The sequence below is a fragment of the Crassostrea angulata genome, chromosome 2 (genome assembly GCF_025612915.1).
Source record: "Crassostrea angulata isolate pt1a10 chromosome 2, ASM2561291v2, whole genome shotgun sequence".
Lineage (NCBI taxonomy): Eukaryota > Metazoa > Mollusca > Bivalvia > Ostreida > Ostreidae > Magallana > Magallana angulata.
The window spans coordinates 37,281,391-37,353,479 of record NC_069112.1 but is presented as its reverse complement, the minus strand read 5'-3'; the positions used below and the strand labels follow the sequence as shown (position 1 = coordinate 37,353,479).

General features: G+C 32.9%; 3 protein-coding genes and 1 pseudogene across 3 annotated transcripts; all 4 read right to left on the bottom strand.

Moving 5' to 3' along the window:
• Positions 1–7,401: 7,401 nt before the first annotated feature.
• Positions 7,402–11,936, bottom strand: LOC128174283 (uncharacterized; annotated as a pseudogene).
• Positions 11,937–14,988: 3,052 nt separating this feature from the next.
• LOC128171189 (olfactory receptor 51T1-like) lies at positions 14,989–15,852 on the bottom strand. Its single transcript, XM_052836912.1, has one exon. The coding sequence runs from the start codon at positions 15,772–15,774 to the stop codon at positions 14,989–14,991; it is 786 nt and encodes a 261-aa protein (XP_052692872.1). The 5' UTR covers positions 15,775–15,852.
• Positions 15,853–32,575: 16,723 nt separating this feature from the next.
• LOC128174935 (uncharacterized) lies at positions 32,576–38,749 on the bottom strand. The gene is made up of 4 exons (XM_052840358.1): positions 38,277–38,749; positions 34,947–36,315; positions 34,507–34,725; positions 32,576–34,318 (listed from the first exon to the last, which is right to left on the bottom strand). Exons 2-4 carry the CDS (start codon positions 36,312–36,314, stop codon positions 33,788–33,790), a joined length of 2,118 nt encoding a protein of 705 aa, XP_052696318.1. The 5' UTR covers position 36,315; positions 38,277–38,749; the 3' UTR covers positions 32,576–33,787.
• A 3,811-nt stretch (positions 38,750–42,560) lies between these two features.
• LOC128174282 (uncharacterized) lies at positions 42,561–58,768 on the bottom strand. Its single transcript, XM_052839870.1, has 3 exons — positions 57,735–58,768; positions 48,556–49,698; positions 42,561–42,616 (listed from the first exon to the last, which is right to left on the bottom strand). Exons 1-3 carry the CDS (start codon positions 58,717–58,719, stop codon positions 42,561–42,563), a joined length of 2,184 nt encoding a protein of 727 aa, XP_052695830.1. The 5' UTR covers positions 58,720–58,768.
• Positions 58,769–72,089: the final 13,321 nt, after the last annotated feature.

Sequence of the window (72,089 nt, the reverse complement as noted above, 5' to 3'; positions counted from 1 at the left end):
AATCCATGTCAACCCATATCCAGTGAAATGGTGTACCCTATATGCAATATTTGGCCAAAAAATGACTAAGTTCAAAAGCTGGTACTTTTTTCATAAATTATCGGAAATCAAACTCCTAGCAATATGCACACCTCTGATATATGTACAATTGATCTGCAAAAGAACAACTTCCTATCTTGAAAACTGTACGAGGAGTAATCCGTACAATGAGGGTACCCTATATACAATATTGTGCCAAAAAAATGACTAAGTTCAAAAGCTGGTATTTTTTTCATGAATTATCGGAAATCAAAATCCTAGCAATATGCACACCTCTGATATATGTACAATTGATCTGCAAAAGAACCACTTCCTATCTTGAAAACTTTAGGAGGAGTTATCCGTAAAATGAGGGTACCCTATATGCAATATGTTGCCAAAAAAATGACTAAGTTCAAACGCTGGTATTTTTTCATAAATTATCAGAAATCAAAATCCTAGCAATATGCACACCTCTGATATATGTACAATTGATCTGCAAAAGAACCACTTCCTGTCTTGAAAACTGTAGGAGGAGTTATCCGTACGATGAGGGTACCCTATATGCAATATTTTGCCAAACAATGACTAAGTTCAAACGCTGGTATTTTTTCATAAATTATCAGAAATCAAAATCCTAGCAATATGCACACCTCTGATATATGTACAACTGATCTGCAAAAGAACAACTTCCTATCTTGAAAACTGTAGGAGGAGTTATCCGTACAATGAGGGTACCCTATATGCAATATTTTGCCAAAAAATGACTAAGTTCAAAAGCTGGTATTTTTTTCATAAATTATGGGAATTCAAATTCCTAGCAATATGCACACCTCTGATATATGTACAATTGATCTGCAAAAGAACAACTTCCTATCTTGAAAACTGTAGGAGGAGTTATCCGTACAATGAGGGTACCCTTTTGGCAGCCGCCAGCCCGCCATTTTCACCATTTTAATAACCGGATTTTTCCTTCGGAAAACCCGGTTAATAAAAAGATACAGATCAAAACGTATGACAGTTTTGATTCAAAGTACGAACCCATCTTTTTTAGGGCATTGGTGAGCTCCAAGAATTGGTGCCACTGGCGTTAAACAAATACAATAGGCTCAACTTTAAACTATGGTCTATTTATCCTGAAAATTTCGTAATCATATTTCTTATTGTTTTCGAGTTTTGTGTGCACAAACTGAGTTGTGAAAAATTACAAAATCACCGATAAATCGGTACCGGAAGTGATGACGTCAACAATTTAAAAAACATAAAAGAATAAGATCATGTCTAATCATCTGTGGAAAAAGAAAACGTTGAGATCAGTTGGATAGTTTTCTTAAAAAAATCGCGTGCACAAAATTTGGGTGAAGAAAGAATAAACCGTTTGAAGGTCTTTTGCTGGAAACGGAAAACCTTAATTATAATAAACAGTACGAAAACAATAATGTAATAGCTTTGCATTGACTAAATTAGCTCAAACATAATAATATGTTGATAAATAACTTATGATATGGAAGGGATGGTACTTAATTTTGATTTCTGGTTTAAAAAATCAATCTTATTCTCTAGATTTTAAAAGCAAGAAAAACCAGAGCAGTTACAATCATAAGTCATTGATGCATGTTATAAGATAAATTTATTAAGTTATTGATAAATTATTTCCGGAGATAACATAAATCAGTATCCTAAACCTAAATTGAAAATGTCTATGTACAAGTTAATGAAAAATAGACGCATAATAAACAGATTACATGTTACATATAAATGTATTGTAGTGAAGTTACATAATGTATTAAAAATGAAAGGTTACAGATAGGCTTTTCCAGTTTTTCTAGACTTCTTTTTTCTTGAAGCGGGGTCACATATTCTTTGAATTACATGTATCTTATTGAAAACTCTGATTATGAAAAAAAAAGCATCACTGATATATTGATTTCTTCTGGTTCATACACACATACAGCCTCGAATTTTTTAAACACATTGTTATTTTGTAATGATGATTAATTGATACACGTATACTTTAAAATCTTATCGACTATAAGAATATTTTTTTTAACAATTGAATAAATCTAACAAATCTAACAAAGTAAAATATAATATAATATATAATATTAAAAGGTCTTAGACATGCACGTAGCATCGTTTTTTAAAGTAGGGGGGGGGGGGCAGACTCATCCAAAAAAAAAAACCACTAGGGAAATTTAAAGTTTCCAAAAATTTTCAAAATCTTTATCCGTGGGGGGGGGGGGGATTACAATTTTTAAATTGTGCATGTAAACCATTTTATTACATTTTAAACATTAAAAAAGACTAAAATTCTGATCTAAAATCGTGTGTATGTCCGTATGCAGACCTTTACCTTTCTAATCTTTCGTTTAAATGTGAAGTTGTAGGTGAAAAAAACTGCATCAAATAATGGGCCATATTGAAACTTGCATGGTCGATTAAACTTATTAAATGACTTATAACTATCTTCAAATAAAAGAGTGATTTTGATTTTTAGGATGCTACGGCAAGTGTAAGATTTAAGACTCAATTCGTGTAGTATTTTTTTCTAACATCCAGATAATCCTTTTATTGCAGTTATCTGCATTTTAATTGAAATATTTTATTCATTAGCAGTAAATGTTATATCATGAAATAAATATTTCATCTTAAAAAACGTGTTGTTGAAAATGAAATTCTGATTTTTTTTTTTCATTGCATTTCCCCGAATCTATTTCGATTGGTCTTCAAGGAATTGTATAATGAATTAAAAATAATAATTTGATAGTCTAACAATTTCAGAAAATTCTGAAACAAAACTTGAATGGGCCATTTTCACGTTTTTGGTTAAAATTTATTAATATTATTTTTTTTTTTTACTGTTTACAATGATTCAGTAAGGTGTTTAAAGAAACCTGGTAGTCGTCTAAAATTTGACTGTCCGTCGTCCTATATAAGCAAGATACAGAGCTCACAGTTCTTTGTTATGTTAACAAAGCTCGGCTCATATTTTTGTTTTGTTTTGCAATTAGAGGAACAACAATGGCACACGCCTTTTTTACTTAACAAATAATTATTAGCTCTGTATCTTGCATTTTACTTTACGGCTGACTCTCAAACTTTGGTGTATCTTTAGAAATAGATTTCTAAAGTATTGTAAACAATAAAAAAAAAAAAGAAAAAAATCCTAACCATGCCCCTTTAAAGCAAACCTCTAATAATTTTGATATACATGGAATGTTCATTAATAAAATCATTGCTTTATAAAGACACACATACATGTTAGCAAAATGTGAGATGTATTTTGATATATGTAATGGTTAATAGTCAATAAAGAAATGTGATAGCTTCATTTACCATTCAGGGACATTATGACTTATTTATGAGTTATTTAATTTTATTGATATACAGGGAATGGTTGTTTATGAAATAAATTTTTATACAAAAAACAAACTGTTTTACTAAAGTTTAAGAGAAATATTTTACTACAATTTTTTCAACCGGTTACTAAGGTTGAAATGAAGGCATTATGCAAAACAAGTGGGTTTATATTAAGGTGGCTCATTAGACCTTGAAATATTTTCAAATCAGCAGAAAATTACCTGATTATGATAAATATCATAATGGATAAAAAGATATTTAAGTCATATAAAAATGTGCAATATTTGATGAAAAATTACATCTGATTGAATTTGATTGTACAGTAGGAATATTTATGAGTTTAAGAAGAACCACAAATTTGTTTCAAATTATTCCGATCGCTCGCCCATTTACATAAATTCTCCACCGCCTTTCATGTACTACTTCATCATTTCATATTGGCAGCGCTGAATATCATATATATGAAATACAAACATTTCCTAGTCTTCATTGTCTCTTCTGTGGTTTATTTTGGCCAAATTTTAAATTTAATTCAAAACTCAAAATGCGAACATACTTCTATTTTTTATATCACTATAAGACTATCATGAATATCCCTTCTTGATTTATAAATTGGGGTGATCATAAAAAAACAAAAACCAGAAAGGTCCAAGAAAATGCAGTTGACCTTCATCGATTTTATTTACGTCATCCCATGAAAACTCAGGAGCGGATCTGTAACTGAATATAGTAATACCCTATTATAAACACCATAATTTAATGTATCTTTACAGAGCACAATTTGATAAAGACCAGTATGGAATACATTCTAACAACGTTCGCCATGCGGACAAGTACAAGTAAATTCGCTCTAAACAAACTATTAGTACTTGATTGTCTTTTTTCTAGAGGTAAAGAATTCCAGTTCATCGGCATTCATCCTAACTCGGTATAACTTATCCGTGCTGTCAAATTTAAGTCTTTAAATTAAAGTCTTTGAGGTACGGTCTACATATAATTTGATACACAATATAAGGCCAAGTTCAAATAATAAGGTGAATTGAACTCCATCTCAATATCATCTACATTTGTTTTGTTCCAAGATTAAGGTCTTAATAAGAGAATAATACTTACAGCTATGATTTCAAAATGTTCCCATTGTGTAATGGTATTGGAAAGGTTTGCGTGTCCACTGCGGAATCGACAAGTGTACCGTCAAGAAAGCAAAGGTCAAAAGCGTTACAAAGTACATCCATGGCACAATGCAATGCACATCCTACAATAGACTACAATATACTTGATTTCCAGGGTATGGACAGCAAAAACACTTTGATCCGTAGTTTTCAAAACATAGCCTCGTTTAATGAAGAATTGTTCAGAAGAATGTACTATCATAAAACCATGTAAATGAAAGACCGCTGCCCAGGAATTCATTTTAGATTCTTTTCATTGTTTTAGGTCTTTTATACATAACCACGTTTCAACTATATTCTGAGTTAAACTTTGATGATATCCCGAAGTACATTCCTTTATCCTTCAGGACCAATCAGTCAGTAAATGTTTGCCCTATTCACATTGATATGTTTAAATATTGACATTTTTCAAGTGCCTTTTTCTGTGATAACATCACGATTCAAATTTATAACGTATACTGTTGGACGCAATGGGACATAATAATTATAGGAAAAATCGATAACGTAAAAATGTCAACCTTATATCACTTAGTCGTACATTTGTTTAGAATTAAACAAGTAATAGCTTTCCAAAAAGCTTGCCTGACTAATGGAAGCATGCATGTATCAATTAGGCTATCTTATCAGTGATGAATTTTAATTTTCGCTGCTGATCATAGATTTATAAACGAAACGTGCAAATTTAAGACGAAATGTCAGTCTTTTTTCGATCTAGAACATGTACATATATACTAGTATCGCATAAAAATCCAATTGTTTTATTATTTTTTTTAAAGGAATGTACACATAACATATAAATGCAGCTTGAAAGCTGGAGATTAAATAGTGATTTTTTTTTAAAATTGTATTTGTTATATTTACCATATAAAAAATGAAAGAGTATACAAACACGTTTTGTTTTTGAATGTGTGTGGGGAAGCTTCATCAAAATCATCTTGACAAGCAATTAAAAAAGGGTGAATTCTCAAATTCATGAAAAAAACCTAACTTTAACTTCAATTTAATTTCTTATTTGCAATTTCATTTATTACATGCTCCTACAAAAGTGAAAGGGGGGAAAAATCCATGATATTTAAATTTATTATATAAAAGTAAAGAAAAGTGCCTGCTGCAAAAAAAGTGGGGAGGGGGAAAGCAGTCCCATAACCCCATCCCAACCCCCGATGCTACGTGCCTGTGATATTTACAGAGCACGGTGTGCTCTGTGGTATTCGCATGACCCCAACGGACTCGTCCACTAATCGGCGCGCAAAAACTATGAATGAGACATTATGGTGCGAAGTCCTGCTTTACAATTCACGCAACGGCTGAGATCTTGATGAACTCATCCATTGGCAGAGATCCAGAGGGGGGGGGGGGGGGTCAGATGAATTTTCGACATTTGTTTTGTAACAGCTACATTCATGTATATTATACTTTGGATCGGGTGTTTTGGAAGAGATCTATCGAATTATTAAACACACTTGATTAGTCGTTGTTAAATGTAGTAATGTACATTTAGTAAGACCAGCGAGTTATAATCCCTTTTCAAGATTAATGAGATCGCCCAACTAAACGAAAATCGGGTCACAACCCGCTTTGGTGATTTAGTAAGGTCCTCCAGTAAATATTCTTGCTGTATTAATATATATTTGTTTTAATCCAGACTGATAAAACACTTGTAATAATGATAATCCAACACCAATTATTTTTTACATTGAATCGTAATAGGCAATATGTCACAACTTGTTGCGATGACCCTCTCCCCCTTTTTCACCGTTCTAATATGGTGGAGTGCTGATCTATTTTTAAATCAGGATTGCACACGTGCATTGCATGGTGAGCATCCCTTTTACTTGAAAACTCTTGCTTGATGTTGTTATATTACATGCAATATGACGTTTCCATCAATTGTGAATGTAAATGCTGACACCTTAAACATGCATCGGTTAATCTTTTTCGTAAAAAATGATATTGCTTGATCCCATTGTCTGCACTGTTTCGGAGAATGTAACTTTTAAACCTGTGATATGCCTGACGTCATGACGTCTATGCCTGACGTCATGACGTCAGGCAATAAATACATCTTTGTATATGTATTTATTTGATCAAGCATCGACTCTAGTTATTACCTTATGTCATTTTTTTTATATTAGTTAGGTTGACTTCTTTTTCTCTGGAGTAGAAAAAGCGGATTTTATATTATTGAAATTAAAAGCCAAAAAACCCCCGCAAAACTTCAAATAACAAATTATTGCATGCATGTACTAGTACTATGTAAAACCTAGTGAAACACAAAAGATATTAGTATAGGTTAATTTTTACATGAGATATACAATACTGTTCTCAAAATTGAACTAAAATTATTTGTATGAATTTGAAAATACAACACAATAAACAGACTAAAGGTAATTATTGACCTTTTTTTTTTATTTTCACCCCCTATAACAATTCCTTAAAGGGGATCACAAATTCATTAAATAATTTAGTAGAAAACTGTGATTACGAAGAAGGCATCATTTTCTGGTTATATTTATACGATTTATCAAAGATGAAATACAGAAAACAAAACAAGTATGGGGAATCGCCCAATGAAAAACAACTACACAGTATTTTATTTTAAGTTTTATTTGGCGATGATTGGTCATGGCTGCTTATAAATGTGTGAGCCAGGCATCAATTTTTGCCTTATAGGGTATCCCTAACAAACAAGCAAAGCAAAAGCTTGAGCCCTGGGAACAGATGCTCAACTGCTTGCTCACCTAGACCATAATAAATATACAAATGCAAATAACTGTCAATTAATATTGTTGACATAGCACGAATGGTAAGCCAGAATGCCGCCCACTGTTGGAATTGCGTGGGATTTCTTTCAGCAGCCATGACGATTGGAGGCCAACAAATACAAAGTCACAACGAACCAACTTGTCCTGCAATGGTGTCTATTTAGCTGTAAATCAGTGCCCCGGCAAGACTTTCTTGCATGACAAAAAGCATGTTTAATGATGGATGAACCAACAATCCAGATTCTTGTATGATCTTAAAAAAATTACATACATGTAAATAAAAACATGCGAGAAGGTTGTCATCTTCAATACCTAAACATTTATGAGAGGTGCTACTGTCTTAAATAATTAAGCAAGCAAGAAGATTTCCATCTACCCTCAATTGCAATATACTGCTGACTTGCTCCTGGCGCCCAAGCATTAGATGCTGCACCAATACGGAATGAATGTGTCTTGAACAACCTAGTGTCTAAACCTAATTTCTCTAGTAACGTTGAAAACTGATACTACCTGGTATCTAGTCACCGAACTTTCTGAAATATGACAAAACAATGACCCCCTACACTTCGGCCTCAACTGTAAATATAACCTAATACAGGACACAGGACAAACAATCTTGTGTAGACTTAAGTTGAATAGCAGCTACCTACCCGCCTGATCAGTCTTTGAGTGATGAAGTACAATTTTAATTGTGTTGTCCAGTGATGAATATGACACATTTAGCACTTGGATAGCATATCCCACATCCTGCTTTGTGTTTTGTACTAACTCGCCCATTCTGAAAAAACCCAAAGAATGCTGTAACAAATATAGTTGTAAAAAGTGTAGATTCATAATATGAGTGGCAGTTGCTTGGGAAGGTCTGGACCATGGTGGTTAAAATCTGCAAGGTAATTGGTTTTCTAGTGTCATGGTGGGAATTGCTGCGGCTCAGTCCCAGCAAAACTTTTTTAAGTAAAAAACCTTTGGTCCTGTCTGGGAAGCAATGTAATTTAAAGTGGTAAGAAATACCTGCAATATATGTTTTAGTTGTGGTGGCTGAAAATTTCCGCAGTGATAGATATGACACAAACTTGTCTAAATCTGACTGAGATGGAGGCCAAACTGTCCGACTTAGATAGACTCGACAAAACAAATGGAATGCATTTACTGCAGTATCATATAGTTTGCATGTATTGTTTGACAAAGCATAACTCAGAAGCTCCTGGGATCTAAGCTGTAAATCATGTGCAGAAATGATGCAGGAATTGCTAATGGCTGGTTGTTTGCTCCTGGAAAACTGGCCTTGAATCGATTCCATTGCTGTCGGGAAAGAGAATCTTCTTTAACAATGTATATCCCTGATATATGCTTAGCTTTGAACTGAATATTAAGCATCAGACTTTGCAAAACTAATTGCCTAAGCAAATACATAACTCTTTTTGACTTTGAGATATTACAATCGAGAATTGAAACTAAGGCTTCATTATCGGTAAGAATTATTAGCCGTTTACCAGACAGATTGCTGCCCCAAATTGCAAAAGCCATAGTTATAGGAACTAGCTCCAAAAATGTTATGTCCGAGAAGATATCTGATGCCTTCAAAAGGTCCGGCCAACCCAAGTATGCCCAATGATGACCAAAAACCGCCCCGTATCCTAAATCAGCATTAACTACACTAACTGGAGATCAAAATCATTTGACCAATTGACCAATCTATATGATGTAACTCCATTGGAATTTTCCAAAAACATGAACCAAGTGTCAATATCCCTTCTCATTTCTTCAGTAAACCTACGCCTGTGATAAGGACGCGACAGCCCACAGGATGCATCATACAACCTTCTAACAGATGCCCTACCAGCTGGGATAGCACGAATACAGAAGTTCAGCAACCTAGTTAATTCTTGAAGTTCTGGTAAAGTAACTTTGTGTTTTTGTAAAATATGCAACAATTTGAACTTTAACTGCTAAAGTTTACCTAGGGGATCTTAACAGTCATACTAGCTGTGTTAATTTCTAAGCCAAGATACACTAGACAGTCTGCGGGACCAAGAGTTTTGTCTTCAGCTAATGGGACTCCTAACTCTGCACAAATTCCCTAAAAACACCCATCAGAAAGGCACAGTCCTGTGATCCAGCTTTTCCCGCTAGTAAAAAACCAACCAAATAATACACTATGTTGTCACAACTTGATCTGTCCCTAAATACCCATTCTAAAAATTTCTCGAACTTAACACAGCTAACAGAGCAGCCAAATGGGAAACACTTGTCAATAAAAATCATTTCCTGTATCTTAAAATCTAACAACTCAAATTCAGACTTGTGAATCGGTAGCAATCTAAAGGTACTTTTAATATCAAGGCGAGCTATGTGTGCCCCGGGACCAAGATTAGCTAACACACAAAGGGCTTCATCAAAAGAGGAATATTTGATTGAACATACAGTTTTGTCAATAAAGTCATTAACACTAGATCCATATGGGTATGATAGATGGTGATTGAGTCGAAATGAGCCTTTTTTTAGGTACCATGCCGGTGACAACCTTAGATTAGGAAGTGGTGAAAACACAAAGGGGCCCGCAACCCTCCCCAAAATAAGTTCCTTGCTGACGGCCTGCATAGCTTCCCGCTGCAAACAGTACAAATATTTAATGGTTTTTAGCGTCTGATGCAACCCGTGGACCCTGGTAACCAAGCTTAACCCCATATGTAAATCCCTGTAATAATTCAAAAGCAGCTAGTTGATCTGGATAGTGAGCGAGATATTTACTTAAGTTTATGACATTAACCGGAGAGTGAGCAATGCTGCTAAAGTCTAAATTGGTGGGTTGCTTGGGGGGCTCTGGGACGCTGAGGTAGGGCAGGTCTAGCATAGGTGGACGTGGTTGACTGCATTCTAGGTAACTGAGGTCGCCGGGGTGTTGAAACGCTGTTTGGCCTGTAAGTTGAATCAGAACCTGAACCGCGTCTGCATTTGATATAGGGAAGATTTAAAGAACACAAAATGCACTCATGCTTGTATTGACATACACTTTTGGTGCTTTGACCTTTATAATTGAATTCATAACATCTATGGGGGATGTTTTGTGTCACAGACCCTTGAACAGCCAGAGGGCTGTACATATATAAAAGCCACAACTCTTGGTCAACAACAGCAAATGACATATTTCGATTACATTTTTTTTTCAAACGGAATTATATGTCATAATCTCTCCAGTCGAGAGCTTTTGCACGACTAGCCCCTAGCCTGATAGTATGCATATATTTTAATAAAGCTGTACTGCACTCAGGGTGTATAAGACATATATAGAGGCATAGACCAGAAATGCATCAGTCCATACCTGAATATCTGTAATAACCTTTGGTTTGTATTTGGATGATTAGGTAATGTTGCCACCTTGCATACTGAAGTATTTTGTATCGTCATTAGGATCAGATTCATTACGTACTCGCCGTTAGCTATTTTAGCTTAAGGTTATTGGAAACATTGTGCCCAAGGTCATTATGGTAAATTTGCACAAGTGACTTTTGATTGTTACTTATGGCTAGTGTAGGTAGAATGTCAGTACCTGGATACTCTGTGGATGCATCCTGCGTCATCTCATTCTGGGGATGAGAGGTAACTGCCCTACAAGACATGGCGGCCACCATTGCTCGTGTCACCTCGTCCAACTGCTCCCTGTTCAGCGCTGGTGGTTGCTTTTGGGTCGACATGGTTTTCCTATTTAGGTTAGGTGAGGTGGAGAAATCAACCAGATTGCACTATGCTGGGGACCATCAGAGCCAGAGCTGTCTGTTGCGACCCGCTTCCAGTCGCGCGGCTTTGCACGTGGTACAGGACTTCCTCCTTTGGCATAGTTTACTCATTAAAAATAAAAAGAATAAATCAACACATACAAATTTGTAAGATAAAACAAAGAATCGTCGGATGTTTTGAAAACACGTGCACGATCGAGCAATTGCTACATGTGCAGCGTTTTATTTTGAAGCATAAAAAATCAAGCTTTAAATTGTCATCGGCGATTGAAAGGTTTGAGAGAATTAAGAATTTGTAATAAGAATTCGTCGTAACAAAATAATTTACACAAAACGACGGCATAACCAAAACATTACAAAATGGTTGACAGAATCTGAAACAAAAACACGTCTTACCTCTTGAATTGTTTGAAGGATGACTAATGCAAGTACAAAATGACGTCACGGGTTTGGCTAAGAGCCCGATATTTAAGGCCGATGGTTAGGTTAATACCAGGAGGGGCAGATTATTGTGGGAATAATAGTCGTGAAATACGTGCCTAGATTTACGAGTTGATAATAAAATAAAATGTTAATATGATGAAATCTAAGCAGGATTTCCCTTTAATAAATGGATTTAACTCTGATTAGTTAAATCGTAATAAAATAACTTTGTTAGCTAGTTGGAAAGCGCATTACAAGCAGAATCAAGTAAGTAAAGTTTAAATGATGTTAATTAAAGTTTCAATTATGTTAACCTTGACTATTATTATATGTAAACATTTTAATAACCGTTTTCGTAAATATTTGCATTAACAGATAATGATAAAGTTTAGAGCTAAAAAACTAAACAAAATGTACAATTCAAAACCATGAAATGGTTCTAATAACGATTTACCTTCCATAATTGAAATATTTCAATTACTAACAACTACAGGTACAGTTATAAAATTCTTTTATACTAGTATGAATCTGTAAAATGGGTTAAGGCAGTTTACGCATTATAAACCGCGAAGCTATTAATAATGTTTCTACCTTTATTCATTATATTAGGAACCATCAAATTAAAAAAAAAGAAATCAAAAATATCAACCTACAGAATTATTTTAATTATAAGTGGTACTAATATTTTACAAAAAAGGGAGCATTTCAATTAGTTTAAAACTCCGATATTTCTTTATTGACAGTCATTTGCACGAAATGCGGTTTTTTCGATTGATTTACAGATTTGTATACTGAGAACACAGTATTTTACTTTAAATCAAGCGAATTCTTTAATTGCACTCCCCTGAAGTTTCTGGTAAGATTGATTTACTATATATTTAATTTATACTGGAAATGGTGCAATAAATATGAATATTTTACACATAATGATATTTGTTCAAGTATCCTTCAGAGAATTCTCTTAATGCAGTCCCAAGAAGAATTTATAATTTATTTAGATTGGTTTACTGTATGTTTATTTCATACTTGGAATAATACATCATGAAATAAATAATTTACGCAACAATATTAATTTAAAAATCCAGTGATAATATTTCATTGCAATCCTCCGCACCAATTTTTATTTATTTTTCTGGGAATGATGCATTATGGAATGAATATTTTACACAAAAAATATTTGTCTACGTAAAATTCAGAAAACTCCACTCAATGCAACCCCATGCACTAATTTTAATTCATTTTTGATTGATTTACACGGAATTTTACAGCACCAAACAGACAAGACTTACGTGTATCACCAACGCACAACCGAAAAGCTGATCTCGGTTTTGCTTTCGTCGTGATCTGCTTCAAATAATTCAGACATTTGGTCATTTTTCAATTGCAATTTGAGGGTCTGCTTCTCAAACCGGGGTCTGCTTTCTCTGTACGCCCTGGGTCAGCCTGAGGTCAGCTCCGGGTCCTCCAAAGCAGACCAGAGGCAGAACCTGAGCGGATAGAGAAAGCAGACCAGGGTTTGGTTTGGGTTCGCTTTCTGTAAGGTTTGATATGATCGGTAATTTACTTTTTATTTTTAGATGAATATTTTGTTGTTTATGCAAATTATCTGTTTCTCCAAATGCACAAATCAGTCAGGACTTATTGCACTACCTGAAAGCAACAGGGTTTATACAAACATGTTCACATTCAGCTTTACAATACAACAATAGGGAGAACTGGCAGGTAAGTAAATCGCTACCGTATGAAGTTCAAATCAACAATTTGATATTTTTAGATTTTTAACCTAGTAAAGGTAACAAAAAAAAAACCAAACTTACATAAATCGAACATAAGATTACCGATAATGTCTTTTGTCAAGTCGTACATAAAATTCATGTTTTAACTTCGCTTTTTTACGATAATTTAAAAAGTATTGAATCAATTGACGTAAAAATCAATAGGATTTGTCCTTTTACCATGCCAAAGAAGTGTACAAATATTTCACTTTTAGCAAAAAAAAGTATGGTTTTCTGATGCTAAATTATGCTTTAGTTCATGTTTATCTGACATCTCAAAAGGTGTGATGACGTGTATTTTTTTTTTGGTTATAATTGATGAAATTTACGTATATTAAATTGAAATTATTTCTGTTTTCAACTTCATCAGAGAATTTTGACGAGTATGGAGTTACCTTAAGAAGAAAACAAAATAAACCATAAATGTTTTTTATTGACAGCACAGTAATTAAAGAGAAATAAAAGTAATACGTACTGATCAAGGTTATTTAAAAAACGTTGAATTAAATATAAATTAAGATACATTAACAAGCTTCACAGTTATATCCAATGTAAGTAGCATTATTAATAAAAGTCAGACATTTAACATTAAAACCTAAAATTTATATATATATGTATATATATATATATATATATATATATATATATATATATATATATATATATATATATATATATATATATCTTATTTTTCCCAAGCATATGATTGGTCGATTGATGTCACATGATCGTGCTATAAATTCTATTATAGACCTCAGTATACACAAGTCAGTTGCAGTCCGGTATAGTTTCACAAATAGTGCCCATAGTTTATAGAATTTCGAGCGCATACTAGTTAAAGTAGCGAACGGACAGCGTAATGGATAAGCAAATCCAAAGATTGCAGGTTAGAAACCAGTTAAGGATGTTGTATTTTTTTATTATTTTTTTTTTCATATAAGACCAAAAATCGATTTTACAAGTTTAAGTGCAAATTACTTATATCCTCGTTTTAAAAATGTTCGTCTTTCTGTGTTCTCTGTTAACTAAATGACAATGGGTTTATCAAACACTGATATATAATGTTATACATGTAACAACAATAGCTGACCATTATCGAAATAAGAAAAAAAGATATTCGTTTATAAACTTTACAATGTTAAAATGACAAATAAAACGTAACTGACATAGAACAAAAAACCCTTAAACACATGTGATTTTACTTACAACTACACATAATAATACATTGCGGTTTTAAAAAACCGCAATCAAACTCCATCATTATTCCTCTTTCACAAGCTTAAGTTTAAATGAATGTAAAATAAATTATGAATAACAAAATATATATTGTGCAATATTGTTAAGTCTGTAAAATGTCTAGCTGTAGGTCTGTAGCTTGCAGTCTAAAAATGGATAATAGATGACCTTGGAGCTAAAATTCGGGTTAAAACGTTGCAATTTTCGTGTGGAAATAAGCTTAATCAGTCAAAAATTAGCGCAAATATGAGTGCGTTGTAAATCGCAACTTTTTAACAAGAAACAAAAGTAGCGTCTATGTCCTTCATAAAAAACCTTTGCAGACATGGAGCTACATACCTTCGCCTTTAAAATCGGCAGATCCCATTATTAAAATTTAAAATATCACCGACTTTCTGTAGAACGAAAAAGATTTTAAATTGGTGAACTTTTTTTCCCTTAACCATCTGACGTCACTTCTCTCTGGTCATTGTGATTTCCATCATAAAATGAAAAAAAATCTTTAAATAGGGGGTGAAAACATGAAATATATCAAAGGATTCACATAAGTATTGACAAGCAACGAAAAAGAAAACATATCATGAACTATGTCTAAGCTACTATCTAGAAAGGAACTGTTTAACAATGCATAGTTTATTGTGTAAATTAAAGGATAGATTGTGCTAAGGAGATAAATCACAATGATAATGCAAAACAACAACGACATTGAGTTTGCTATTCTGGCCCATAGAACAGAAGCTGTTTGGTTATACAAATAATACAGCTTTCGAACATTGAAAACTACAATAATAAATGGCAATCCACAAATATACAAGCCAAACCCAACCTCAGCAAAATCTGCACTTTTGAAAGATTTTATGTTCATTATTTTTAGCACTTTAAATGTTCCGTATCCGATGGAAACGACAATAGAGCTTATCCAAATGGCAAAAGACATCCACAGAATTTTTTTACAAGTCAGTATCAAACTGCGAAGAGGATTTGTAATGAAAACAAAACGTACATATGACACTAACACCATATGGAAAAATGCCGAATGAAGAAACAAAAAGCTAAATGTCCAATATATATATATTTGTGTATATTCTTTAAAAAAAGATTTTTCAAATATCTGAACATATCGCGTCACGGAGACGAGTACGTCAGACACTGCTAGGCAACCAATCAGGACGTATGTTGGAGTGTGCAGCCGTTTGGATACAGCAACAAAACAGACGGTGATAGAATTTCCAATTAATCCAATGCAGAACAAAACGGATGCAGCAATAACAACATACGTATTCGCCATTGTACTGCGTTTTTTCCTGATACACAGTTTTACGAAAATGAATATCAAACTTTTCCTGCAATACTGCTAGTATCAGTATATGAGGTTCCTATGCTGTCTGTAAATTAATATTAAAAAACAGTTATATCATCAACGCAAAGTATATTCTAATGTAAACAAAATAACATTTTATCTCTTTAACGTCCGACCAAAAAAATACACACTGAATTATCTGTAAATTTAAACAAAGTCTTAGAAAATAAATGAATATTCTACTCACTGGTAAACTATGCTAAAACTATTTTCTTCGATTTGTATGACCAGGATCCAACGTCATCAAAATTGTCTTGTCATTCAATCCAATTCTCAATGAGAATCTTTATAGAGAAGTGCACTAATTTAAAGTTAATACTCAGACATTAGATTGCGTACTTCTAATGGGAGAGGAGTTTTGTGGGTGATAAGATTGGGGTTAGTATCTTTTTTAAGCATTATTTTTATCTCCATCCGGTTTAAAGTTAACATGTATGTCACGTGACATGGTTGAAGAGAACCTAACAGTTTCTCTGTGTAGTCTTTACATATATATTTATATATATAAAGCTTACATTATATAACATCCTGTTATCAGGCAAGTCCCAGTACACTGAATATGAGGTCAACGTATACGCTACAAAGTACATAAAGGGTCGTTTATACTTTGCCGAAATAAAATGAAAACAGAGAGAAAAAAAAACACTTTGATTTCTCTACGTCTTTAAATAATGCAACAACGCAGCTTTAATAATGCATAACGTTGGAGTGGTTTTTAAAGTAAATACGTATTGTTATACATATACACCTTAGATCTTGCATAAAACATTCCATATTTTTAGTATAGAATAGTTATTAATTTGTTAGTCAGCATAATTATAGAGGATTTTTGTTGGTTTATCTCTTTTATTCTGTAATGATATTTAAAGTTCGCAATTCAAAAGTACTGAAATAAGCCTGGACAATTTTTAAGACACTAATCTCAAAATATTGATTATTGACATCAAATAAATGTCATGCAAGCAGAAGAAGGTCAATACGTACTTAAATTGTTTTAGTGTTAACACCATTTATTATTTTTATTGTTGGATTGAATCAAAAATTGGTATATCAAAATAAGATTATAAAAGAAATTTGGACTGAGATAGTTTTAAAAAAAATTGGTCAAAAGCTTCTATTTTGTATTGTTTAGGTTTTAATGCTCCTCATATTAATTGTATCTTTTCTTTTCTTTCCAAATTGTTATTTATTTTTCTTTCATCTTTTTTTTAATCTGCCTCTTATTCTGTGTTGTATTATATTATATTGAACGTTTAAATATTTCATTGTGTTCAATTTGACCTTGATGTATGGAGAGGACTAATATAGGCGGTGACTGCTGCTTAATCCAATTCAATTTATCATATTGAATAAAATATTGTTGAATTCATATAAAATGGCGGTCATTATGTTGCTTTCCTTAAAGCCAATTCATGCTGACCTATAAACATTAAAACATAACATATATGTAAAAGCATAATTCAGTCTTGGTAATATAGAAATGTTGACCCTAAATCGGTTACATTAAAAAAAATTGTAAGCTCAAGTAATCCTAAACAGATACATTGAAATTCGTGAAACGTGTTAGGCATTAAGGATATAAGGTGTAGCCGTTACCCTCTAAAAACATTTATCCCACTTTTTTTTAAAGTATTAGTACTTTATAATTTAGTTGTTGTTAAAGGAAAAAGAGTAAAGCCGTGTTCATTTGCATATGGATTTGATTTGGGAAATTCGTTTAGGTCATGCTCGTATTTAAATGTTAAACTGAATAAAATGCTCAGAACATATATGTAGTAGGAGACCACATGAAGGGAACTATTAAAAAAAAATCAGCAGTACGCATATTCGACCAATTAAAAAATGTGTGGTTATAAGGCAGGCATTTTTTGGCTCGCTAATGCTTTTAAAATTCGAACGTACGCAATTGGAAACGTCACATCAACAAACAAGTTGATGACATTTTTGTGTGATGTGGTTTTAAGTTAAAAGGTTTAAATTTAAAAGAAGAAACCATAGAGCCTATGTTGATTTTCTATTGTTATCAATCGCGATAACTCTATTGTGCGCGTATCTACCATGAGCTAACGTGATAAAGAAACTTTCCTAAATCAAACATTGTACAACCTTGCTTAGGCCGAATGTAAAATGACGATTTATTCCACAGAAATGAGGTTACATTGTTAATAATAAAAATATGGATTTCCAGTTCACGTTATCGGCTGGCCTATTCCTTAGTATAAATGAAATTCTCTTGAGTGTTTGAAAAAAGCATGGGTAACCACATTGCATTTGGTGGCAGCGGTCGTTGATTATCTGTTTTCATGAAAGTCAAGATAGATCAACCATGAAGGTTTGTCATTGCTAAGTAAGGTTAAATCAGTTTATTATGTAGTAAGTCAAATATTGTCTATCCATAGGTTTAGGTAAATTTAGGCATAGTTCTCCCGTATCTTCTTTCGAGGTGAGAATTTAAGATAAAGATAAATGCAATAGTAATCAGATGCTGACTGCTGATATTCTATAGGTAAACGTGTTTTCTCAAGTATTTATGGTCATGTCTACAATTGCTGAGATGGATAACTTTAGGACCTGGGGAGCAATTTAGGACCGATTCATGTTTGGTTTTATCTGTTAATTGCTTATGTATCAAACAAATAAGGTGGATTGATTTCAATTAGTTGACATGTCAACTCATCATTGGACTATATAGACTGAATTATAAAACGCTCGCATGCTGACTGACGTTTTTCATACTAGCTGTCAGACTATAATCAATCATATCATTGTCTACGGATTTCTTCGTTTTTGGGAGTTGATATTTATCAGCTCTCCTATGCAGTAATTCTCGCAAACCGAAAGTAAAACATGTTTGGACCTAAACACAAATCATCACCACTGAAAAAACACAGGACTGAAAAATAATCGATAAATTCGAACTTTTGTATTAAGAAGCCTTGTTTTTTAAGGAAATTTATTAATACATGCCTTAAAAATAGTGAGATTTTAAATGGTATCAACAATTTAGATATTTTCGTAGTGGTATGTATTTCTACGCCAGAGTTTGATAACGTCGGTTGTGTTTGGAATCAAACACAGACTAACCAATCTAAAGATATGACCAGTACTTACGTAGACTAGACTTTATTATCATTTGTTTGTTAAAAGTTGCTTTGATACACTTTTCAAGATTACTGTCAAGTATAAAGAATAACGGGTGTTTTCTGCGGTAGTTTATTTTATGCGGTATTTTGCAGATACGAAAAATCCCCAAAAATTCAAAACGCAAAATATTCTTTTTTTAAAATCACTAATTTTGACACTATTTAATATACAAGCTATAATTTTCAAACGTGATCAGTCCGTTATTAGGGGGCTTTGCGTCGTATTTTATACCTAATCTCATGTTACCTGTGCGATGTCAATTATAGCTGAACAGATTTAAGGTCTGTGTGTTTAGTCGAGTATGAAATAAAAATGATCTGAAAAAAGTTCACAAGCAGTATTTAGTAGAGTTGTAAAACATTTGAGAGTTAGTTCTCATTCACCGTGAACACGGTAAGAATGTCGATTTTAAGATATGTAAAGCGCAGAAGTATTCTTCCAAATCCTAACGGTCAATTATCGGCAAGTTTATCCCCTAGATCGATCCAAGAGTGTAACACAAGGGTGTCTGAAGTTATGGATAAAGCTACAACACCAAATTCGAGCATAAAACGTGGTTCATATTCGACCTATTCACAGGGACCGAGCAATAATCGGGAACTACGCCGCTGAACATGGACCTGCCGCAGCTATGAGAAAATTCAAAGCCGATTATCCAGAATTGAAAGAGTCCACGACAAGATATTTTAAGAGATTCATATAAACGCAAGCTTACAAACAGAAAAAGAAAATTAGACTTTGATTGTTCTGAAGAGTGCCAAATCACACAAATTCAAACTAAAAAACGCGGCTGTATAACTCTATTGTCAGACTTTATGGATCATCAAGTTCAGATTTACCGGTATATTACTAATTTGCGAAAATCGGGGGGGGGGGGGGGGGGGTAGTGAACACGGCAATAGTGCGTGCAGTGGGTATGGGCATTGTAATGTCTGAGGACAAGCAACTTCTCTCGGAGAATGGGTGCCCAATCACCATTACTTAGACTTGGGACTATTTTTTATTAAAACGAGTGAACTTTGTTAAACGCCGCGGAAGCTGTACTGCTAAAACACACATTCCTGATGAAAAGTTTGACGCAAAAAAAACAGAGGACCTCAGGTTTTAAACAAATTAAAAAAAAACAAAACTGCCGTCCCAGGAAATGACATTCCACCTGATCTTATCTATAACTGGGACCACACCGGCCCACACTACGTCCCTGTGCCAAACTGGAAGATGGAAGTTCAGGGTTCTCAGAAGATCCCGATTGTTGGGTTAGACGACATGCGCCAGATAACGGCAGTTTTTGCAGGTTTGTTTTGTTTTATCGGTTAATAATACTATGTAAGTGTTGTTCTTACAGCTCCACTGCCATATCAATGCACTTAAAGATAAGCTATGTAATTAATGACTGTATGATATAAAAAGAAAAGTGTCTTGATAATTATGATACCCCTACTATTAAATTTGCAGGCACACTGACAGAGGAATTTGTTCATGCCCAGGTAATTTACAAGGGTCTAGGACTTCCTGACTCACAGAGAGCATTGTGCATTTTTGACGCATTCAGGGCACAGATGGGAGAAGATTTTATAAATGATTTAAAGAAAAAGGGTATATGTATTGTGTTCGTGCCCCCAAGTTGTACCGACCGACTACAGCCGATGGACTTGACAGTGCAAAAAATCGTCAAAGGCAAATTAAAAGAACGCTTTCAAAAATGGTACGCCAATCAAATATCAAAACAACTAGAGAACGGTAACACTGACCAAACTTTGACACCCGTTGATCTTAGACTTTCATTTCTAAAGCAATTGTCGGCAGAGTGGCTTGTCCAAGTTCATGCTGATATCAAATCCGACAAAAACTAATCTACAAAGGGTTTGAGAAAAGCGGGATCGCTGAAGCCGTCGGCTACAAGTTTCCATCATGTGAACAGTGATCTACATGTATAGTGTCCGTTGATTATAGTTACATTGAGCATAAAACTGATCTCCTTTTAAATGGAGTTATCTACTGAAGTATTTGTATCTTGTCATTATAATAGTTATAAAAGAAAGTTGCATGCTTGTATGAATACTAATATTTTGAATAGTATTTTGTATTAATACGGAAATAAAAACGCTACAATAGTGTAAGTTTGGTTCTCTAGTTTACATTCCCTAATGCACATCCGGTAAACATATGTATTTTTTTTTGCGGTCTAATGTAACCGCAGAAATTGAAAACGCAGAATATAATTTGATACTTTTTAGGGTTTAAACCGCAAAAATTTCAAGCTGCAGAAAATACCCGTTATTCGGAATAACGCATCGTAGATATTGATGGCATTATTTCTAACTTTGAAAAAAAAAATTTGAACAAAAAATTTGGAGTTTTACAAGTTACCTCCCTGGAAAGTTGCTGAAAAAATAGCTGAAATGATTTTTTTGCATCTTCTGACTTTTGGTTTACCATCAATTCACTCCTAAATAAAATTTTGATCCCATCATATCAACTTCTTTCAAAAGACAATTGCAGAAGTTGATAACAAAGACCAGAAGCAGCAATTTTTTCAGCCATGAATTTAGACAATATTTGTGATGGAACTTGATGTGAAAGAGAGTTCACATTTACATTTTTGAATTTTCTCTATTGTAAAGCATTGTAAACATAAGACAATGGAAAACTATATTTCAACATTTTTTACTCTAAAACAGATTGAAACTTCAAAAGGCACTATAAGGCAACAACATCATCTGATGCATTATGATTATTATAAGACAAACCTGCATCATGAACCACTGATGACTGGGAATAGCTTTTCTTGCCTGGTAATACATCTTTAAATAGGGGTAAACTGACTACAAATCCTATAATATGATCAAAATTAAAACAGGTTTTAGATACACTGTTCATAAAAACAACAGAGTCAAAGGACTTGGCATTATGGGATACCGGAACTAGGCTGTTGATTCTTTTACCCAAGTGGAAAACCTCACATGAGCCTCAGGTAATGGTACAGCATCAAGTTTCTCTCCTTCCTTGTACAGAGCAATACCATCAAAGGATATCCCGGTTGTTGCTGAAGCAGAATGGCTTTTTTCTTCATCTGGAAGCACATACTGGTTCAATTGTCTTTCCTCACAGCTTGCAGCTATTTGCGTAATTGATGACAACCCTAAAGCAAGGGAAATGTATTTCTAAATAAAAGAAAATCCCAAAATTACTGTATTAAATTTTTTTTATTGATATATATGGACAACAATAATTGCATTTTGTAATAATATGAAAAATATATGTCCTTGTATTTGTCTACATTTGTCAAAACACATACCAAGACTTGTAGTCTCCAGATCAAAGCAGATGAATGTATAATTTCCATCTGCAAGAGTTGATATAGTGGGCAAGGGTGATGGAGGAGGGATCTCATGATTATCATCTGCCGTAGAAGAGTCTCCCAAGTTTACACCAGACGCATACGTAGTACCCTCTCTCATTTCTTTGCACTCTAACGCTGATTGTGTCTTGGATTTCAACGATGACCTTCTCTTCTTGAATGTAGTTTATGACTTCCGTTCACAGTCCCTTGTCCTTTACCAATCATGTTGAACTAATTCTTTCTTTGTGTGCTCTCCTGGTGACAACAGCAGTTCTTCGTTTACCTTTGAAAAGATCCAATGCACAATAAATAAAATACTGAATGATATTATTATATCATGTAAAACAAGTATTACAGTAGATTCTTTTCAATTGTAATGCCATATTCCTATGAACAACTTCAAAACTACCTTCAACACATAATTACTTCCTAAGTTTTTATGGACAGTAAGTAGCAGCATCAACTGTAAACGATGTACTTTCGAATCCAGAAAAATGCGTTTGCTTTGGGCCTCTCACGCAAATGTGTTGTTGAAGCTCTCATTAGACTGCGAACTCCCTAAATTTGCCAACTTTTCTGCTTGGTCTGCATATGTTGTAATGGTTTCTTGAAGGTAATCTTTCAGCTTAGTGTCACTAAAGTATCTCATGTACAGTAAATTCTTGCGAATATAATTACCTGGATTCCGAACATAGCCGCAATTTTCGCTGCAATGACTGTGGTCTCCAAAACGATGAGGTGTTAGTGCTTTCAAGTTTGATTTCAAAGGACTATGTGCGGTTTTATGCATTTTTTGCCCGCCAATTTGTTTTTATAAAGTGCTTTAAAAATAAGGGTGAAGATAGTTAGAATCATATTAAAAATATGGGTGCAAAAGGTTATCACCACAGTGACGTCATAGTGCAGAAATGACGTCATAAATATTGCCTAATTTTGATAAATTGATGTTTTGAGGCATAATATGGGTGTTTTCCGATGATTTTTCGACCGGAAAACATTGAGCGCAGGCTTGCTCAAGTACCAGTTTTAGTATAATGTGTATAATTATGTGAAGAAAAAAAATATGTTAAAATATTACTTGAGCAGACCTGCGCTCTATACTTCCGAATGCAAAATATAAAGCAAAAATAAGAATGTTTTCATCCGTTTGCAATTTGCGGGAATAAGGTCATAAAGTTGACGTCATAGATAAATAGCCAATGAGCAATGGTGGTTTAAATCAAGATTAAAGTGATAGGCGTCCACTGTACAATGATTTATGAAGATTTGATTTTTTTTACGACACTATTTAAAAATTGGTTAAAATCGGGGGCAGATATTAGACCATACAGCACATAGTCCTTTGCTGGATCTTTCTTGTTCATTGCAATAATATTATTGAAACACTTTTTTCAAATGAGAAATGGTTTTGGTACCTGGCCGTCTGTATTTTTTGGCTATTTGTAGACCATATAATTTGTTTGTAAAATGTTTCTTTGAATGGTTAGAATAACTTTTCTTCTTTAGACTAGCCTTCACCTCCTTCCTCGCCCTTGCTATTGTCGTTGTGTCATCATCCATAAAAATGGTTTCCACACTAATGTTCTTTTAGCATGCTAACCGCCACATCACATTCCATTCCTGTTTCAACATGAATTTATTTGTTAGTCCCCTACCGGTTTCACCGGAGGGGACTATAGCTTTCCTCTGCGTCCGTCAGTCTGTCTGTCTGTCCGTCCGTCTGTCTGTCCCACTTCAGTTTTCCGTTGTTTTTTTCTGCATGCGTTTGACGAATGATGTGAAACTTGCTGAGCAGCTTCAAAATATCAAACAGCAGACCAAGTTTATACTTTTGTAGCGTCTAGTCAACACAATTTCCAGAAATTTAATTTTTTTCACTCCAAATTTTTTAATGATCGGGTTCGTTATCGGGCTCGGTGTGTACTAAATGCACGAGGACATTATGTGGTCAGTAAAATAATAAATGATATCGTGCATTATTTGTTTTATTACATTGATCATTTCTAATAACAAACAAATAAGTTCTGTAAAATGGTGTCAAGTATTGTGTAAATTTTAACGGCAGGGTTTTATCATTATTATTATTACAATCGGGTTCGTTATCGGGTTTGGGCTGTTGAATGATAGACAAGACTTCTGTGTTTGCTTTGCTTCAAATATGTACTTTTTTAAATGGATTTTTGAGATTGTTTGCTGTTAATTATAATCATTTTTCATAATTTTATTCTTTACAATTACTACATTTATGATAGGGGATATTTATTATACAGGGTCTCAAACTTTTGCCATTCTCAATCAAAGGGGTTACCGGTAGGGGACGTGTATTGCTTTTGCAATACTCTCAGAATGCTTGTTAATATTAATACCTTTCTAAAATAATACAAACCATAATGTCAGGTATGTGTCATTATTTTCTGAAGGTTATTTTAGACAAAAAATGCACATGTTACAGTCGGACTGTTATTTTACCTTTAGTACTACCATCCCAATTTTTTCTGCAGTCATGTTGTTTTGGTGATTCTTTGAATAATGCAGAATGTTAAAAAAATCTACAGCTTTTGTTTCTTACGGCATAACTTATGATCTTACCAGTTTTGCTTCCAATCCTGCATCCATGACCTGTAATATATAATGTTATAGAAAGTTTATTCATAAATACTGCACATATTGGTATTTATGTTACAGAATTTTATGTTCCGTGTATATAATTTGTTTATATTTTTATATAACGCTTACCCTGTATATTTTGTGTATATTTCAGTCATATCAAATGCTAGTTTAATGATGTCATGTTCTTAATTTGTAGATAAATTATTTTGTATATACGTTTTTAAAATGAAAAAAATACGAGAGAAAAAAAGAATGCTCAAATGTCGCAATAATGATTTAACTTAATAATTAGTTAATATTATTTTTATGTCGAAATCTTTAATTACTTATTTCTTTAATTTTCAAATTAACGTCAATTGTTAAATAAGCCTCACAGGACCGCTTAGCATATTAATTACATAATTCAACCTGTTTTGACATCTTACCTGGCACCTTTAAGCGTTTTAATTACATAATTTGAACAATGGTTATTAACACTAATTATAATGATTGTTACCTGTTCGTTTCATTTTTTATCCACGCCCATAAGTCATTAAATATCCAATTATATTTTATATTTCGGGATTAACTTTATGAGCGTGACTTTGTAATTATCGTCGAAATAAAACCAAAAGCCAAACGCAAATTGTCACCTTTTGACATTTGCAATCTAAATTAATCAACTTTATATTTTGGCCTTATTTGAATATTTGGTTTTATTTCGAAGTCCCCGAAGATCCTTTATTCCCCGGTACCTCAGCAAGGCGAGAACACACAGGAAAAACCCTTATAACATTTATCATAAATATTCCTAAAAATGCAATTTAATCTAAGAAAAGAAAATTCAACATAAATCACTTTTAAATATTGAATTCACCTGACAAACTGCTGTAGGATCTTCCACTACCACGCTTCTGCCATTCTGCATCAAAGGACACTTCTACCCCCTCACTAAGAAAAAATATTTTTTTTTTCAAAACCTATTTGTAAAAATTTACAAAACATATAACATTTTGCAAGTATTCGATTTAAAAAATATATTTAACTTTTTTCCTTGTTATTTCAAATGTTTGAGAAAGTATTGGAATACATCTATAATTTGATTTAAAAAGAAAAAAAACACCAAACACATACTCGTAACAAAGTTCTATTTCCTTGGCTGCATACTCCTCAGAAGACATGTTTGCAATTTCTTCATTTTTTCTCCTAACGTCTCTTTCTTTGGCCTTCAAAGACTTTGGTGACATTTAAGGAATATTTAAACATGCAAGCAATGTATTTGTACCTAAACCAGTATGTAACATTCCTGTAGCAAACCAAGAAATATCAATTCATGGAAAATGTAAACATTTGCTTTGTCATACAATATTGGAATGGGGGGAAAAAATATCCATATCCAAATTGTCATACATATATTTTATTTTTACGCATTTTATTTTATGAATATTATGTTACCTGAAGCAAGCATTGTATTGACATTCCAAGTGTAGGATGATTTTCTTGTGAATTTAATTTGTCTTCTACACGATAGGTACTAATGTGTCTCTCCTGTGAAGACATTGGGGTGATATTTTGGCAGGAGGAGCATACATTACTATAAATGATCCCCAATCCAAAATGCTGTTCATCTACACAGTTTGTTATATGTAAATGCAGTGGCTAGTGGCATGTAGTGCATCCTCGATAAAGTTGTTCTGCCATAAATGCAATTTTCCCACTCGTCTGTCTTCTTTCCAATTTATATTTTTTTAAGGATTTTCTGTTTCAAACATGTATGTCATTTTTCATTTAAATGACTAAGCTATTTTTTAAATAAACTCATTATCTTAAATCTTGAGATAAAATATTTGACAAAACAATTTAAATCATCATTTCATATTGAACAACATTTCGTTGTTATCCGCCCATGCTGTTAAGGATGAGTTGTATCCTTTTCACTATGTAAATCAAAGGGGAAAAATATTATTACATAATGGGTTACGGACTATACTAAATTATAATTATGTGAAAACGAAAATAAATATTTGTACTTCTGATTATATAAAAAAAAACAACAAATATTCAATACCATTACCTGGAAGATATTACAGAGTGGTTACAGTCACTTTGCGGGATTTCCACCACTGGTGCTGATGATAAACTCACGCATTTGATATGGGTTTCTTCTGAGAGAAATATGCATGGTCTTGTAACGCATGCACTTCAGATAAATCTTCTTTGTTGTTGTTGTTTAAATCGCTTGTCTGTGTTTGATCCACGAATCGACCATTCTTGTCTCTTCGTTTATCAACTTTCCGATTCTTTATCTTCGCCATTGATATTGTCAGGCACTATTATTACCTTACTTGTGAAAAGAGCTGGTTTTAGGATAGATAACTCTTCCAGTATGATGTAAGAGTTATAGAACATAAAGGTGAAAATATGTTTTGTGTAGATATAAAAACGCTTTAAAATGGCAGCCACCTCCAGCCTCGTTAAAGACAGAATTAATGCTTTCAAAATCCACGACGCATATTGTATTAGTAATCAAAATATTTTTCAATAACTGTATCTAAGCAATACAATGGAAAATGGAAATGAGAGAATTGGAAGAAAAAGTAATTTAGGAAACAATCTTTTAGCAGGACACGATTTAAGATTTTCCCTTTACAAACGCTCTCTTTATTCTTCAATACCATCGGCCACGTTGGTTGGGGATGGAAATTTTGCGTCCAATCTCTTTTCCGTATCGAAAAGTTCGGGTACCCTATTTTCAAAAGCGACTAAACTTGTGTACCACCGTCCACGTACATCTTTTCAGGTGGCCTGTTGAGACAATTAGTTATATCGACGTTTTTATAACGTCTACACCCTTGGTTTCTGTGATAGTAATATGCATTATATTCCCTCTGGCCGAAAAATTGCTTATGTTACTCTATGAAAAGTGATCTTAAAAAATCCCGATGTTTTCTTATTTTTAATCGGGTTTTCCAAATATAAAACCATATGGTTTTTGAAATGGTAAAAATGATGGACGGACGGTTGGCAAAAGGGTACCCCTATTGAAACGTATACCCATACAACTTGCTCCTCAATTATTGATATCTTTTCAGGTAACACAAGGTGGATCTAAATCATAAGGGTGTGTATTGTATTGCAACGCATCACATTCATTCAGATGATGCTTAAAGAATTTTGAGCGCACACCTCTTAAAGTTAGTGAATGGATAGTGTAATGGATAAGCAAATTTAAAGATTTCGGGTTCAAAACCTGTTACATACGTTGGTTTTTTTTGTCTAAGATCAAAAATCGATTTTACAATTTTTAGTGCAAATAACCATATCCTGGGTTGCACAATGTTCATCGTTCTGTGCTTTCTGTTAACTGGATGACAATGGAGTTAAACACTGGAATATAATGCTATAGCTCCAATTATCAAACACTGATATGTAATGTTTTAACTACAGTAAGCTGACCGTTATCGAAATATGAAAAAAAAAAAAGATTTTCGTTTATAAACCGTATCTTTTTTAGAGTACTCAAGATTATAAGCATTTGAGGTAAATGTAAAAAATATTTTTTTTTAATTTAAAAATAACAATTATAACGTGACCGACTTGAAAAAAAAACCCAAAACATGTAACTATATTTACAAATTACACAAATTAATTCTTTGCGGCTAAAATAACGCATTTAAACTCCATCAGTACTCTTTTTTTTTTACAAACTTAAGTTAAAATTAATATTTCATAAATAATTTTTATTAAAATAAATATATCGTGCGATATTGTGAAGTATATTAAATTGCTATCTACAGGTCTATAGCTTCCGCTCTAAACAAATGGATGGACGGAGCTACAATTCCGTACGTGTTAAAGCGTTGCAATATACTTGTGGAAATAAGCTTAATCAGTCAAAAATTTGCGCAATGTTAACTGTGTTGCAAATTGGTAACTTTTTAAGACGTAACTAATCTAGTTTTCATGTCGTTCATCTGAAATTCTGCAGACAGGGACAATGTAGCCAATAATGACTTTACTCAATAATAGTTTTAATCTCACATACATTTATATTGCAACGCCAGTCAAAACAATATTTGGCTTTTGAATATTGAATAAGGTGTATTCAACAATTAGGCAGAAAAACATGCTGATAGTTTTGAAATTTAATATATAGCCAACTTACGTACAGGATGTCTGTCACAGTTCAATATACAACTATAATATATGAAAATGGTAGAACTTCAAGGTTAACATTTTTAGCAATTGGCACAAAACAATTTATATATGCGAGCGTTCGCACATTTAAATGAGATATATTTATTTCTTCATTTGTTTTCCTTTCTGCACCCCTAAAATCTGATTTTTATCACAAAAATGATTTGTTTTGATGACCAATGTTACATACATGAACCTTTAAAAAACACAGCTGATTAATTATCAAGCATAATTAGTCAGATTCTAATCCATATGATTGTTTTCATTAAAGGGGAGTGAAACTATATATATAAGTACAACAAATCATTTAATAAACACCCATGGTGTTTGTTAAAGCTGACATGAATTCATAAAAGCATTTGGTCGCCATATTAGTTTTGATCCCTTCTCTACCATCACAAGGGTATATATACCGGTCGAAAAAGTTACGGTCTGTTGCTTTCCGATCGAGGCTAAATGCATAAACTACACATTGTAGTAAAATGCTTGTAATAAAGAATAAAGGAAAAAGAATCAATAAAATACAAAATATATTAATTATTTGAAAGAATTTCAAGAGGTATTCGTATCATTTTGCACAGATAGTGCTGCTTTACTTCGCATGCACATCGAACACGTGTGTCGTTCATACAGACTGCATACTGCCTGCATCATCTTTAAAACCCCGGCGGCAGTACATCAAACACAGGAGGTAAATGATAGTAAATTCACGTAAGGAACAATGTAACATCGTGTCCATAGGTTTCTTAAAAAACGCTCCGTTTTTAAAATTCATTCGATCATTCACATTGCTCGATCTTCCACAGGGTGTGGGTTGCACATGTGCGATGTTATAACATACACAGAAAAACGGTCTACAATTATCGAGGATTTTTGAGGTATCTGTGACTGGATTTTAGTCTGTCTTGTTTCGTCGTTTATTGGATATTCATTGCCAGTGCAGTGGTTGTCATATTATTTTTGTTCAAAACGCGTTTCTTCACGTCTTTTCGTCCAATGTAACGTGTTCGAATGAATGAAATACATGAATGCGGTGAAGCATGATAAGTGCTCTCGGCTTTATATAGAGGGTGTGTAGCGATGAGCACAACAATAAAAACCGACAACTAATTTGGCGGTAGTCGGAGATATCATGAAAATAATGCGTATTTATGAATTCATGTCAGCTTTAATTGTATTTGTTATCAATAAAAACCCGGTATAATCAATAAATTAAGAATATCGATTGCTTAACTTAATTATCCCACCGTTATGATAGCTGCTGTTGAACTTTAATCTAAGACGTCACAACATCCATTTTTTTCAACAAAGCATCAGTATGAACTTAACATGATTTTTGCTTCCAACAAACAAATTGTGGAAAATATGGACCAATATCGATTTTAGCTTTTTCCTTTTTTCTTTCCGCTAAATCAAAAACCAATGGCAAACGACTTGAAGTATACATTTCTGCACATGACATAGGGTTAGAGGAATCTCCGCGTTGGTGTTAAAACCGTCAACAGATGCAAAACATTACAGACACTTTCTACAGTGGTTATTTTATATTTTGACATGGCAATTTCGAGTTTACAATTTTTTTTAAATATTTTTAAATATCCCAATTACAATATACAGAAGTAATATCCCATTAAACTGACGCAAACAACCCAAAACAAAACAGATAATAGCCATCTGCTTTATGCTGTTGCCACTTCAAATAGAATGTGAAGTGACATGTGTTAAACAATGTTGGCACAGAAGTAACATCCTTCAGAGGGTCATTTTTTATGGTTTCGGTTTTAATTTTTTTGCACGGGGGTTCGCTGTCTCCAGGCAGGTCTTCGCGGTGGAAGTGATTGGACGGCTCGTTCTCCTCCGATTCCAATGACCTTTATACTGATCTTTTTGGTGGATCAAAAATTAAGACACCTTTTTCAACATCGAGGAGGTACAGTCTTTGTACTTTCTGACAGCTTCAGAACGATGTCCGGTTCGTTTGATAATCTCTTGTTCCGGAACTCCCGCAATATACATTTGAGTCGCACATGTACATTTCCCGCTGTGATTTGTAAAATTGCCAGTTATAGCGAAGTACATTGAAGCGTTTAATAGGGGTTAACTCCAGAAAAGTTTCTACGTAATGTTTTGACTGACCTTTGTCCAATCAGATCGTAGATGGGCGGAGTTAAAACATTGCCGCTCGTGATTTGAATGAGAGAGAGTGAGAGAGAGAGAGAGAGAGAGAGAGAGAGAGAGAGAGAGCGTTGAGTAAATTATATGTGGTGCCGATGAAGAAATATTCATTAGTTATAAACTTGCAAACATATTAATTAAGGTCTGAATATAAAAATTACATGTATATCATATATTGGTATAACTTTAAAGTGTTTTAAAGAACGATTGTGAAAATTTCTTTTTCAGCGCGTCGTCGACAACATGTACATGTATAAGAATGACGTAACTTCCCTGTAGTGACAAGGAATGGCAACAGAGGCGGGTGCTCAGTGGAAAAATAAAATAATGGCGGACAAATTTGTTCTAAGGTAAAGAATGTTTCACACTGATAAACCATGAAGAAAGTTTTTATACAAAGTCAATTTACAAACTATATGTTTAATTCCAGGAAGATTCGGCAAACTCTGATTACAATACTAACGGTAACACTTGTAATAAAAACAATTTCATAAATATTCGTACAGTCTTCGATGTTTGACATTACCTCATCCCACTATCTATATATTGACATCGTTGTCCCTGGTCAAAGAATTTCAAAACACTTCAAAGTTTCATAAATTTATAAGATATACTAGACCTTGATTTGTAAATTTATAACTATTTTTGTATGGAGGGTAATCGTGTTAAAAAATCCAGACATGTAAACTTGTAAATCCGAATATGTAATCGTGTTGGTGTGTGAGTCTGAGTATGAATATGCGTAATTCTGATCGTGTAACCTATAAAACTCGGGCATAAACACGTGTAAGATTTGATTCAGTTCCTTCGCATGATGCACAATTTGCAGCTTTATTGCTTTCATCAGTTAATTAAACATTCCACTATGCACACTTTCAATCCGTAGTCTTCAGGCTCGGCAATAGCACATCTGACATGATACACATTTAACAAATGTAAAGTCTACAAGTTTGTCGAATTTTGACATGACCTTATATGGCAACTGCCTTGCTGCGGGGAAACGTCATGCCGTAATCGCCGGAATGGATGAACAAGTATTCCTTTTAAAGGAATGATCGGCAATAATGATATATTGATAGCAAGAAGCAATCAACATGATCAGTTTGATGTAAAATAATTTTAAAAGGGATTGCATTTTTTAAAAATATAGAATATTTTGAATCTGTACACCATAATTTCACCGTCAACAAATTTAATTTTGAAATAAAGAACAAGGGGCAATAAGACCCAAAATTTGCCCAATGCAAAGTAAAAATTTTAAAGTGATTTTTTAGTAAGATATCATTTGTATATCCAATTTCAGCAATACTTTTATTGAAAAATCACCATATAGTTATTTTGAGGGCAAAAGTATAAAAAATGTCAAAAAATCACAGATTTCTGAAATTTCTTTATATTTTTTCAATTTTTAAAATAATATCAGGTATTTAAATAATTTAACAATTACAATACAATGCAACATATCATATATAAACATAATATTAACCGAAAACTGTATAAAACACAATTTTTCGGGTAAAAAAGGCTTTTTTTTTATAACAAAAAATATCAGATTTCAGAAAGTGTTACAATAACTGTGTATATTATAATCTTTACAGTACAAAACATCTAATTATTCAATTCATGGGGAATTAGTGTAGAATACAAGCCAGTTTCTTGAATTTGCTGCAAAAAGTTAAATAAAATATATTATTATTTACAACCTGTGTATAAAAACTATAATTTCTCAGATATTTTTTAAACATGGAACGCTTTGAAAGATAAGAAATGCTTTGATATTTCAACAACTCGACCATATTAATACAAGATAATTAAACATATTATTAACAAACATGAAGAACATAACAATATTTATGGAGAGAGGAGCATTGAATTTCTCCCTCTCCAACCAACAAAAAGTCAAGCACTTCTAGGTACATGGTTAAACTGTTAACAAATATATAATTTAGTTAATGGATTATCATGACATTAACCACATCTTATTGCACTCAAAGATAAACTTAATTTAATAACATGAGCAAAACCATAATTCTAAAACAGAGAATAGTTTTTTAACATTAAATATCACAGTGACCGATTTCTTTAGATCATTTATGACCTAGCAATTTCATGTGCAGGAAACAAGAAAACAACTGCTACTTAACGAAGATGCCTTTAAACATCAACTCATTATGTGATAAACATTAACCCAACATTGGTTTAGATATTCATCTGGCATCTTGGATTTTTGCATATTAGACATCTTGTATGTAAAACACACATTCTGCAAGTAACAATAATGAATTGACCTTTTCCCCTTAACATAATTTCATGATATTGCATGTAGTTCTTTAAACGTTAAATAATATATTGAATACTTCAAAGTTCAAAACAGTTTCCAAAAACTTTTTCGATAATCTTACATATTATCTATACAATTGTCTAAGAGATCAAATCCATTTTTTATGAAAAATCACAGATAACAGATAGTTGCCTATCAATCAACATGCATTGTCACTCTTCTGTTCCACTCTGATCACTTTCGGAACTATCCATGACTTCTGGAATGACTGAGGCATCCTCAAGGAACTGGGACCAGTCTTGAGTGGACCTTGCAGAGTGTGTGTGCCGTTCATGTCCCAGGTACCATAGAACAGAAGCCACATGGGCACACACCCCAACAACCCTTGCACCAGCACGGCATTGGCAGTACCACCCAGTAATGGCTCCTAAGGAATGTTCAATCCATAGGAAATACTGTTTGCTGGAGATATGACGACTTTGTATTCGTACACGCAAAACATCAGGAATGTCATTGTTTACCATGATGTTGTAATCACCATCATCATTCTTGTGTTCTGCAGTGTAACTCTTGGCAAGCTTCAGCTGGTACACCCCGACAGTCAGATTAAGGAGCTCTTCTTCAGAGAGGAGAGGAAAATCCAATGTATCAGTGGCATTCATTGGGGTCCATGCTTTTATCCTTCGATGCAACTCTTCAGATTCAACCCGCTCTTGAAGTTTGTTTGTCTGTGATGCTAAATACTGAATAAAAAGAAACAAATCAATTTTTTGATATATTAATTCTAACTTTGTCATACAAATACATGTTCAGCAACATTCCATTTCAGAATTTATTTGGATGTGTTTCTTTATAAGAGATGTATCTATGTGAAATGACTATCACTAATGGACAACAAAAACAGTAAATCATAGTTCTTTTAAAAAATTACCTTCATTTTAGCTGCCAAGATTTGGTCACTCTCTGGATTTCCTGTATTTAATGGATCTCTGTATTTGTTGCACAGTGCAGCTATCAAACACACATACTCCCGAATGTATGGTATCTGAGTATTGGGAACCACATTCTGCAGAAATTTCCACTGTTTCAGACGCCCATTAACAGACTCCACAATCCAGCGGATTTTGGTAACAAGTCTAGAAGAGTTTGCCTGATAAAATAATATAAAGGATATATACATTAAAAAGCATTATGTATTTACAGTAGACAAGCAATCTATTATAATTAGTATAGGTAACTTGAGGAAATTATATTAGGCATATAAACAACTTCTAATTAAAATTTTATTCCAAATCAAGTGTCTGTCAGTGATCATTTCTATCTTAAGAAAAGCACAAAACTTAGGTACATGTATTTGTATCTGTTAAATACCTCATCAGCTGTGTGTTGTTTTTGTCCTTTTGGAAGAAATGCCGGCATCTGAGCCTGAATGCTCAAACTCTCCAAGAAACTAATCGAGTCCCTAAACCCACGATCCACAATAAGAACATCATCCTGCTGTAGCCAGTCTTTTATATTCTCCATGTTTGTCTGGAAATTATGTTTCAGGATGCTAGCATCATTATTCTTGTGGTCAGCAAAATAAGGTCCAAGGACTGAAACAATGTAGCCTGTTGTTGACACTATGACCATTGGTTTGACTAGGGGTCTGTTTTTGTGTTGGCTGTAGGATCTACGTTGGAACTTGAAGTTGTTGCTCTTTTGGATGAAAACATAAGTTCCGTCTACCACTAATATAGCTGGATTGTGCATTCCATTACCAAATAACTCCTGGGCAAGAGGTCTGGTATGGTCCTGGATAATCTGTTCTCTTGAAATATGGCCAAACCCCACATACTTTGGTGTAAATGTCTCTGTCAGTTCTCTCCTGGCTGATGTTATTGCCCTTCTGACACCGCACTTTTCAATGTTGAATAGTGTTGATAGCATTCTATTGGAAAGGCCGGTTCTCAACTTCACCAATAGAAGGGCAATGCAGGTCCTTATGCTGCGATTCTTGGTAGCTCTTATTGACTGCACATGCGAGACTACATCATCAAAATCTGCCCTTGAAATTCCAGTCAAATTCATATAATCTGTGTCTGAAAGTCCACAACTGGTGTCAAAGTCTAACCTGTTTTTCTGATTTCTGATTGCAGCTGCTCTTATAGTTGATATTAATGAACAAATATCAGTTTTGTTGAAAAAGGTAGTGGAATGTACTGACCTAGAGCTCAGGGACATACTCTCCAGACATTTAATGGCATCATCTTTGAGAGAACAATCTGGCATCAAATGAGAGTTGCAGCACCTTGCACCAGATAATAACAGGTGCCCTGTCAATACAAAGATGTGGTGTCTTCTCTCTGTGGTCAATGTAAGCAATCTTGAATTTCTCTTCTTGCAGATCACACAAGCTGAGTGGCTCTTTCCAGAAGATAATATGGGTAAATGTATTACATTAGGACTTTTGACTGATTTAGTATCTGATTTAGAGGACTTTGCTGGTGGTTCATAATCTTGATCTTTGATAGTGTCATCATCTGTTTCTATAGATTTCTCAAAATGGTTCTTATGTATTGACTTGTGGAATTTTGAATAACAGTTTGTACATGTAACATCATTGTCTTCACAGATTGCTAGGCCTAAATGTTGACGAAAGAGTTGGTTTGATGGTCCTTTTATAAAGCGTCGTTGGTGGGCTTTAGGTCGCTTACCACAAGAAACACAGGGATACTGTTTAGGACCGTCGCCAGGCATCCTATAAAATTAAAAGCACCACATATTTATGTAAACAGATGGTATATATACTTAAGAATGACCTCTATAATTTTTAGTTTAGAGAGAGAGACAGAGAGACAGAGAGAAAAAGAGAGAGAGACAGACAGAGACAGACAGACAGACAGAGAGAGAGACAGACAGACAGACAGAGAGAGAGAGAGAGAGAGAGAAGGAGAGAGAGAGAGAGAGATCATGGAGAGAGAGAGAGACAGACAGACAGACAGACAGACATAGAGGGAGAGACAGACAGACATGCATGCAAAGAGACAGAAAGAGAGACAGACAGAGGAGAGAGTATTTAAAAATATTTTGAGAATAAATGTGTTAAAATTGTATTCCAATAAAATTATCATGTTCCTATAATGTGTCATTTCTCATAAATTAATTGACAATGTGATCCATATATATATCATTGCAAATATTGTAAGAGCGCCATAGTTTAAATTCAATATGCCCTCATCTCTGCATTATTTTTGATTATGAATGATTATATAAACACCAAGGAACAGTTGATTAATTAAGATATTATACATACAGGGTTGTCCCTGCCTAAAGTGCCGGGTAAAATTACCCGGCTATTATTGCATTTCAAACACAATCTAGCTATAAGCTAGACCTCCAGATCCCCTTCTACTTTTTTATTTCTCCCTTCTACTTCAATTTTTAGAGACAACCCTGTACATATTTATTGCACAATTATGATTTTATTGTTGTGCAATCAATTAAATTCAAGAAATAAAGTGCAGTTTATATGCCTAGCTAGACTTCATCATACAAGACAAAAATATTAATATTTGAGATATATATATAATATTATTAAAACTTAAGTAATTGCTGGTATATATATATAATTATACTTGTATAAAAATTAGCATGTATACATAATATGATATATATCTATGTTTTTTAACATTTGTCTTTGATCATGCAGCATATTGCATTGAATTGGATTACAGCAAATTTATCAGAATGATTTTTTTCCCTTCTGTATATATCACAGTCAGATATACATATATATGTAATATAAGCTATATAATAGCTGTGCATGTATCTGCATGTGTGTGTGTGGTTGATATTACAAAACTTGGGGTTGGGGAAACCAATGTGATATTTATTGCACATTTGCATATTACTATGAATTAATAGTGTTTCATTTTAACATTATAATACAATATATCTATATATATAGAAAAAGCAAAAAACTCTCAAAAAATCATTTTAACCAGGAAAGAAAGAACTTAATTAAATATAAAAGGATACTTATAAATCTTTAATATATCAATTAGTTATTTATTTTTAAAACGTAAAAAAAAACAACCAGTTTTCAATGAAATTAAAAAAAAAAACAAGAAAAAAACCCAGTGTGTGATTTCAGGTATACGTGGTATTATTTACTGAAGGCACAAATTAACATAGCACCGGAATCAAAGGGCAAGGTCATTCGCGAATTATTTTTATCGCCTCCGATTGATGGTAAATAGAATATGGCAGCATAATTCTTTATGGAATTCAATATTAAATATTTAATGTCATTGTGTAATGTAGAGTGTATAACTTATCTTAGAGGTTAGATGTACGTAATATCACGCAAACTTATCAATGATGTTAGATCATGTACAGTACTGATCAACAGCTGATCGACAAAAATATTGATGGCCGTGTTCTTCAGTCTTTTTTTTTTTTGTAAAACGTAAGAGATTTAAAACAATGTACTTCAAAGTCTACTTTGTTATCAGAGTTCAGATACGACTTCAATTGTGAACATATGGAGTAGTTTGCGATCACACTCAATCGTGTCTTTAAGTTGTCGATCGCGATCAGCTGTCATTAGCTCTCATGTGGTTATGTAGCTAAAGTAAGCAGATAATTAGCAATGCCGCATTAAAATCATGGTGCATTGTTGTGTATCTTAGTTTTATTGTCTTTTTGACACATCCTTACCTGCTAAGGAGATGATTTTCCCTACATCTCTAATTTTGTCATCTGTCTTTGTTTACGTCTGCTGTTGTGGTGCATATAAAAACCGAAACCGGAAGCGGTCAATTCGCACATCGTTTAACAACAATATTTAATATTTTAATGGTGGCCGCATGCAAACAACAACACAATATTTTGTGATATTATTCATTTTGGTATTATAATTTTTCTGTTCAATTTTTACCGTGTTGTTTGCATGCGGCCATATTTAATTATTGTCGAGAATGTGAGCATTTCATGGGGAAAACGCGATATCCGGAAAATTACACCGATCGAAGGAGGGATAACTCTACTAAAAAAACGCTGATGACAAATTTGCGCTATATATTGCAAAATAAACATCCCATAAATAAAAAAAATCAAATCATGTCAATGATTGAGCTTGTTTGAAATTTTAAAAAAATATTGGGCAAATAATATATGCTTACTGCCCCTTGTTCTTTGGGGAAAGCCGTTCGTAAACTCCTTCTCTAGTTTTATATTTTTAATTTAATTATTAAATGTTAACGTATCTTCTCCTTCAGAATACTGAGTAGGGCTCTAAAAGAGCATTAACACGTATACAAAGAAATAGTTGTATTAAAAAATTTTAATGCGACTGATTAACATTGAATGCCATCATAACTTGCTATTGAGGTCGATTATAACGTAACCTTTTTTTTAAATCAAGCCGTCTTCCTAGCTACTATTATGCAACATAAATAGATCGAGGTCAGTTCATGGAGCATCGTCTTATGATTGAGGTCAGTTCATCGAGTTCAACTGCATTACTGAATGAACCTTTCGATCGAAATTCTTACGCGTGAGCCAAATGTGCATTCTTGAATTAACAGGTCGAACTTTATGAATGTTTGCATCTCTTAATGTAAATGAATTGAAATAAAACTGAGTAAAATGTTGTATAAATACTAAACCAAACTTCAAGTTTTTATAAGAACTACTTATGCAAGCGGAATGTGTGCGCACGTGGAGGCATTTGCCGGATGCCTCATATGGACAGAAGCCGATCACAAAAATAAACATAATATTCAGCTTAACTGTTGAAATAAGCTTTTAATGAACGACACTCTTTCTATCGAAAATACCTGTATTATTTTTAGAAAAATTTTTGAGGTGTGATTGAAACTGGACCAAAAAAGAAGAGGGTCATGCATATAAAAATCGTCGCCGATGTGACGAATGCGCTACTTTCTGTAATGTACAGGTGATTCTCATTATATTATACGATAATGGTTAAAAAGAAATGCCTAATATCTTATTTCTCTGAAATAATTTGACATGTAATTTAAACTGGAATATAAGTTAATGCGTACTCTTTTCTAAAAATGAGACGGATCAAGAAATTTCATAAGGGGGTAAATATATTTTGAGCGGCACGAGATTCTGAGACCACCGTGAGGTCCCATGTAACTCCATTGCATCTGAATTCTAAGAATTTTAAGAGAGAATTATTAACCGGGTTTTTCGATTATTGAAATAGTGAAAATGGCGGGCGGGCGAGTGGCTGCAAAAATGGTACCCTTATTGTACCAATAACTCCTCGTACAGTTTTCGAGATATAAATTGTTCTTTTGCATATCAATTATACATATCTTAGAGGTATGCAAATTGCTAGGATTGTGATTTCTGATAATTTATCAAAAAATTAGTCATTTTTGGCAAAAACATTGCATATAGAGTACCCCATTTCTTTGGATAGGTAGTATTCATCAATTCAGGATTGACAAATGGATTATGAATACTGTTCACACAAAAGAAAACCAGGTTTGCTGTCATATTGACAGCTGTTCTCTTGTTATTTTTCTGAATAAGTGAGAATAAACTACCTTTAAAGATTTAGTAATTTTTTGCGGAAAAATGTATGTATTCGTAACTATAGATGTATTTATACTTTTTAAAAATATCAAAATGATTTTGTTGTGCAAGTGAAAGATAAATATGAAAACAATCTAAAACTGTTATAAATAAAACGAAGTTTAATAATTCTTAATTAAAGCACCGAGTTTTGTTAAAAATTGAAAGGTTTGAAGAAATAGTAATGGTATACTAGTATGTTTATGTTTTTGCAATTATGATTTTTCTTCGGAAATTGGATTTCTAAAAGTAAGGAACGGGGTGGGTCAGATGAATTTGATCGTATATGAACTGGTAGAGTTTAAATCATAAAATATTTTAAAATGCATTTATATGCTGTATTGACGATAATTTTATAAAATTAAGTAGTTGCTTTATGGCAAACAGTACATCTTCACAAGTGGCTGTAATGTAATAGCTCTCTGGAATTTATTTATCAACCAATTTTACAAAGTGAGTCTGTATTGAATCGACATTCAGGACTTCATGCCTATATCCCGTAATAACTGCTTGAATTTTTTTTAAAATGCCAATTTTCACCTGCATAATAGGTTTTTTTCCCTACATATTGCCGACAATGCAAAATGAAACATTTTTAAAAATAATTTATAGACATTTTAATTTCACGACAGTTAACCTAGTCTTTGGAATTTTTATTTATTTATTTTCAAAGGGGGTGTCGCTTCTTATGTCTCATAATAATCAAAATCTCAAAACCAATGACTTTAAATTCTTAGCTTTTTTTTTATCGACAACTTTCCAAAAAATAATACTTTCTAAGAAAAGTTGTTATCCAGAGATTTTATGATTATAAACCTACCTTATATATTTTTTTTATATTTTTTTTATATTTATTCTGTCCCTATTCCGGCGATTACGGCATGCTTTTACCTGCAGCTAGCCTTTTTCTATCGGTGACGTCACTGTTTCGATACATGGTCATGTCAACATTTGACAAACTTGTAGAATTTACAATTGTTGATTTGCAACATGTCAGCCATGATATTTCAGAAAACGGAAACACAAATACAGAGACTACAGATGGAAAGTGTGTATTATAGTGGCATGTTACATGTAAATATCCAACAGCATTTTAAAGCCTGCATTGACATCTGTAGGAAAAATTAGATGGAAGGTCTGCGGTGTTAACTCTAAAGTGTCTATCCCTGAGTTTTATAGGTTACACGATCAGAATTACACATACTCATACTAAGACTCACACACCAACACGATTACATATTCGGATTAACAAGTTTACATGTCTGGATTTTTGAACACGATTACCCTCCATATTTTTGATAGATAGTTCGCTCATCTGCCTCATCTAGGCTATAATTTACTCCATTAACCAATTAACACACTCTCTTTCTCTTTCTCTCTCTCAAATTAAGTCACGAGCGGTAATGTCTCAACTCCGCATTCTACGATCTGATTGGACAAAGGTCAGTCAAAACATTACGTAACAACTTTTCTGGAATAAATGCCTATAAAACGCTTCTATGTACTTCGCTGTAGTCCATTCTTTTCTGCAATCACTTTCAAAAAAATCTCAAGTTTATTATGCCGACGTTTTGATTTGAATAACACTGTTGGTGACAGTGGACGCCTTTAAATGACACCTATCCAATTGCTAAAGACGTCAATGATGCATCTGTCCCCTATATAAGAAAAAAAATCAGTAGAAACAAACACAAGCCAAAGCCACCGTATGTAGAGAGAGAGAACAAGCGAGCCAGCAAGAAAGAGAAATGTTCATTATAACTTACTAGGATCAGAGTAGTGCTTGATTCACTTATTCTGGACGTTAAACTGGCCTAATCCTCTTATGTAATTTCCACATTCGTTCGTGCCAATGAAACATTGTTCAGCTTTTAAACTATGATGCTCGTCACATCCGTTGAGGCCGAATAATATTCTAGCGTAAAAAACATAGTAAGCTGCAATTGTTCTCCGTGTTTTTGTCCAAAGACTCCCTTTACCCATATTGTCTTTTTCTGATGCGGAAGAATTGGGTCTGCGCGTTTTACGTCACAGCCAAGTCCTTTATCAATGAGACTTTTTATTTGAGCATCGGACACCTTTCGAAATCCGGCGAATTCTGGTTTTTTGTCGCATATTCGTTTGTCGCGTCTGCACCTTAGAAGGCTACATTAAATCAGATAAACCGATTTCGTCGGATATTCCGCTCCGTCTTTTTTTCTCTTTCACAACACGAAGTTCGGGAACGTTTTCCGCTCTTTTCTCTCCCTATTTCTCGAAAACATTGACGGCCCATCTCGTATTGCTTTTTGTGTTCTCCTGATTTGACATGAGAGTTTTCAACTCTTCCTTCGTTACCGTTGTCCAAAAGCGCGTAGATATTTCGACAGGTTGCAACTCGGGTTTGACGTCAAGTCAATGGCCAGTGCCCATACCCACATCAACATCATCATAACCATCGTTATTTAAATCTAGAGATAAATCAAACATTCCCTCAAATACCAAAATTTTATTCTCTAAAGTTTGGCATATTTGAGAAAGAGTAACATCGTCAAAATCGTTGTCACAGTTTGCTTCAAGAAAATCGACTTCCATTAACGCGGAATCCATCGCCGTGTTTACTGACCAAATTATCTTATTTATCTAACGATTACACATACAGCGCTGGCGCGAAAATTATTGTTAACGAATTGGTAATTTCCTAAAATTTACCTTTGACTTGGTTGTCATATTAATTATTAGTTTTCACTTCAATATCTGACTCGGTGTAAAATTCACTCAGCTATGGAATCTCCGAAATCTAAAAATAGCTGAACTGTCGTGTCACAAGTCATTTAGAATACTCGTTCCCTATTGTAGGAGAGATAGATGCTCAAGCTGTTGCTCTCGCCTCTTGCCCCGCCCTGTATCTCTCTTACAATAGGTAAATTGTACCCTAAATATTACTTATTACAACGTAAATTTGTGTTCGTTTTTGTTACGTTATAATAACCCTTTCTTAACAGATTATTAAGAAACGCCTACAGAATGTTTGAAAAAAAAAACTATTTTAAAACATTGTTTGTTATCATTTACTGGACGTTTTTAGAATTAATTTCAAAGCCTTGTGAAACTCTCTTTCTACTTTTTTAATTTTTAAGTTTCAATTTTATAGTTTTAGATGTTGAAGACAGGAGTCCCAACAAAACAACATTATTTTAAAATTTCCAGCTGTATCATCACTTAACTTTTCCTCACAAAACAAATGAACGCTATAAATCTTGATTATCATTCCAGTCATTAGATATACAGAGTTCACAGCTATCCAATGGTTACATTTTCACAATTGTCTGGAAATCTTTCACCAAATCCGATAGTTACAGTTGTAACAGATATGTTTCATTCAATGTTTTAACCCAGAAACAAAATTATAAAACATCTGCTCAGTGGATTTGGATAATTAAATTGTTACTTCTGTGATCTGTGATGCATTTAGCAAGTTCGATCAGCAATGGCTCTAGTTTATATAATACACATATATTACTTGGTGAAACATTTCAAAATTTCAAAATACCTATGTTTGCATGATACTCGATGAAAGTTAATATCTTTGACTAAAATCTTAACTTCTAATTAGGAATGGTACACCAAAGTCATGCAAGCTTTTGGAGCAGGCCTAATTAATTGTAACATATAATAATTGCATTTTAAAAGCTGTAAACAACATGGTATTGAGATTACCACAAATGATTTGCATATTAATAGCTTGTATGTATACACATATTGCCAATGAAATAGCACAAGCAGTATCCAAATATTATATGGCTTAGCGCAAAGCAGGTATATTTACATATGCTCACTACCCAAACTATTATTCTGCATTGAAGGATGAAAAATACTTACACTTATAGAAATATCTTCCTTCTAAATCCTTGCTCTTTTTCTAATGGCGTGGGTTTCTCAAAAATTCTGACCAACAAATCGTATAATTGGGATCGGCTTCATTCGCCCTGGCCATGGCACCCCACTGTGACATTCAATTAACTCGCAATAAACACATTGAAAGGGACTCCCAATTTCCTGCATTCTAAGTGTTTTTATTTTATTATCCACAGTTGTATATTTATTAAGCTCTGTCTTCTTATTAATATTTAAAAATACAACAAAGAGTATAGCTATGAAAGTTAATGAATCTGGGTTTTTTTTAAAGATTCTGTTAGTATAACTTTTACATTATTTCTTGAGGTAGGCTCATCATAGCATTTTAAAGAGAAAATTAAAAAAAACATTCGATAATTTAGATGTTTTAAAAACGTTCAGCAAACATTGCCGAATATTTTAGGCTTCCTTATTGTATAATTAGCAGTGTTCTGCGATAAAGAACGTTCTAAAGAAATCCACATTTAAAATATTAATATATGAAAAACATTTTCATCTGACATTTCTTATTGACAGTGTTATAAAAATCACAATTTAAACTTTTTAATAACAAATTTAAGAAATGTTTTATGCTCAATAATTAAAACACATTTCGTAATGTTTTTAAAACGTTGTTAAAACTAAAAATAAATGTTTTCAAAAATGTTTTATGGATATTGTTTACATCTTTTCAACACAAATAGAACGTTTTTAAAACGTTCTAAAGGGTTTTTCATGAAAACATTTTTATACCCCCGCTCCGAAGGAGAGGGGGTATACTGTTTTACCCTTGTGTGTCTGTCTGTCCGTCCGTAACAAACATTTCTGTCGCATTTATCTCAGCAACTATTTATCGCAGATGCTTGAAATTTTTACACAGTGTTTGTTAAGGCATGCCATATCGTGGGATATATTTTTGTACATATCGGACGTCAACTTCCTGTTAAATGATGACTTTGCCTTTTTTTTAACCAAAATTTTCAAACAAATTTTTGTCAAAGATTTCTCAGCAACTATTTATCGTAGATGCTTGAAATTTTTACACAATATTTGTATAGGCATGCCATAGTGTGGGATGTATTTTTGTACCAATCGGACGTCAACATCCTGTTAAATGACGACTTTGTTTATTTTTAGCAAAAATTTTCAAACAAATTTTTGTCAAAGAATTCTCAGCAACTGTTTATTGTAGATGCTTGAAATTTTTACACAGTGTTTGTATAGGCATGCCATATCTTGGGATATATTTTTGTAACAATCAGACGTCAACTTCCTGTTAAATGACGACTTTGTTTATTTTTAGCAAAAAATTTCAAACCAATTTTTGTCAAAGATTTCTCAGCAACTATTTATCGTAGATGCTTGAAATTTTTACACAATATTTGTATAGGCATGCCATATTGTGGGATATATTTTTGTATCAATTGGACGTCAACTTCCTGTTAAATAATGACTTTGTTTATTTTTAGCCAAAAATCAACCCACCCTCCTTCCCCTTCATCACCTTTGTAGTTGGGGATTTATTTTGCAATGTATTACACATGTATATTGCTGTTGATGTGTGAAATGCTATTTTTGTTCAACAATATTTTTGTTGTATGTATATTTGGTACATGTTGATATTGTATACATCTTTGTTTAATATGGGGGAGGTCATTTGCTCACCTTTTATAACTAACATTCAATGTCTTGTAATTGATATTATGACTGTTTGAAGACCCCCCCCCCTTATTGCCTAATTTTTCTTATTAGCAAAAATAAATGGCAGTATATACAAACAACCATGTTTTATGTTTTTCTATCAATCCTAGCCAGATCAACAATATTACATAATCATTAATCTTTATTTAGGTGATTACTTAAGAAACAAAAAGGCATAACCAAACGTTTATTTTATAGCACTTTGTCCGTTGTATGCATATGTAAACCGGACATTATTGATTTTATTTTGTTTTCAATACAAAAGAGTTGTACAACATGGTAGCCTCCAGTAAATAGCGATTTATCTAACTTCAAATGTACTTATGTACGTCATCGTCAAAACAGTATGACAAACCGGTGCAGTCCCTGAAACGTTGTACTGTTTTCACTTGAACGGTGAGTGAACGATAAGCGCACTTTGAGCGAACAGTTAACGCACACTGAACGGAATTGTGGAAGTACTAATGAACTATGAACGGTGAAAAAAGGGGAGTGCAAAGTGAACGGTTGATGATAGAGTCGGTTCAAGCATAACTTTTACAACATACATCATAGCTTAGCATGACATTGAAATCTCATAGCATAGCATTGGAATCTCATACCATCTCATAGAGTCGCATTTGTCATAACATACCATAGCATACCACGCGGGTAGGTTAAGGCAACTCCGAGTTAAATGACCGTCAAAATTATGATCAATTTAAAAACTGTTTATTTTTATGAAAACAGTGCGGAATATTAATTCCAAGTGAATGTGTTCACCAAGATTTTATTTTTCTACTTCGGAATCGACTCGATCTTTGAAGCTGCTGTACCATGGTATCACGTGACAGTTCAAAATATATCACTTTTTTACCTTAACAAAAAATCAAAAAGTGTAACACTACCCCGAAGTTCATTTGTATGTTTGCTACATAAATTCGATCGGCAATTAGTTCATGTTTATTAGTATTACTGGTAAAATCCTATTGTTAATCGCATAAAATAAATATTGTAAATATTTATCGGAAACCCTCTCAACTTTTATAATTTCATTGAAAATACTATGTATTTCTCATATAAAACAACGAAGCATAGGATTGTAGCAGTACTTTTCAAGTAGTTTAGGTCATTTACCGTTGATATTTACCAAAGTGATCCTTCATAATATCCTGGGTAGTGTTACACTGTTGCCTTTTTTGTACACACTGACAGAGGAAAGGCTGGTCAAGCCATATAAATGTCGATCTGCTTACCTTATAAAACTCTCTGATTAAACAAAATATCCATGCCTGTAATATTCTGATTATATCCTAACTGAAACTCATCTAAATCTTAGGTATCTGTTTTGAATAAGTCTTATTTCGGCATTGTTTACACTGCATTCCGATGATTTGTCTCCCGACATGATCTTCTCTATTAAACATGCTTGAGACGTCATCAATGATAATTATACGTAATAGAGAGAAATCGAAGATATATTTAGTTAGAAGAGTTTCTAGTGATATTTTATGTCTGTAGTTTTTATAATTTAAACCAGAGATAAAGTTAAAATTGACAAGTTTCTGAGTAAAATATGACATTATGCTGCTTATTGTGACGTCATATCGATCAGAGGAATTTGATCGCTTAGAGTTGCCTTATCATACCCGCACATACAGCATTAATTTAACTGGGTTTTAAATGTTTTTTTTTGGAAAAAAATTAATGTTCACATGATAGGTTTGTGGTAAACTTTGGCTTCATATTAATTTACATCGAAATGTGTGGAAATCTTCTGTATATGGGGGCGTTTGTGTTCCAAACCATAGCATATCATACCATATCGTTAAGCCCATCATTTCAATTTCTCATAGCATATCATACAAATATCATAGCGAAATTAAATGCACGGTGAGCGCACCGTGAGCATACGGTTAACTCAGAAAAATGGGTGATACAATCTGTAAATTCATGTTATTTGCTTGCTGGTGATTTAAAATGTGTACTTTTCTTTATTGAAGGATACACTTATTCTAGGTATGATAATATAAGGTTTTTCCTGTCCTATTTTTTTTTCAATTGTTAGTACTGAAATTGAAAATAATATTTTAATGCAATTTTACTTTATATATAGAAACTTGTAAACTGGAACATATACAATTAATAATGGAAACAGTTTTTGTTGGCATAACACACACACATATTTTTTAAAATCATTACAAATGAATTATATTTACAAACAGTACAATAACATTAAGTCGCTGAACAGAGATAATATGTCTATATCCTGCTTTTGCTGTTTTTCTTTATCTCAAATGCAAGGGGTACAACCATATAGAAAAGATCGATTTTTGGTTTTGTCTGTGGTTTTGTCTGTGAATAGAATCCATATCAAAATGATCTATTGATCAAAATCATAAATAATAATTAAAAATGATTACTATACTATTAACACAATTACTAGTCCATATATAATTTTTTTTGGTCAATAATTTTATCAGTATTCCTACTAACTACAAAAAAAAAATATCAAATCATTTCATTTTATGAATTATTTAGCATAGATATAAATCTTTGAAAGCATATTTTGGAATTAATTTTAAAAGTTACAAGTTAGTATTCCAATAAAATCATGTCGTATTGGTCGATATTTTACGAATTATAAAAATTGTGCAATGAGCATCCCAAGTATATCACATGAAATAATACTACATGCTAGTGATTTCAATATCGTCATTATAAATGATATAGAAAGAACATGTTGGACATGGTTTACTTAAAACTTTAGATTTTTTTTTTAAAATGAATAACATATGCCTTTAGATTAACTGTATCGTATGATAGTACTTACCAGTCCTAGCTTCATTTTTCTCAGTAACATATCTGGAGACACCTATCTTGTTGCCCTTATATGATCCAACCAAGAAAAGGTCATTGCGAAAAGCATAACTCAAACAGGACGGTTCTGACATAAGTTTTGAGTCAATAAATACGTATGAAAGAAAACGTCCATTTTCATCGATCACATGTATTTTTTTTGATGAACTATCACACACTATGATGTGTGACACTCTATCCGTGAAAATCCCACGTGGTAATAGTCCTGATCCAGGAGGATTTCCTGTGTATGTAAAACGATGTTGTCCCCCACGGTCTGTAACAACTACAGCACCTGTCTCCCAGTCTGAGTCGGACACTACCACGTCTCCATTGTTATTTTCAGTTATATAACGAGGCTCGTTATACAACTCCTGCCCAAACTTGTCGCAGATTATTGATTGTTTCAGTTTTCCGGAATTGCTATACCGGGTAACCATACCTATTTTCCGATCTTTTCTAAACATTCCGACGAGTAGATCCCTAGAAAAAGGCGAGCAGTACACACAATGAGGTTTCCATGTACTACTATTAGTCTGTAATAACGGGACTTTTGTTTCCGTTTTTAAAGATAATCTGTATATGTCGTAATCACTATTGATGTATATTAATTCGTTCTCCTTGTCCATTGTATGCAAACCGTTGAAAGCGAATGCAGGTAAATAATGCTGGAATAAATGAGTGTCACCTGTTTTGTTTATATGAATGATATCTTTTCCTTCATTGATACATATATTGTCTGTTGTCAGACAGGATATATGGTAACTACCATAAAAATGTTCCACTGTTCGGTATAGCTCAATGTCAGACCAATTAACCTTAACTTTATTCTTTACTACTGGCATTGACATTAAAGCATACTCTTCATCAGAAACGGACATCAAGTCCTCATTTGTTTCCTCCATCTCAGACATTTTGTCTTCATTTGTTTCCTCCATCTCAGACATTTTGTCTTCATTTCCCGCCTCATGGACAGACATCATCAGTGTTATACCTTCGATTACTTCCTCAAAGACGGACAAATTAATCATTTCCTCATTTATTTCAGATTTTCCAGTGTTGATTATTTGAAATTCCTCTGATGACTCGATTACATCAGATCTGGAAGAATTTGACTCTGCAAACATACAAAAAAGAAAAATCATAAATTAACGTACAAAAATGCATTAATAAACAATAACTAATAGTATTTATCTAGTCCTTGTTAAACAAAAAAAAACCAAACAAACAAAAAACTAAAGAAACCAAAACAAAAGTAAAATAAAACTAGACACGATCTCGTTGCGAGCAACAAGGAGGTCTTCCGTCCGATTTTTAGAAGGAAATATGACATCATCGACTTTGATTTTCAACAAAAAAACATGATTGATGACGGCATAAGCATTAAAAAGAAAAAAAAAACATTTAGATCCCTTCCAATCATCTATGAAAAATGTTTGAAATCGGTCAGATAGTGTCCGAGAAAATGTGTGCACCAAATGTTTGGTGAAAAGAATAATAAGTAGACGCGATCTCGTTGCGAGCAACGAGTGGTCTTCCGTTTAAATACACCTTTAAAATACTATCGGGGCAATTTCTTTCACTTCTCAACATCTTCTCAAATTCCAGTAAACCTATCGAAGGATCTCAACTGTCATAACCTAATACTAGGTGAAAGGCGCTGTTACTGTAATTTTTAATAAAATTCAAACAATAACATTTTGAATCGAAATAGTCGGGGGTTGAACCCGGGTCGCCTGGACAAAAGTCTACCACTCAGACGTGGATCAATTTTAGAACAAAAATACATATTCTGCATTCATTAAATCTTTTGTATTGTAGCATGGCAAAAAAAACAAAAAACCAGAAAAGTTAAAAAATAAAACTTTTCTGCTTTCCTCCGATGACGAGCGGAAGAGATGACGAACGTTTGGATGTACAAAGTGCACTACAGCTGAAGAATAACAATCGTCAATGAAATTTTGAGAGAGAGAGATAGAGAAAGAGAGAGAGAGAGAGGCTAGGCTAAGCAAAGTAGGATTATTGAATTCAAAATCCAATAATAGCCCCCAAAAATGACTAACATATTCTGTACATTAACTGTACCCAATTGTACCTTTAACTGACTACCACAGTAAAATCTTACTGAAGCACTGCCCCCCATTGTATGGCGCTGTGCACGGAACTGACCAGCACTGTACCCCACTGTACCATTAACAGGGATGGGTCAACAATTAAGATTTTTAATAAAACCATTAATCTTAATAGAGTGCACCACAAAAATATATTTACATCTACCAAGTATTATTCTCTCTATTTCTTACGGAAACTAATAGATAATTCATTGCTCTATAGAAACAGCCAGACTGAATTCTAAACGCCCCGTTTGTCAATTGGTCGAAATCTACAGCAGCTTAAACTGACAAGAAAGTGACATGACTGAAAATGACACGCTTTGTTTATCGATTGGTTGAGACCGACAACTACCTAAGAAAAATCACGGACTGCACGAAATAATCATGATTATGTCAGACTCAAAGTCTCACAGTTGACGATTTGGCTGTTTCTTTTAGCTAACGTACTTATGTACGTTAGCAGTAATTTGGTGAATTTTACTTACTGTTTACGATCAAGAGCTAGAGCCACGAACCATCAAAATGTGCCTTAAAATTTACACAAAACTCAAGTTTGAAACAATACAAATTGTAATTACTTATAATGTAGGGCACACTATTCTGCTTCTATGCATATGAAATTTTTTCACTTCGGCCCCACCGTTCAGCACATGCGCATCATCAAACATACTATGATCGTTAAAAATAGCTGAAAATTGTAGATTTTACTGCAGTATTTCCCAAATTTGAATGTGGCCACACTTGAGTACCTCTTTGAAACTTTTAAAACTGAGAGATATTGCATAAATGCTTCTGACTGCAAAAATTCGTAGAGGTACTCAAGTGTGGCCAATGTGTATTTTACAAATTTTGAAAATTTTAGTAACAGAAAATAAAACTGACCACTCTATTTTAGGGTAATTATTTGCTTCCTTTTTATTGAAATAGCAGAATTTAATTAATAATGATAAAGAATTATTTGTGATTATTGACAAAATCATCATTTTATTAAATATTTGAGGAAGAAATGCATATAAACTGAACTTTAACATGTTTAATCTAGTAATTTTATACTGTGTATTCATGCTTACATCGTGCATCATCAATGACGTCATAGTTTGACGTTTGCGACGTCAGTTGAATCTGTACAGGGAATCTTGAGTTCTTTCAGTATTTTGCCAATAGAATTTACCAGTAAAGTATGCATTTTTAAAAAGCATTGTTTTTATGTACCACGGTATTATTCAATTGCAGTAGAATATGAGATACATGAACATTGCTAACAAACAGAAAAAAAATTAATTGGCAAAGTTAACATTGTACGTACGTAAATAAATATATATTCCTATACCTTTATGTAGAATAAGCGATAGCATGTATAAGTAGCTAGTTGTGAGTTTTTTGTCAAACGGTGAAATGCATTAAACGAAAGGAAAGATGCAAGCGATTTTTTTCACACAAGTACTTGTTCCTGAATACCGCGGGAGAAAGACAGTCGACGTCACATGAAAACATGTACATATATGATAAACTTAACTTATTCCGTCAAACAATTTGATTATTTAATTCCTAAGTACAGCTGTAATTGAATATTAAGCCATCGTCCCTTGCATAAAAACATTTTGCCAATGCGTACATCTTTTCTTTATCAGCCACCTGTTGATCAGTGTTGATTCGTCGCATGGTCAATGTATTTCCGGTGAACCGTTACATGCAGTTACACTCCTATCTTAAAAGATCGATTGTGTCCGTTTCGATGAAGACGGTTTTTGGTATACACAGCTTAGAATACATTATCAGAATGTGCTCTATATAGAAGTGTAATCCTAATTGCGATGTCTTTGTTAATAATTTGTCCAACAAAATAAAAAATCACCCTAAATGTGTGTACATGTACATCGGTGACTTACTTTTGCCTATAAAATTCTCGACTGAAATCATCTTTGATTATTTTATGCGTATTAAATCTAATTAAAGTTTTTCTTGTATGGCATATAGAAAAAAAATCAGATAGCCGGGCCCTTTCTTTAAAGAAAACAACGATGAGTACAGAGAGAATTAAAACAATATTTGTTTCGATTCAACCCCCCCCCCCCCCTTCCCTACCCTCTGAAAAAAATCGATTTACGGCCGAGTTCACTACAAATGTATATTATATGATAACACAAATTTTACATGCTTGCTATGAATTCGACTTTTCAAGACAATTTTACGACATTAATTATGTGCTACTGCTTGATGTTTTAAATAAAAATATTCATTTTAACCTATCTTCGCTTCAAAATAGTAAACCCACATTATCTCTCTCTCTCTCTCTCTCTCTCTCTCTCTCTCTCTCTCTCTCTCTCTCTCTCTGAAATATGATCTTAATTCTCAAGACATTTACGGATAGCTTATCACTTGTAACAATTCTCAAAGGACATGAATATCACTAGAAAAAATGAAATATAAATGAATAGACGTTATGACATTCATAAGGAATAATTAACTCCATAAGAATATTTTTAAAGAAATCGATATTCTTTTTTCATTTAATTAATGAACATTAAAACACTGCTGTAATGTCATTCCCTTGTTCCAGCAGTCAAAAATTTACTTGTGACAATCCGATATATTAGAGAGCTTCTTAATATCAGACCATTATCAGTGGTTACAGCACTGTTATTCTTTAAAATCGGGCTGTCTCTGGAATCAACAATGATATTCAATGGCTATATATGCCTCAAACACTTCTGTATGAAAAATATCAATGTTCTCGGCCCTATAACGGGCCTTGAAACTGTTTTATATTATTTCATACAGAACTGCTTTCGGCATACTAGAACATCCATTACATATACACAGTCGCTAAAAGGTTTTATTTTTCAATTGAACAGTTCGTGAACGGTGAGCGCACAGTGAGTGCACTCTAAACGAACGGCGAGTGCACGCTGAGCTGAATTTGGATAGCGCTTATGAACGGTGAACTGAGAGCGAACGCAGAGCGCAAACGCAAGCGCAAAGTGAACGATATATGTACTTTATATGAACGCAAGATGATTATTATTCGGAGTGCCCCGGGCGGTATTGTTACATTGTGTTTTGTTGGTAATCGGGAAATAATAACAATAAACTACATTTTTGTATTGTTTAAAGCCTAAATAGTATCTGACTAAACAATAAGTGAACACTGAACAAACGCAGTGAGCGCTAGGGGAAATCTTTGTGAGCGCACGGTGGGCGATTTGTGAACGATGAGCGGGAACGGAGCGGAGCGAAGAGCGCAAGTGAACGCACGGTGAGCGCACATGAACGCACGGTGAGCCAACAGGAAACTGGGAAAATAAAAAAAATCAAAGAACTGAAACCTGGCATCTACCTGCTGTAAAGCGCCAGGATTGATTGAAAATATCGAAGCCTTGAAACAAGTAAAATAATCATGTAGAATAATGCACACAGACTGTAACAGTAATGCATCAAAATTCGAGATTACATATATCTCTATTAAATTCAATTACCGTATCTCTGTCATATGTATATATTTATTTTTAATAATTTGTGATTACATTGGTAGAATTCAATGATTAATACTCAGTTAAACATTGCGCATCATCAGCATTACTTCATGCAGTTTCAAATTGCAGAAAAAAGAACTTTTAAGACACCGACATATTTAAATGTACCGCCGTTATATTGAGCTTCAGCACTGGTCCCTGTAATATGTTTTAAACTATATTGTAAATAAGCTTTTCGTGCTATTTTCATCAATAAATTTATTTTCATAAATTAATTATAATGTCTACATGATAATTTTATTGTTTGTTTTTTTCTTTTATTAGATTCAAGTCATACGTAGTTTTATCATTTCATGACGTTACTTAACAAAAATGACGTCTGTTCTACATTTTTCATCAAAACAATGCCATATTGTAAACTCCGTTTATAAAAAAAGTATGATCGATATCGAAAAAAAAAACAGATATGAAAAGCTAAGATTCTACCCTATATTTTACCAAAATATGGTAATTTTTAATGATAGGGCAATTTTTGATGCTTCGTGGCTCTAGCTCTTTATTAAATTGTAACAAAAAAATGTTGAAATAAACAACAACAATCTATATGCTCAGTGTATATATTTAAGGTATTCTGTTTCCAACGGAAAATCTTATAGTTTTCGTACGATTTCTTCTTATAATTATTAAGGTCTTCCGTACTGTTTTCTTATTAAGGTCTTCCGTTTCCAACGTTTTTAGGGGCCAAAGTACTTAAACTTTGACGCAATATATTTCGAAAAGGAAACATATTTTGTTAAGCATTGTAGAAGAGAAAATGTTTGCATTAATGATTCTAATCGACATCAGTAATCAAAGCACCAATGGATGTCCCCATTATAGATCTAGAGGGTTGGCCCCTAAAATATTCAATCATTTGTATCTAAAAATGAACAACAATTCTAGATAAGTGTAAGAATAAAAAATGTTAGTATCCGTGAGATCTTTCGAATGAACTCAAGAAAAAGGGACTGGCCCCTTAAATTAGGGGCCAAGACACTCGTTAAGTCTATTACAAATACCTTAAAAAGATCAAGATTTTCTAATGCATTATAGAAACAAAGTTGTTGGTCGTAGCAACATCAGTTTGTAAAACTCATTGCCAAACCAATTGATTACGTAATTATAGATTTTCGGGGACTAAAATCTTAATTCTTTAATGTGCTGTATGTAAAAAAGCAAAACTTTTTGTTAAACATTTCAAGGGATATTGACAATCGTATGCATTGTCTGAAAGGGAGTGGTTGAGGGGAGAATTGTGAAATTTCATAGATATTTTAATCGTATCGTTTAAAAATTGTACGGAAGACCTACTCGTTACTCGTAACGAGATCGTATCTAGTTAAGTAACCAATTATATTTTATCTTTCGGGATGATCTTTATGTTTTTATCGACGAAATAAAACTAAACGCTAAACGCAAATTGTCACCTTTGATATTTGATATTTTAAATCAATAAACTTTACATTTTGACTATATTTTAATGTTTGTTTTCGTTTCGAAAGTAAATATATTTTAATTTTACGTTATTTTTCTTTGTCAATTTTAAGAGCTATTTTAATTGTGAATTTATAACACCTTTTGACATTTGCTTTTTTGATATTTAGTTTTATTTCGAAGATCTTTTATTCCTTCTGGCACCTCAGAAAAATCCCCTATAACATTTGTAGCAAAGTTATGTATCAATTTGTAGTCTAAGTTCAACACCTATAAATACAGTAAATTATGTGTAAACTAGTTTCTGTTTAATCTACATAATTTAAACTGTGTCTTATTTGATGGATGAATTAACGCGCATTTTTTTGAGAACACAGAGATATTAACTGTACTCAATAAATGGTTAATGATAACAGTTTATTGTACAAACAAAAATTAAACTTAAAATTATTCATTTGATGTCAAAATGAATACTTCAAATGCTTGTTTTCTTTCCAAAACATTTAACGTCTAAATTAGATTTAAAAAAAACCCAGAGACCATTCCTTACCAAATACTTGTAATGTAATCAAAAGTAATCCTAAGTAATCATGATTACAAGAAGGAAAAGTAATTTAATGTAATTTATTACTCTAATTGACTTGTCATCGATTACCTTTATAACGCAAAGTAATTGTAATACAATCGAATACTTTTGAAAGCAATTTACCTCATCTCTGACCGTTAATTAGAAAAATAAAATCTTTCTCAAAATGTTCAGAATGATTTTTTTTTCGATATTTACTTTTATTGTGATTAATATATCATTAACATTTTGAACGTAGAGAATAATGCACCAAGTCGTAAGACTTATTCAATATGTTTTATTATTTACTTATTTTTATTGTTATTGAATGATACGATCACACAATAATGATATATTCTTGAACAGAAACGTAAAATCATTATTGAAAACATGGGGGGGGGGGAGGCAAACTTATTATAAATACTGATCTGTGAGGGGGGTTACGTAGTTTTGTTTCATTAATTTATGAAATATGATTGCTGCAATAAAAAGGGGGCAGCACGCTCCTCCAATGATTCTGTGTGCCTGTTTAAGACAACTTTTGTAAATAGAGGATGAATATCTAAATTTAACATGTTGAATCTAATTTTTTAAAAGTGCATGAATTTTATGTCAGTATGTTATTTCGTTATCTGCCGGTCATGAACACATGAAAATACACTTCCTTAACCAGTAAAGTTACTAATTTATTTATAATTGTTGATGGGCAAGCCCTCGTTCAATTGATCAGGCTGTTATTTCCTTTGATCTTGTGATCTGTGCTTTTGCCACATTTATTTATTTTAAAATCGACAATTTGTAATATCGCATGGTAATAATTTTTTAAGCTGGACTTGAATATTGACGCACATTTTTTTTTTCCTAAGATTAAATCTTTGGCTTTTTTGACAAGAATTCTGAGCTATAGAAAGAAAACCTCATATATAATTTCTTGTGTAATATGTAAAAAATAAAATTAACGCCTCCAAACTCTGCATGCATTGTTTATCAGTAATTGGAATACATGTAGATTTCTGAAAACTTGTATCCAAGCAATTTTTAACAGACAAGTAACAATAAAGTCTAGTCTGCGCCTGTGATGGTTCTATCTTCAGATTGGATAGTCTGCCCTTGATTCAAAACGCTACCGCTAGAGAAATGGCGCTTTGTCAAACAGCCTTTTTTTAACTATGGCGAAGGAATGCACATATGTGCGACTACACAAAATGTATATAAATTGTTCTTACCATATAAAATTTGACTATTTTCAATGTATTAATTTTTTTTTCTTTGAAAAAAAAACCCCAATGCATCTGAATACATTACATCAATTTGATCGATTAGTAAGTCTTGTCAGCAGTGATTGCTTTTCATTGATTTTTTGAGCTTAGGCTCAAACTCTGTTTTATTTCCGTTTTGTAAGAGTGCATGCAACTACAGAAGATTGTTCATATTTAAAGATATTATTTGTACATGTAAGAATAATGGAAAACTGATATACATGTATTTATAAATATAAATTTCATTAAGAAAAATGCATAAGACTTACCGGTCAGAATGTCTCGTCTTTTTAAGTACCTGTACACACATATCTTATCACTGTGTGATCCAACCCAGAGACAGTGAGTTTTGAAATCATAGCCCAAGCCGTGTGGTTTCAGTATTCCTGGTGGCCTTATCAAAAGATGTTTCATAAACACCCCGTTGCAGTTTAACATTTGTACTGTGCTTGTTTTGTTATCACACAAAATGATATTCGACAATGCGTCAACACATAGACCACGGGATACTATTTTTGAGTCTTGTCCTTTGTAGGTGAAACGATGTTTTCCATCGAAGTTTGTTGCTACAATGGCGCTTGACTCTTCCGATGAGTTGTTCACTGTCGTCCAAACCGTTATGGATACAACAACATCAAAATTATTGTTCTCTACAATATAGCTAGGTTTAACATACAGTTGATTCCCTTCGCTGTCGTGCTGTATTGTTTGTGTTTGTTCTCCACTTTGGCTAAACCGAAGGACCTGACCTTCTTCTTTACTTTTATTATACATTCCAACAAGAATATCATCAGTAGACGGACAATAGCTTAAACATTTGGGCTTCCATTCAAAACTGTTTATCGATGAATATGTCATTTCCTTTTCCATAGGGTTTGCAAGTGTGATAATGTTATGTTCATCATCTATGTAAATCAATTTCTTATCTTTGTTAATTGAATGCATTCCACAAAACTCATTAAAATTTTTCAGACAATATGATATGGCACCTTTCGAGTTTGTAAAAATGAGATTGTCTTTTCCACTTACCCAAACCCTCTCTGACGTCTCAATAGAAATGTGACAGCAACCACTCACATGTTTTAATGTTAGAGAGGTCTGTAATTTGGGGGAATACATCAATTTTAGTTCAGAAGCTGAACGTTTCTCGTTTTCGGTGATTGTAATTTCACAAAATTGCTCTTTTATGTCCTTAAAGCTCAGAGGGTCAGTCAATGATAAATGTGCATGACATTTCAGTCTTAGGTAAAACATTGTCCATGTTCGGTATGTCTTTATGAATCTGATACATTTTACGCCTTCATTTGTTAACTGTTCTAATCTGTGTTCAAATTCATATATGTTCTTTATACATTTCTGTAATTTTGTTATTTGATTTAAACATCTATGTTTAAAATCAAACCTACGAAAAGCAGTATCAATGCGATCATACAGTTTCAATAAATTAGCTTGCATATCCGATTTGCAGTTGAATAATTTTGTTTCATAGATTTTATAATCGCTTTTGATGTCTTCCAATATAATGTAACTATAAAACAAAGAATCGCTTCTGATCGAGCGAATTATCTTTCCTTTTTGTTGAACTTTTTCTTTAATTTTTGTTGAATGGTGTGTTCTATGTTCATTGCAAAAATCACAAAATGTGACTTCGCAAAATTCACAGAACCATTTACATAAACTGTGAGGATGATCAGTACAATTTTTTTGTTCTGAAATGCTTCTATCTTTTTCATTGTATATCATAACATCATGGTCTAATGTTGAGAAATCAGTCTGGTGGTTTTCTTTGCATGGTAAACAGAGACGACAGTCGCACGTGGCACACGAAAATGCAGCGTCTCCAGGGCATCGCGAACATTGACGTACCAAATACTGATAACGTATTGTGTTCATTTGTTTGGAGATCATTATCTCCGATTTCTCATCTGTAAATACCAAAACAAAAAGATTTAAACCTGATATCAATACCATGTATGTAAATACTTTTCTCCAAATACAGCAAGAAAATCAGTAATTTAATATACTGTAAACTAAGTTTTAAACAAAAATATCTAAATATCTCTACAATGCACTTTCATGTAATCCATACATAACAAATCATGATATTTCTTTTATAATGGTTTTCAAGTTTTCAAACTACATTTTTGTTCAATCTTTTGACTTCTTTGACCCACGCTAACATTAAAAAATGTATTTTTACAGTTCCGTTCAGTTTACTAGACATAATAGACAAATAGCAAGACCCAAACCGAACCAGGGGTCTGCTCTTTCTGGTCATTAGGGGTCTACCTTTCGGTCTGTTGGTTGCAAGCAATGTATTCATTAATGTAATAATGAAATAAAACAAGAGGGCATCAATATTTATCAATGTTTTATTATAATAATCAATTGAATAGTTGCTATAGATTTCACTTCTATGACAAATGTTTGTATAATTTGTTAACATGTCATTTCCATTTTTTTTCGTCATGATCATTCTTTCCAATTGACTATTCTTGCACAAATTCTTGCACAATCCAATACCTGAAATGATAAATAATGATAAAATTAAATATGCCTAGATATGAACAGAGATAAATTTTAAACAATAAGAGAATATCTTTGCAAAACAACGACGAGATCCTCTGTTGTAGCATGATGATGAATATAATAATGGTCATGTAATACACTAATGATCTAGTAAAGTGATAAACGATTGACATATTTCAGCGATTTAAAGTTTTGCAAGTGAAGTTTGTTTTCCAAAAAAAAAAAGGAAAAAAAAAGAGAGATAGCATAGAATAAGACCATGTTTGCTATGATCTTGATCCTTAATTACTGTGGAATCATAAGAATTCATGGAGGACTCTTTTCGTCGATTGCGAGTTGCAAACTACTTAATCAAAACTATTAAAAACATAATGTATAATATTGCATTTATTAAATGGTAAATAACGAATGTCAGTAATAATCTGCTTTGAAAATACCTGATCACATTTTATCATGTAAAAGAAACTTGTGGACCGACCCTGAACATATTTAAACAAATCCATTTATATTGGAATCATTTTACTGGATGATGTCAATGCACAAATATACAGGGGGCGGAGTGGTGGACTGCAGGCTTATTCAATTTTATTAAATGCGACCAGGAAAATAAGGAATCATAGACATTGACTCTTACTGGTAAACAACATTACCTTTCGATTTTTATTAAAAACTGGTGTAACGCGTCGTTTTTTTGTTTGTTCGGTTGTAGACTTAGATGTTGAAGGACTAATCAGAAAATTAGAAGATCCATACATAACTAGTAGGCTAATTGTTCTCGAACAATTAGAGGTCTTTCCACCTTAATATTTTTAATGAGTTGTTAGATTGCTCAATACGTTATACAACAAGTTATTGTACCTATGATACGTGCTGTACTATAAAATGGGAAAACCACAAAGCCATTCTAAATCTTATTCCACTTACTATGAACAAAACTGAGCCAAGTAAATATTCTTTACACAATCATATAAACAGTAAACCTAAAAATAGAAGAAATTTTCCTAGAGGATAGCTGTCTCTGTACAAAATGGAAGGGTTGACTCTAAAAACAAGTTCCACTTGAGTAACCACAGGACAGGACTTTATGTGATACCTGGCTGACCCAATTGAATACCTTATTGCGCAATCCAGCAAGCTATTAAAATCTTTACTCTAAATTTGTATTTCAAATGATATGAACATTCATTAATTAACAGACTTCCAAATTATATTGACCTTTGACCTTTATGTCATTTTGTCGGCCAAGGTATACGCTTCTATTCTTAGTGGTCTGACCTCTCTATCATAGATAGTAAAAAAGTTGGAAGTGATTTTATCGAATTTTCAATACTTGCAGGGGCAATAACTGCTATAAGGGGGGCTCAGATCCTTTCGGTATTAATTGATTGAAGAACCCTCTAGGTGTACTCAATACATAGGTTAAAGTTCCAAGTCTTAATTTATAGTTTCATAGAATAAGCGATAACAAGTATTTAGTAAAATAGGGGCAATAACTCTGTAATTATTCAAAAGTGTGAGCCAATGGACTATTTCTTTAAATGACTTAAGGTGTCTTACTAAGTCCATGAGAAAGTTCTTTTCTAGCACCCTAAACAAAAGAGATCTAAAAACTCATTAATTAACATATTTCAAAATGACCTTGACCTTTGACCTTAATGTCATTTTGTTCGGCAAAGGTAGACGCTTCCATCCCAAGTGGTCCAAAGTCTCTATTTTAAGTAATAAAAAAGTTGGAGGCGATTTTATGGAAATTTAAATACTTCTAGAAGGGGGACTGAGATTCTTTCGGTATGAATAGATTGAAGAACACTCTAAGTGTACTAAAGACATTGTAAAAAAGTTCCAATTCTCTATCTCTAGTAGCGATAACAAGCATTTCCTTCTCAAGGGGCATTAACTCTGTAAGTTCAGGAACTTTTTTGACACAGGGTCAATTGGTAACATAACTTTTAATGAGCAATTACATAAAGTTTAAATTGTTTGGATAACCCTAAAAACAAAAAACAAAATTACCCCAAGGTAAATAGAAAAGAAAAATAAAAAAAAACATAAAGAAAACAAGAGGTCCTTCACCTGACATGTGGAAAGACCTAATTAAACAGATGAGTTTAAAGCGAAAATTCAACCTTATGTGACAGTTTTAAATAACTCCAAAGATTGCAGTGATCTATACATTGTCTATTTTGTGGTAAAGGGAATATATTTAGCTATGAGAAAAATATATATCGCCAAGTGCTTGATATTTGCTTAAAGGCTTCAACAGTTTGTTATTTTTTTTTTATCACGGAACCTGACCTATATTTTTGTGCCAAGTTTAAAGTTATAAAAAGAAATTAAATTGTAAGCATGTTGTACTATCATGTGGATTACGCAGCCTTTAATACGCAATCAACGCTCTTTTTGCAGAAAAATAATAACATTATCGATTACACAACAAATACATGTATACAGAGCAAACAAAAAAAGTTAGGGTCTTAAGTAAGATATATTACCATCTACCTATAAAGCCACTCTTCCACGGCCTGGATCTTAACTAAACATGTATAATGAAATCAATCTGGCACGGATTAACACGGTACATGTACCTACAAATATAGTCGTGTGAATGCATTAAAGGTGACACGAATTCAAAACTGCTCACTATCATCCTCTCGCGTAAATTGTCGCAAAAGGGTATACAGCATCGCTGTTGTACGTGTGTGTGTGTGTGTGTCCATTTTAGCCTTTTAAGCAAAATCCCAAAAAACTTTCGCATACATGTTTATGAAACTTCTTACACTTTATAATCATGATTGAAGGACAGTTCCTGTTGATTTTAAAATATCTCTATTAACTAATTCTAAGATATCGTTAAATCTACAACACTTAAATAGACTTCACAACAGACATTTCCGGTTCGCGAAAGTAAACATCAACAACTTGATACTTTGTTGGATTTAGGTCATGTAAAAGTAAGAAACAAACGCTTTTTAGAGATTTGGAGTTAGACGAATGTCCAGAGTGAAAATTAAGACGAGCAGGAGATTAAGTTTATCCCAAGTTAACCAAAACAAGAAGCCATGTGAGCCGAATTTTGGGCTATATTTCCCGAATTACTATAAGAAGAACAGGTTTATAATTCAGAGGAGACTTCTACTAGTATTGTCAGCATTGTTAACCGGAATATATTTCATGTTAGTCGATACAGATACAGTACTGCTATCCTGAGAGTTGACAAAGATACATGTAGGATAGGATAAGATACAGAATACACGATAGAACTAATACATGAAGTCAAACTCTATCCTATCCTATCCTGCATCCTGTAGCCAATCAGATTCGAGTATAAATTTCAGAGTGGTTTAGCGAAACGAAAACTAATTCAGAAATACATAAACAACATCAATGTTATTTGTTAAACACAGTTAAACATTTAAAAATTATTAATCATGCTTTGTATTTACAAAGCGGTTAAAAAAAATGTTGCGCACGACGTTTTTGCCAATTCGGAAACAGCGTAAGTATGGAGTATAGGCTGCACAATGCAGCGAAAAAATTATACATAAAAAGTTTTATTGCTTTATTTAAAGACTTCAATTATAACTAGAACCTTTTTTGCCTTCAACAAAAAGTAAGGACTTTTCGACATCCCCTTTCCCTTTTTTAATTGTATTTGTCAGGTAGAATCGTATCTATTTTCTATTTAAAATTCTTCACCGCCTTGGTATATCAGTTGCCTATTAGAAATATAACCTTACAAATAATGCAATGTCATAAAAAGATAACTTCAGAAGTAAATATACTTTTTAATTTCTAAAAGAATATTTCCAAAAAATCATAAAAAAGTAAGTATTCCTTTCTCAAGTAGAAAACGTGGTATGCCTAGAGTATTAATGTTCTACGTTCATTGAGCAAAGCGAGATAACTCTTTCTAAATCTCTTTTTCATCTTTTAAAAAGTTGCAATATTCACGCCCTTAAAACTCCTAAAAAAAGTCAAAAAATTGCCCTATCGACCATAATTTTAAAATTGTACTCTTTACTCAAAACTTAAAACCGAAAAGATTTTAAAAATCGGATGAAAAATAAAACAGATTCAGCTAAAGGGTTGTGTTTAGCTTTGACTCCTCTAGATCTCTTATCTTTCAAATTTTTTATCCCAAAACATTTTCCGGTCTGCAAATTAGGTCCCTCAATATAAATATTAAATATGAAAATATTTACTTGAAAACTGTTTGAGAAAAAGTGGCCTGCGTGAATTCAGTTAAACATTAAAACACCCATAGACGATTTTTTATCAACTTATAAAACCGGAAGTTCTCAATGGTTTCAAACGAAACTTTAAATGTATGATAATTAAGACAGTTTTAACATTTCCAATCCTCATTTTAAAAATTTGGTTGTTATTTTAATTTTTAGTTTTTTCATCCCCCCTTTTTGCATAGTTTGAAGTCTAATATCTCAAAAACAGCAAGAGATAGAAAAAAGTTGTCGCTTACAATTTTGTATATCAAACTATGAAGAATATTAATCCATAGTTTCTTAGTTTATAATAAAAAAATATATATATACAAAGGTTCTTTTAATATTTTGTTTTTTTGCATATGTAAACCGGAAGTATACAGACCGGAAGTCCAAAAAAGGACATACGGGAGAACTAAACAATTGCTTTAAGAATCTAACATTAAATTTTTATTTTTCTGCTCAGTTTTCCGAAAATCGCTGACTAAACTTTGTCGAGAAGAATAATAATAATAAAACAGAACGAAAACAATAGGTCTTTTCTACCGAAAGTCGAAAAGCCCTAAAAACAGAAGTATTCAGTCTACGAACGATTTGACATATAAGTAGACAATTATCTTAACAAGAAACGAGCGCTGTTTTGTGTACATATTACATTTCACATTCGATGTCCGATTACAAGGACGTGTAAAACCCGATAATGAACTGAACATATCAAATTAAGTAATGTAAGCTAACGATATATGCGAAAGGATTCATACTATTTCAATACTTTTAAGTGCTAAAGCAACAGCTGCAAAATTCTAATTTATTCATAAAACAATGTTTTCCCGAATCGTGTTTACATTTGCAAATTGTTCTTGGTACTAATTAATATTCAGATTATAAACTGGTATCTCTTATCAATTTCCCATTTACCGTTAGTCTTATCTATCTCTCTGCGAGATCATTGACTACCTTTTAATTAAGGTGATAATTAGTTTATTGCATGAACCGTAACAGTTATAATTACTTTATATTATGTATTGCCTCCCCACGCTGAGGAGGTAGATTTTCACTCCCCACACTTAGGAGGTACTGTTTACTGTAGGTGAAATTAGCAGTAATGGGAGAGAGAATTAGAAGTACTAAGGCAGCGCATTAAAGAAAGTAGGTTACAGTAAATAACAAATAGCTTAGGATTTGTGTATACAAGATGTTCTTATGTAGATTATTTTTTATGTGAATTATGTGGATTGTTTCTTATGTGATGTGTAGACTTTTCCATACGAAGACTTCATGTTTTGAAACTCAGCAATGAGCAGTCCGCACGCTCGGCGGAGAACTGCGCTTCACATGTATCAGCGACAAAATCACCCGATTACCGATTTTCCTCTCTTTGTATCATATTATAAGGACAAGAATTTGGTTAAAATGTTTGATTAAGCAATAATTTAAAGTTCTTTATCTCCTTCTAAATTATCATTATACATAAACTCTAATAAACGCAAAACTTTAATCGTCTTCCTGTTTGTTAACGTAATTGACTATTCTCCGCTACGATTTAATATAACCTATGCGCAGGTAAATAAGTTATCTCTTTCCAAAGATTTTCGGTTTTATGTATTAATTAGACGTTTTGATTATTACAACAGTCCATAAATTGCTAATAACAAATAATTTTCTTAAATGTTGTGTTATTAACCTTTTATTTCTAAATTTGGATGGTATTGGATAGGATATAAGATAGGGTAGATTTTTTTTTTAGGATATAGTGCAGGATACAGGATATACGATAGGATATGATTGTTTTGTCAACTTTCAAGATAGCAGCACTGTATGTAAGTCTATTTAAGTTTTTTTCTCATAGACTGATAGAGTAGACTACAAATAGCTATATCTTTAGAACTCTACGTTTCATATTTATTATGAAACTTAAATTTGCCTTCATTGTTTGTCTGAATGCTTAATGGATGTCACAGAATAAAGAGAATAAAACAAAATTATATCGAAAATAATCAGCAGCTATATTTAGCAAAGCGTACCGCGCAAGAAGCAAACCGAACTGTGCAATAACTTACCGTTCAGTTCACAAAACGAACCGCACCTTTCACAAAGCGAACAATACCGTTCAAAAGGCCTACCGAACCGAACCGTGCAACTGGTATTGAAGCACCTTTCAGGTTCTGTATATAACTGCTGACAACTAGCTAGTCCAGCCGCAACCGATCTTAACATTTTTTCAATCTTGTTTTGAAGGATTTTCCTTTTACAAGAACTAAAAATATAAATCTATAGTCCTCAAATTAAAGCTATAAAAATGGATATTTTAAATCAAGAGGCCCATGGGCAATATATTGCTCACATGAACAATAGTCCTTGTATCATTCTGTGTTATGTTTTGCAAATTATTGTGCTAACAATACTTTGATTCTGTACCTTATGTAACATATATACATGTAATACAATAGGCCTAAATCAGAGTGTTTACTGTTAAAAATGTGTGGGAAACCAGTGAACATTTTTGTCTCTTTATACATATGATTTTCATGTTCAGAAGGTTAATAACACAATACATTTTCATCAACAATACAATCTCGTCTACTATATTCAATCGAAATCCTCAAAGTAACATTAGTAGGAATAGCAAAATGTTAGGAATATCAACTCTTTAGGTTTGTCATTGAACATGAAGAAATGCGAGCTAATATTGTTTCGATACTGATAGCTAGACAAAAGCTACAATAATTCACAATTATTTCTGTGTTTAAGATAAACGAAACGCCGAACATTACTTTTTTTTGACCGAGTCACCAAACACACGTTTAAACGTAATAATACAGAGAAAACAAATGTAAACAAGTAAACAAAATCGAGGCCGTGGAATTTCTTTAGTTCTGTTTGGTTGCACAATGTCAAATGTAATTAAATAATATCTAGAGAAAGTAAAGATATACATGTATATCATACCTCGTTAACATGTTTCTTCTACAGCTTTCCGCCCACGTTGTTAATAAGATATGTCACAGTAGTTCGCAGCATTTATTCTGATCACAGCTGCAAGCGCCGAAGTGACGTAAGCAACCTCGACTTTTCACCAGATGACTTATGCTTTTTTTTTTAATTTTGCGAGATATTGGTGGAAACTTTCACTACTGGCTCTAAAAAGTACTGAAAGTGCCATTTTTACTGATAATTTCTGATATTTACTGATATTGTACTGTTAGTGCTGAGAATTGCTGATATTTACTGATAATTTTACTGCCGTTACTGATAATTGCTGTTGGTTCTGATATTTACTGATATTTACTGATGCTTCTGCTGTGAGCTCTGATAATTACTGATATTTACTAAGATTTACTGTTGGTACTGAGAATTGCTAATAATTACTGAGAATATTTTAAGGCCCAAAACATTGTCTTTTAATTATTAAATAACACATATTTCAGATTTAACACAATTTATTAAATTATATATTGTTAAGTTTTATTTATTTGATATTTAGCTTCTTTTGAACTTCGGAAACTCACAGATCACATTTTAGACAATATTAGAAAGCCGGATAAAAATTGGTACTTAAACTTAAGGCAGACTCCACAAAAGTTTTAATTTCTAAATGCGGTGGACATTTTTTTTTTCAACAATGAAAAACCCCATAATTCTTAACATGATTATTTTTCTTTTCAAAATAGAGAGATACCCGGTCAGGACTTTATAATGTCTTTGATGTTTTACTTCACAGAAATATTAGCGAGGCAGTATCTGTGTGTCATGTTGTAAATTTTGAATTTACTGGGTGGGTGTAAATACAAAATTTACAACATGACAACTGTTGTCATGTTGTAAATTTTGTATTTACACCCACCCAGTAAATTCAAAATTTACAACATGACATGTGTATAGTATACATACTTTCAGCAGATCAAGAGGTTTGAATGTCGCAATTCAACCTTGTAAATTGTCAGTCTGGCACCTTGTGTATGACATTACGTAATATCCGTATACAGGAATCCGTGATCTTGAGAATATTTATTCAAAGAGAAAAGTATTATTTTTACTGACAACAATATAAATAACGTATTAGAATAATTTTCATATTCATCATCTTATTTGTTCCGCATTCAATTGATTAAAAAAAGTTGGATAAATAATCTCTCTCTCTCTCTCTCTCTCTCTCTCTCTTTTTCTCCTACCATTTGCTGAAATCAAAATAGGTAACAATCGGCGAAGAATAATTTTTATTGTCCGGCCTTTGACTCTTTCTCTTTTAATACATATGTAATATATCTTCTGTTGCACGGCTAAGTAATGTTGTCATGATCTAGTTCTATTATTGTAAATCTGCCCACCCTGCTCTCTCTCTCTCTCTCTCTCTCTCGCATATATTATCTAGTCCTAAAATTTGAGTTTCCGAGTCAAAATGGCATAACGGCATTAGCACGATAAAGTTCTATTTCAGCATCACAACCGCCATTTCAAACACAGATTTCGAGTGTAAACTTTTCTAAGACTACACCAGCTTAATATAGTGAAAAATTATTACGGCTTATCATGCTTTAATTTTTTCTCTCTCTCTCCCTCTCCCTCCCTCTCTCTCTCTCTCTCTCAGATAATCTATTATAACGTATTTTGAGGCGTCAATGCAGAAAGGCATAAGCATGATTATGTCCCATTACAGTATCATAACCACCGATTGCAACAGCGATTTGATTGAAAACCTCTCTCTCTCTCCCTCTCTCTCTCTCTCTCATTAATACTTTATTCATGCACTTGTATGCGGTTATATGACCAGTAGCTATATAATTTTGAAAATAAGACACAATTTAACTGATTTACCGTAATCTATGAACGCTTAGATATTTAATCTCCACGCCTAAAAGCAAGCAGAAAAAAATATTTTGTATGTCTGGGATTAAGAAAAACCTCAGAACTAACAGAGAGCACTCAGACTATACACACGACAGGGTGACAACGGCAAGGTGTGAAAATTGACCACCTGTGTATATGTCTGGCAGTCGCTGAAAAGATTCTTTTGTATGTCTGGGATCAAGAAAACCCTCAGAACTAACAGACAGCGCTCAGAATATATACACGACAGAGTGACCGTGGCAAGGTGTGAACATTGACCACCTGTGTATATGTCTTGCAGCCTCAGAATAAACAAATATAAATGGCCGGGAAATACAATGTGAAACAAAAGTGTTTGATTTTATTTTGAAAACAAAATTAGTTATTATGGCCGGAATAAAAATATCTTCAGTTTATAATTATGAATATTTAACACGGTTCAATTAAAGAGTCGATCGCTCAAAATTTAGAATCATTAAAAAGATGTTTATCAATTACATAAAGTGGTTAAAATCTTTATATATTTTTTTTTACTATGGATTGTTCTATATAATTATACAATGTAACACTGTAGTATCGAGTGGATTGGCGCACGGGGATGGGATATATAGCAATTCTGCAATTTTTACATTTATTTATGTGCTGAATTGTGTTAATCAGCTAAAATAAAACTTAGAACAAGAACAAACAGAAAAAATATGCATTGAAATAAATAAGCAGATTATAAGAAGAATAATCAAATCTAATTTTTGTGGTTGTAAAAAAGAAGTTACTGTTGATAAAACTTTAGTTAGATCTTACATATTTCTTTTTAAAAAATGCCCGGTAATTGTTTACCGATAAGTTTAAATAAATATAATTTGCATGTTACAGTAATTAAAATTAATCTGTTAAAAATCCCCTGCCTGTGATTCTCAGTAATTATCAGCAATTTTCAGTACCAACAGTAAATCTCAGTAAATATCAGTTATTATCAGAGCTCACAGCAAAAGCATCAGTAAATATCAGTAAATATCAGAACCAACAGCAATTATCAGTAACAGCAGTAAAATTATCAGTAAATATCAGCAATTCTCAGCACTAACAGTACAATATCAGTAAATATCAGAAACTATCAGTAAAAAATGGCACTTTCAGTACTTTTTAGAGTCAGTAGTGTTTGATGTGTTAATTTAAGAACGCTTTCTTTATAATGCAATCAACAACAATGATACTTCATATTAGTTCCCAGACGTTTTTATCATCGAAATACAACAGGTTATGAACATCTCATGAGGAGAGGGCGGGGCTTATGCAATTTTCTCAAAATCACACGCGTTAAAATGTAGATTCCTTCTTAAACATAGCTAAGTAATGTTAGTAAATAACCATGGGCCCATGGGCCACATATCGCTAACATAAACAATAGTTCTTGTATCGTTATAAATGTATTTTGAAAGGGTTTGTGATGAATTGAACTCTCCAATAATATTGTAAAACTCTCATATGTGTCATAGATTTTAAATACACTTAACAATACATAAAATGTAGCCTCCTTTTTGGGACATCAAATCATACATGTAATATATCGGATGCTTAAACTGACCAATCTTAATATCCTAGGTATCAAAGCCTTACAAAGATAACACAATCTTCAATGAAGTATAAAGAAGGTCACTGTGACTCTCTAATGAAGGTATGAGGATGCCTACAAAGTAAAATAACCAAGGGTAGCATTGTATTTTATACAAACAATATTTTAGAACATTTTAACTATATCTTTCTTTGAATTTTAAGGTTTTTTTGTGAAATTTCAATTAAGATAATTCTAATCAGGATCACTTTTTTTTTCAATCCGAAACGGTTCAATTTCTTTCTCAAATTTTGCATTTTCGTTCTTTTTTAAATATTTTTTTTTTTAAATATTGCTGTCCAATAGTACTATGTGACTATTTTTTTTTCTTAGGATGTTATCCATAGATTAAAAAATATGAAGGAATAACATAAAATACTTGAACGGAACATCTCAGGTATGCTTTTATTCAAAATTATATCACTCATCAAATAAAACCGAAATTAAAGCTCTAAAAAAACCCATTTGCAGTCAAAACAATTTTCCCCTTATTCACTGATAAATAGAAAATTATTCCAAAAATAATTGATATTGGTTTTTGTTTTGTGCTTCATAAAAAGACTCTTGATTGAACCATCAAGTAAAATACTTGTGTATGATGAGGACATTAGATATTGCATTTCCGTCTGTTTTTTAAACTGTACTAAACATGGGAAGTCTATAAATAGTTGGTATAGTCTATCAATGGTTGCTACTTTTCTTTCAATATTTTTTACTATCTTTTGTTTGTTTGTCTTTTCTGTGTTTTTGTTGATAAAAACTGCGTAATTACTAGGATTTACACTTTTAAAGATGTTTAAACTTGGTGATCGTTGATCTTGATTACTTTGATTCCGATATATGCCACTAATTGATGTTGGTATCGATATTAAAAAAAAAAATAGTCAATAAACTTTTTTTAAAGATAATTTAAGTATGATAAAATTATTACCGAAATTCCTTTTTTGTGTTTGGAGACTTCTTTGAATAAAAAGCGATTAAGCAATTTAGAATCTACACTATCTTAAAATTATTAGTAATCTCACAAAGTTTAGCACTTATAACTCTTGATAAGAAGACTTTTAAACATTTTCCTATTATATTACATGTCTATGTGAACTTTAAATCCCTCTTGGGGTCCCATTAATAATCTGAGGGTCATGGATTTCACAATTTAGAGCCTACACTATCTTATACATTTCTAGGTTAAATTTTGAACTCCTCTTTAGGCCTCAGTTATAGTCCGTAGTTCACGATTAAAATAAAATAAAATTGTCACTATATACATGTATACACGTTTTGATTTAAATATTGGCATTTCTTGTGTAGTGATTCTTTTCTTAGACACCCACCAAAATTTCACAGTTTCGCAATGATTTCCATTTTGAACAGATGTGTGGTCTTTATTTCTATAACTTTGATATCTCTTTCTATAAGAATGCATTGTACCAAGTTCG

Excerpts from the sequence above, each read along its gene's own strand:
- LOC128171189 (XM_052836912.1), bottom strand. The coding sequence starts at position 15,774 with ATGGCGAATACGTATGTTGTTATTGCTGCATCCGTTTTGTTCTGCATT.
- LOC128174935 (XM_052840358.1), bottom strand. The coding sequence starts at position 36,314 with ATGCCTGGCGACGGTCCTAAACAGTATCCCTGTGTTTCTTGTGGTAAG. Across the intron at positions 34,726-34,946 it reads AACAACACACAGCTGATGAG|GCAAACTCTTCTAGACTTGT; the intron begins GTATTTAACAGA and ends TTATTTTATCAG. Across the intron at positions 34,319-34,506 it reads TCTTGGCAGCTAAAATGAAG|TATTTAGCATCACAGACAAA; the intron begins GTAATTTTTTAA and ends CTTTTTATTCAG.
- LOC128174282 (XM_052839870.1), bottom strand. The coding sequence starts at position 58,719 with ATGTTTTACCTAAGACTGAAATGTCATGCACATTTATCATTGACTGAC. Across the intron at positions 49,699-57,734 it reads AAGACGAGACATTCTGACCG|AGTCAAATTCTTCCAGATCT; the intron begins GTAAGTCTTATG and ends GTATGTTTGCAG. Across the intron at positions 42,617-48,555 it reads GAAAAATGAAGCTAGGACTG|ATTTAAATAACGATGGTTAT; the intron begins GTAAGTACTATC and ends ATTTATCTCTAG.